Here is a 60,948-nt window from a genome sequence, read left to right as displayed (position 1 = left end):
GCATCTTTCCATTTAGGCCAATTTTCTCTACGTTGGCATTCATTCATCAACGGAGCGTGGTTCGATATCATCGGACTCAACAACCTCATACGCAACGAAATGGGCGACTACATCATCAATTATGATGGAATTTCTATCCCACGTCTCATGTACACTAGTGTAATTTTCATAGAGCTCTATATTCTTAGGAATAGGTTCTGACGTTGAGGCGTCCCCCAACGATAACCATAATCCGGAAGATTCTTATGAGATGGATTTTGAGTGTCGATGATCCAAGGATTGGGTTGTGCTAAAGTATCATTCGAACCCACGGGCCTCCCACGCATCCTAGCTGGGCCATGGCCTGTAACACCAGAGTGCCACTCTTTATGGCTTTGGCGCCATGCCTACCTCCGTGTAGGGTGGCGCTACGTCCTCTCGTAGGGATGTCCATCCTTGCAGGCATGTTTGCAGCAGATATGTGTGAGCTCGTCACTTTAGCGGGGATCGAGATGATACATAATGGGGACAGATCACAACAATTCCTGTTGTTCCTGCTGAACATTAGTGTTCTTATCTCCCCCTAACGATGGGAAGACTATCTCATCAAAGTGACAATCCGTAAATCTAGCGGTAAGGAGATCGCCTTGCAAGGGCATTAAGTGGCGGACGATTTATTGGAGTCTCAAATCCAACTTAGTTATCCATTCGTTTGTAAGGACCCATCATAGTGCGCTGTGGCGGCGCAATTGGCACATAAATGGTACACTCAAATATGCATAAGTACTAGATACTTGTACCCAGTCACTAGCTGTAACACAGAGATTGTTTGAGTGGCGGTGGGTCATAGACGAATTAGCATAGCTGCATGGAATATTGCATCACCCTAAGCGGATATAAGGAGATTGGTGCGCATTACCAATGTCCGGACTACCATCGTAGTCATTTACACAAGACCATTTGGGTGTGTACATGGGAATATGATGTCCAACATCAGTCCCATTGCAATAACCATCGAAAGTTTGCGATGTAAACTCTCTAGCATTGTCAAGTCCAATTGACTGAATATGATGATCCGAGGAGTGAGCCCGTTGTCATATGATATGTGCTAGGAGTGTAGTATAAGCAGCATTTACAGGTGGACAATGGCACACCACGTGACCAGCGTGTTTGCGTATCAACCAACATCATGAAATATTTAAACGTCCGCAAATTGGTTGAATCAGTCCACAGAATCCTCATGGATTCTATGTAAGAACAGAATGAGTATTTTTATATCCTTTTCATACGACAGTCTCAGTCCTAATTTCCTTAAGGAACTAGCTTTTTAAAACGAGCGAGATGCCCTAGAAGCAACCAATGAGGATTTTAGTTGGGCCTGAGCGTCTGAAACGCTATTTGAAGCAAAGTTGGTGATTGCAGCATCACCTGAGGCGCCATCACCATGATGGACACCATCCATGGCGTCATGGCCATGGGAGACGCCAACCATGGTATCATTAGAAGGGACTACGACGACCCTAGACCTGCGGTGGACGGCGGCAGCGGTCACAATTAGTCCAGGAATCAACTTTTGATTCTTGCTTCGTTTCGCTCAAAAGAATGGATGTCTGTGTAAAGTCTTTAGTAGACGGATCATCATATCATGACCATGATGACCTATCTTGTCGTGACAAAGCCAATATGTGTCTAAATCCAAGAGATCTTATCTCATGACTTTATTGGATTTAATAGCTTGAATAGTGACATAGAGTCCACTAGAGAGACACATAAACTTCTCTAAGATGCGCATTTGTTCGCAATCATTAGAGGTGTTGCAAAGGAACTCATTTCCGTTCTCTACATGCGTTTTTGCATGGAATCAGTTGGCTATTCATAGGGTGCGATTTGCCCTAGGAGCGTAGAGAGTTTTTGTGACAGTAATCAATATGCCATTTGTCAAGGGGAACTTGGGCTATTCCATGTCCTTGAACTAATACTGATGGCCCAGCGATCATAGTCACAAAGTAATATGCTTAGAATCAAAATGGAGTCATAATGAAAAGAACTCGAAATTTTATTCATAAGCCAAACAGAATTACATCATTGTCTCTTTAACTAGAGAGAATCTAATCCAAAAAGCTAGCTACTGCAAAACAATGGTAGTCATCTAACTTCTTTCGGTAACTCCAAAATAAATGTGACCAGGTGAGTAGAGAGATGTCGGTGGAGCAAAGCTCGCTTAAGTACCACTTATCTCAAAACCTTCCTAGACATCACACTCATTTTGAATGAGCCTATGTGAAGGAAAACTAAACCAATAGCATTTACTACAAAGTATATGACAACTGTCTATTACATCTCTTGAACAGAATTGGCGATCTATTGATCCCAGCCAGCTTTGAAGTCTTCAACCCTTGATTCTAGATCAGCTTCTTGATCTTCTTGTTCCACATAGTGAGCTTCTCTTGCTTCACAATATGCTTTGTAGGCGGTGACAATATCTTCATGAGCTCTGCAAATGTGTGCCCAATGACTGGATACTCCACATCGGGAACATACATCTCTGTGCTCAGACTCCATTGATTGAGGCGCTTTAAAAGCGTCATTTGGATGGCTCTTAATGTTGATGGCACCACCAACATGGTTAGAGGCGTTGCCTCCCTCTCTCTTTCCACGTTGACCTCTTCAGTTCCTTGTTCGCCTATTTTGGTGTTTACCTTCCTCATTAGAGCGAGAATATAGACCAAAACGTCTAGAAATGTCCCTAGATTTAGGGTTTCGCTCTTGGCGCTCTCCCTTAGGGGCGCGACTATAATTGGACTCCGGAATATGCTCTGTTCTCACGAGTCTCGAATTATAGTTCTTCACAAGGATGTTGTCATGCTTTTCAGCAACATTCATGGCTCCAATGAGCTCATGAAACCTTGTGATCCGTCCTACAGTAACATCGATTCGATAGTTCTTAGTAACCAGCAAAGCAGAGATAGGGAAGGTAGAGAGAGTCTTCTCAATCAACATCGCATCTGTGATATCTTTTCCACAGAATTCCATTAAGGATTTAATGCGAAGTGCTTCCGAGTTGTAGTCAAGAACTGACTTGAAATCACAGAAGTGGAGGCTATACCATCTCAGTTCTAGGTCAGGAAGCAGGGAGTCACGGACGTTGCCAAATCTTTCTTCGAGTGAGACCCACAACCTTCTGGGGTCTTCTTCATTCATATACTCGTACTAGAGCGAATCATCCATATGACGAGTCATTAGAGTGATGGCTTTCGTCTTATTTGCCTCCAAGGCTGCTCTATTTGCTTCCAAAGCTTGAGCTTACTCAACAGTTAGCACGTCCTGGCTGGGCTCGAGAATCGTATCCAGGATTCCATCGACCTTGAGATGTTGGGGGACATCACGAACCCACTTGTGATATCCAGAACCAGTTGTTCCTAATGGAGTGAAGTCCAGTTTGTTCAGGTTACTCATCCTGAAAGAGAACAAGAAAAAGGGTTAGTTTCGGAGCGAAAAAGGCTACCACAAAAATAATAAAATTTCTGAGCGTAGTCGCTCCCAAGAAATTAGGAATCTCTGAGCGTAGTCGCTTCCAAGAGGTATTGGATTAGATCGAAACAATGATGTGTTTGTGGTCGATCATAACTTCTCAACAAACTCTAAGTTTGGAGGACTCTACAAGCTCCAAGCTTGGAGTGAGCACGAACCCCGACAATTCGGCTTTTGGTCTCCCCTATGAAGAAGAAAGGGGGGTAGAAGAAGGGAATTTACAAGTCCCTGATAAAAAGAAGAGAAATTGAAAAAACTCAAAAACGGGAACTTTTAGTAAAAAATACCTCGAAATAGTGATCGGAAAGTCACCGGAAAAGTCGTCGGAAAGTGGCCGGAGTTTGCTGGGCACTGGCAGCCTTCTTCTTTTTCCTTTTTTTTTTTTTTTTTTTTTTTTTTTCTGGGCAGCCTCCTTTCTTCTTCGCATGGGCCGCCCTTCTTCTTTTTTTCTTCTTCTGCCCAGCACGTGGGCTGCTTCCCATTTCTTTCTTTCTGGTTTTTTTTTTTTTTTTCACTGGCGGAGTTGTTGCCGGTCCGATCAGTTTATGGCCGGTTCCTGGGGTGGTGGTTCCGGTTCCTGGAGCTTGGGGTCAGGGCTGTGATGGTGGCCAAGTTTGACTGTATATGGATGTCTTGAGGGCTGCATACTGGGCAAGGATCGTTTTTCTCATGGGAGCCGGTTCAGTACTTTTCCGGCTAGTTCCGGTGGTTCCGCAGCCAGTTCTGAGTTCCTAGGATTGAGAGCTTCAAGGTAGGGGTCGGTGGTTGCTACGGTTTAAAGGCTACGATTTTAGGGTTTCAGAGTTAGGGCTTCGTGCTGATAACGTGTTTAAGGAAAACTGAAATTGGGAGAGAATTGAGTCATACTTTCATTGATAATAGGGGCCTCTTTATATAGAGGATTACAAGCATAGAGATAGAGTTGTACATGGAAACATAATCGTACAATGATTGGATATCTACGAATATCTTCGAGAATATCTCTAACATAAACCCTATTACAACTAGAGCAAGTAACCTAGAGTTTGGGCCAGACACATATTCTAGATTTACTTGAATAGGAACAAAGTTTTGGAGGAGGTTTTAGTTAGTTTGTAATAGACAAGGCGCTATTTTAATAACCGACCTACTTAAAAAAAAAAGGTAAAAGGAAAGATTTGAACCAGGGACAAGAAAGAAAAGACAGAGGATTTTACCAAGCGGAAGCAGTTCTGCATATGTTTGTCCAAACAAATATATTACATATAGTAATATAAATATTTAAAACTCAAAGGCCATTGAAAACCGGAGGCCAAGTGCGATCGCACCACTTGAACATGTTCAGGGCCACCCTTGAGTCAAACATTGCAGAATTGGAAGTTTAATAAACTTGTACATAATTTTGAATTCAGCAAGCCCCATGATTGTGATTCATGATTGAATTTTAGAGGGCTAATAATAGTATATAAAGTAATGCTAGGTCAACCATCTTTTTGCATACCACATATACCCGACCTCATCTTTTAATTTGGATATATTAAATGATGTAGTTATACCATATTAGCTGCTACATAAAGTGAAATGTAGTTGATCCAGTAATCACTATTCAATATATCAATATAATTTATCTCGCAACTCTTTACAGAAAAACCAATCATTTAGCATGATATGATATGAATGATAACAAATAATAATTTAGAATATAATTAATATTGTGTAAGTCACAATTCACATTATAGTTTTGTTGCTTGTCTTCATTTCCAAAGTTGCAAAACTATCTAATCTCCAACATAGATATGAGCCTATTTTTTTCTGCTTTCCTTTTTATAAACAAAATATATAGCAAAGTACTTATAAGTGTCTTTTTGAAATTTATATTATCAATATGAGCAAATGGTAGGAAGGAAGAAAAGAGGTCGTCCTCTAGGGTCCAAGAACAAGAACACACCCAAGTCTAAGAAAGTGCCTACTGAGGAAGTGTTGAGCATGCTTTATTCTGGCAAGCCTCCTAGTGTGAAGGGCAAGGAGAAAATTAGATTTCTTTTTAATCTTAGCCTATTACTATGCATATCTAGATCATAGTTGAGTAAGCTTGCTTTAATAAGTGAGCAAGACATGTCGAATGAATAGACTTATCCTATGTACCACCGTGGTTGTATCACAACTCCTTGCCTGTCTATAGATGGCAGCAGAAGAGTATGTAATGACTATTTTGGCCTGACATTTTATCAATGAAAATCCCTATGTTGATGTTATTCAAAAATAAATAAATTATATTATCAATTAAGTCATCATATGTTTTTATCCATCATAAATAAATATGTTGATCAGAGGTATTGCTTCTGTGGCTGGTAAGTATCTTGAGTTGGATGATAAACTCTTTGCAAATACGGGTAAGGTTAGGGTTCATGTGGCACATGATATTTCGAAACCTTTTTTCCTCAAGAAAACCCTAAAACTGGCACCTGGAGTAGAGGTCGAAATTTCATATTTTTTTGAAAACCTGGTAGGCAAGTGTGATCATTGCAATTTGATTTATCATGAGGGAGACTATTGCCCTTTGCTTGGTAGCCATGCCACAACAGGTATAAGACGCAGCACTGGAGACCAGAGGAAAGATTTGGTTGGTCCTTCTCTAGGGTTTGCGGCTAACACTTTTGTAGATGGAACGTTTCGTTTTCAAGGTGTGCAGACACCTATTTTGCCATCTATCTACAGGTCCTTATTCCAACCCAAGGAAGCTTCTAAAGCACGCAAACCTATCATACTGCGTGACAGAGTCCTAAGTGCCACAGAATTGGAGAAGGAGGTGCACCAACCTTTAGCGTTGGCAGTAATTGCAGCTCCGGACATGGAGGTCTTATCTTCTGAACTTATCGCTCCAAGTGAAGGCATGGAATTTGATAAGAAGGTAGGGTCTGCAAGAAATAGCCCGAAGGCCTCTAAGGATGCAAAACCAGCTGTACCGGTTGAAGCAGAGAACAAGGAGAGTAGGGGTGACAAGCGTCACCTCCCCCCCTCTCCTTCAAAGTCTCCCCAAAAACTAAAGATTCTGCTACCAGAATTATTCAAACCGTTGCTGCCAGATATCCAGGCAAAGAAACGAAAACTGCCTATGTTTACAAGTAAGTTCTCTGCCAGATCTTTGGGTATGGTTGAAGCTCCTGGAAATATTTTAGTGCCTAAGGATGTGATGCAAACAAACTCTGGCACAAAGAAGAAAAGAGGAAGGCCTCTGGGAGCAAAGAATAAAAATCCTCCAAAGTCAAAGAAGGTTGCGGATGCGCAAGAGACTTGTTTTGCTTATCTCTCCAAACCTCCTAGCCCAACTGTTAAGGGCAAGGAGAAAATTTAAATTTGTTTTTATTTCTAAACTTTGCCTAATTGCTATGTATTGCTTTTCATAGTTATTAGGCTCGCTTTTGAATAAGTGAGCACTGGTTGTCTAATGGGTGGTGCTAGCATACCACGTCCTAAACTTGTCTAAAGATGGCAAGGGAAGGTATGTATCCGTGCCATTCTGGCTTGAGTTGAATGAAATGATTGATTTGGTTCAAAAAAAAAAAAATATATATAAGAAATATTAATATTTAAAAAAATGCCACTGCATTTTTATTTTTTATTATTTACGAAAATGCTACTGCATCCAAACAACTATTGTTATTAATTGAAAAGCTACTGTCAACGAATCAAAAATTTACTGTCAATAAACTGAAAATATATTGTCGTTCTTCAGAAAAATTATCGTTAGTTAATTGATAATAGCTATTCAAAATAAGGTAGTGACTTTTCTGATGAGGAAAATTCTAATGTATGTTGACGTATGCCATACATCAACTTTTTAAAATATTTTAGACCGTTGGATATAAATAAAATATGAATATATCTAACGGTCCAGAATATTCATTAATGGTAACCTGCTTACCCGTTAGCTTGTATAACTTTTTTTTTTTTTTTTCATAATTGTCAATTATATCCAGATTTTTTTTTTTTTTTGAAATAATCATATCCACAATTAGAAAACCCTATGTTGAGAAGGGGAAGGAACTCGTTCCGATTTGTTCTGGTACAAATTTTTGTTTTTTCTAAGGAAAAACCCTAAAGTGAATAGGAGAAAACGAGAGGAATGAGGAAGAGCGTTGAGGAAGAAGAGCAAAAACAGAAAGAAATCCGTTTCCCTCATCTTGTCATCCTCAAGTAACCTTCTTTGCTTCAATTTCGTGTTCAATTTCTTTATAATTCAATTTCGTCTTGTTTTTAGTTTCAATTTTTGTTCTGTGTTTGTGCATGTATATATGGTGAAATTTTATGTAGTGATATTGCTAGGGAAGTTGAGGCGTTTTGTGAATCGGTTACTTTTCTTGATTGCAGTGCTTTACAGATGAAACTAAGACACATGGCCCTGGTGCCCAGTCTGCACTCCTTGCTCTTGCTCGTTCTGGAAAGAGAATTGGTCGTATGGGTAACTTTTCTAGATGATAATGATCAGTTCTTGTTGGCTAGATTGAAGAATAAGACATCTTGGTGGCTTCCTAGTTCATGTATATCAGGGGCCTCAGCTTGTTTTTTTTCCCCCCTTATTTCTTTCAAGTTGGAGGCCATGGCTTCTGCTAGTGGACATCATATATAGTCCCATCCTTGGCGGACATAAAACTTATTGACCTCATGTTTATATCATATATAGGGGCAGATAAAAGTCTAGGCAATATCTATTGTTGCGAGATAATGGCACACTGATCTATTATCTTCCTAGGTGTCTTCCTAGAAGATTACCTGATCAAGTTGGTACCAATATTTGTCTCGTCAACAATAACCATGGAATGGTTCTGACCACAAGCAACACTAAAGAGAAGAATCCTCCATCAGCATGACCAGCATGTACAATTGAAACTTATGGTATGACATAAATGTATTGAATAAAAGAGAACAGAGCAGCCAGGGCCTCCAGTGAATTAAAGCATAACAGGGTATTCAGAAGGTCTTCTCGTCAACTCAACAGAATAGTAGAACCCAACCCCAAATGAGAACGGACCCATTCTCCGATTCATATAAAAAATTAACAGAAAGTACATCAAAATTGACAAAACTTAGAAGACCCAATGCCATGAATCCTGATAGTTATAGAACCAAGAGATAAACTACAATATTAACAGGTCTAAATTCAAACTTTCAATAGCAAAATATCAGTTCATCCACCTCCAAAATTACATCAAATTCACAAACTCAGCAAGACCCCGATGGTAAAATAATAGTAAAGAACCCAAATCGAGTCTCATCACACTACAAAAAAAGAATTGTTTTGGCTTCGGAAGTTTGCGTTAGCAAACCTTTGCCGTCGCCAATGATCGCTCTATTGCGTCGGCAAAATTTTGCCGTCGCAAAAATATATTGAGTTTGCAACGGTGACGATGTGCGGTCGCACTGGCGGTCGCCAAACTATCTTCTTTTACATCGGCAAAATATAGCCGTCGTAAGGAATTGAAATTTCGCGACTGCATCAGCTCTGCCGTCGCGTTGTGACGGAGGCTGCTGTTCCAAGTCACATTTCTTTTTATCGAGAGGAAAAATAGTCTTTGAACTTCCCCTCTCTTCGATAAAAAAAGCCCTTACTCCCTCTTTCTTCTCTCGTGTGCATTTCGATCTGACCCATTCCCGCTCCATTCTGTTTAGATTTTCCCCTTCATCTCTTTGTTTGTCATCTCTCTCGATCTGACCAATTCGCCGCTGAATCTGCAAGCGCCTTTCTTGGGTAAGGTCAGAATTTCTTCACCATATTTCTATCAAATCCGGCCACTTCACCAGTAGATCTACCAACCAAAATGTTTCTATTAACTTCCTATGTAAACCCAGCAAAAGATCGAGGGAAGAAGAAAGGAAAAGGTGAGATCTGATTACATCTGATCAACTGGATTTTATTATTTTTACTTCTGATTTGTTTGGGTCACTGTGAATATCGACGCGGCGACGACGAATCACGTGGGCGGGAAGTCCGGAATCGCTGACCGGACCAGGATATCTGTGGTTTATATAAACCAAGGTATTCATGATATTATAACATGGTATTTGTGGTTTATATCTGCTTCTGCTTCTCTTCTTCTGCAGGCTTTAGGTACTTCAAAGGCTGGTGGACCAATTCCCTCCTTTAAAAGCATTTCATTTTGTCCTTGACGACATTGATGAGGTATGGCATTGTAATCTCATCTTTTGTTACTTTGGATCATTGTTTGTTGCCACTTAGAACCTATTCGTTCAGTAATAGTAAGAAAAGTTAGGGGATTCATTTATTTGTATAAAACTAAAACTAAATCACGAGAAAGAGAGAGGGGGCTATCTTCTTAGACGGCCCTAAACGCATTTTCCTCGAATTTTCTTCCTCTGTTTTTCTCTCACTCGTTGATCTTCATATACAGAGGGTTCTTTGTTTGTTTGTTTGTTTGATTTGATTGTCAATACCCAAGTCAAGGCTTTGTTCTTTCTGTTCGTTTCTGGGTATGTTGTTCCATCTTTTTACTTGATGAATGAGTTCTGGTTGTTGTGTTTTGAGTTGAAAGTTGTGATTTTTGATCAGAAGTTTATGTTTAGTTGGTCAAAGATTGAGTTTTTAAGTTGTTTTGGAATATGATAATCTGTTATGTTTGCATCCCAACTGGTTTAGTTGGTCAAAGATTGAGTTTTTAAGTTCTTTGGGAATATGGTAGTCTATTTTGTTTGCATCCCAAATCATTTATGGGGTGAAGTTAGTTGATTTCTGTTTCAAAGATTGATTTTTTGTCAGTTATTTCGATGTGGTTTTGTTGGTGTTGGGTTTGTTAGAAGATAGCAATCAGTTTTTTCAGTGTATGTAGTCTCATCTATTAATTTATGGATGTTTCTGTGGTGGAATTTTGTAGGTTTTCTTGATCCTGGTAGGTCTGGTTTCAATTGTTTCATGAAATATGTGCATTTTGTTGTAAATATTTGTGGATAATCATGTAAATAGATGTTGAGTAATAGGTGTCTATCCCTATAGATTGGTGATTGATAGGTTGTAATTGTAGGAGTGATTAGATTGTAATCAAGCATTACCCTTTTGTGTACACCATGTAGTCCTATATAAGGCTCCTCATGGTGAGATGAATAATACACACATTCTATTCTCTACGTCTATACTCTCTCTCTCTCTCAAATTCGTTTACTATAGTTTTACAACACGTTATCAGCACGATACTCTAACCCAAGCCCTAGCCAGGAAAAAAACCCGCCCCCTGCTGCAGCCTGTTTGAACGCCCCGAAACCTCTTGATCGGGACCTCAGATCAAAATCTTTCCTTCATCAAAGTTCTTCGTCTCTGCCTCTTCTATCTGACCTCCAAATTTCAGCCCTATTGGAATCGTTTTGAGACCTGTACACCATTCGAAGTGGGAGCTGTTCAGAAGAGAATCTGCTCCGTGTTCACGACTAGCTCTAAGATTTGGATCGAATAGCTTTGAGATTCGGGATTTCCTACTAGAAGAGGTGAATATCTCTTGGATTGGCTGAGAAGACGACCTTCTCAATTCTGCACACATAAGCTAAAGATTCATCCGTCCTTCATCAAGTAATGTTTTCCAAAACCTAATTTTATATTCATGCTTATTGAGCCTATTGATTGAATATGAAAAATCACCATAATGCATGAACCCAAGCAAGTCCTACATGATTTATTTACTTGGTATACGTATTTGTATATATTTGTTCATGTGTTTGGGATTGTTTGATTGGGAAAGAAAAGAGAAAAATTTATGGACTGCAACTATATATCTGTGGTACTTGGTCCAGTAGTACCAAATCAATATCAGTAACATCAATTCAACAAGAAACAGAAAAAAAAAAAAAACAGATTGTGCAGTTGCTGGGATTCGAACCCAGCTAAAATAGGTACCAACTCAACATGTTGTCCGCTGTACCACTATGGCAAGTTAGTATGTGTTAACACTATTTAGTATTAATTCTGCCAGAAGCATATTTGAGACCAATTAATTGGTGATTGATCAACCCGTGATTTGATTTTGATTGATTTTATCCAAAGCAATTACCATAGTAATTTATGCTCATTACCACAATCACTTCATTATCACATTGAGACAATTCTGAATTATTGCGTGAATTATGATAGAAGAATTATGGGCTTAATTTTTGGTTTTACAAATTTGAATTATGTCATTACAATTCCTTATGCTAGAAGCATTATGGGCTAAATTATTACCCGATTAAGACAGATTGAAAATTTTAGGGTTTGGGAATTCTTATTTGGGGGTTTTGGGGCTTCTTCGATTAGATTTCTGTAAATTCAAAGACAACAGAAACTAAGGATGGAGAGAATTACAGTGGAGAAGTGATAGCAGAGTGATGTTCAGGCCGCCATGGATCTAACACGCTAGAATTTCAACTATGGACCAAGAAGGAAGAAGGAAGAAGAAAGAAAGAGAAAGGAAAAGAAAGGCAGATAGAGAAGACCCGTCCTCAGTTCAAAAAAAAAAAACACTTGACTAACCATGTTCTCTTTTGATTTTACGATAATAGAGGTCAATAGTAGTAATTAAGGTTGTAATTTTGATAATGCTTCGATATTCCAACCCCAAGTCATAAAATTAATGATAGAACGAATTATTGTAAAAAGCGGTAGTCAAGTTGTAATTAGTGTTAATATTTAACTATAACAAGTTTGAGAACCGTTTTACCAATAAAACAACGAATTGAGGTAAAAAGTGATAATTTAGTTGTAATAAGTTTTAATACTTCACTATTACAAGTTTTCAGAACCACTTTACTAATAAAACAACGAATGTGTTGCTATAATGGTAAAACTTCATATATCTATGTAAATTTGCGGTGAGTCCTTTATGGTGTAATAAGGTTGTCTATTTTGTAACTACTGTCATTTAGGAGTTATTTACTTATTTGACAATGTTTTTTCTAGATTTTACGGCAATTGAGGTCCAAAGTAATAACCAAGGTTGTATTTGTGGTAATTCTTCAATATTACAAGTTTGAGAACCATTTGACCGATGAGACAACGAATTGTTGTAGAAGTAGTAATCAAACTCTTATTTGTGGTAATTTTTTATATTACAAGTCTCATAACCATTTTACTAATGTGACAACAAATTGCTGTCAAAGTGATAAAACTTTATGTATATATATATATATATATATATATATATATATTGTAAATGAGGCGCGAGTCCTTAATTGTGTATTAAAGTTCTCTATTTTGTAATTTAATACTTTTATTGTGTAAATCTCATCATCCATGAGATAATTACTCGTTTGACAATGCATTTTACTATAAATTATAACAATTGAGGTATAACGTGGTAATTATGGTTGTTTTTATAATAATTACTTGAAATATGATTCCATTTACAAAAAAAAGGATCACTTTACCACTGCTACAACAAATGTTTTGTTTATATGGTAAATAATCATATTAGACCTAAAACTTCAAGTCCTTATTCTGGTAATCCAGTTGTTCCTTTTGTAACTAGAGTCCTTTCTTTTGTAAATTATATCATCGATGAGACATTTTACAACAAACGACCACATTGGACGTAGTTAGTGATAATTATAGTTGTAATTAAAGTAATTACTACATTTACTATCTTCATTACAAGTTTTTGAACAATTTACGTATAAAATAATAAATGAGTACTTAGTATTGTAATTTTTTTTTAAGTACAGATGTCAAATTATAAGTGGATAACCTGTTGACCTGTACAACAGGTTTCACCAAATAATTTAATTTAATATATATTTATTGAAAAGTTGATGTATGACAAACATCAACACACCTTAGACTTCCCCTTCTGATGAATGACAATACTTTTTTGAAAATTGACAATAGCTTTAGGGTTCGTCATAAGTATCTTTTTTGTTAATTGAAAGTAGTTTTTTTGTTCGTCGACAGTAGATTTTCAATTAATTACAGTAGTTGTTTTGACTCGGTGGTATTTTTGTAAATAATGACAATTAAAAGCGCGGTGACATTTTTTTAAATATTGATATTTCTTATATTTTGGTAGGTTTATGAGGAAAAAAAAATGTCATTTTGTGAGGAAAAAAAAATGTCATTTTTTTAAATACTGAAAATGTCATTTTGTGAGAGAGCAGAAGACAACCAATCAATTTTTTGGCAAACTTTCAAGGAAAAAAATCAAGCGGCGCTCTCTCCTAGGGTTTAGCCGAGCACAGAGAGGAGTTCGTCTAGTTGTCGGCGGTTCTTCTAGCCCAGGCTCGGTGGTGATCGTGGCTGGTGAAAGTTGTTGTTGCTGTTGCTTTTGCAATGATTCTAGTTTGGTCTTGGTGTTCTGGCTTGAGCAAATCTCGGTGGAATTCTTGGTGGTCGGTGACGAGAGGCTTTTCTAATCCAATTGGTGCAGGTGATCGGCGTTGCAGGCGGCAACGTTGGTTCTGCTGCGCGTGATTTCTGGCAGGCGGCGCGAGGGCTACAAGGGAGATGTCGCCTGGATCGTCGGGCCTTTGGAGGTTACTTTCTGCCGGATCTGATGTTGTTGTGGAACGGCCGACCACTAGAAGGGGGAACAGCGGCGGAATTTGAACTAGGGTTGACCACCAGTTGGACTGGGCTGCTTTCTGGGTCGCCACTGCCTGGGCCTAGGACAGGGATTGGGCCAAAGGTAGGAATTGAGACTGGGCTGTGTTCTGGGCCGAAGTTGACTGGGCCTAGGGCAGGGATTGGGCCAAAGGCAGGAACTGAGCTTATTTGGCTCAAATCTGGAAATGGGGGACTGCAGATTCTCAAGAAAAGCTCGAGGAGCAACCTGATGCCGAGGTTGTTGGCTACTGAGGAGGCTGTAGAGGTTGTTGGTTCCAACCCTACGGGGAAGGGACTCGCGCTTTCTTAAGTCCCATAAGCTTCTAGACATTCTGGACTCAAGCCTTTTGAAGTAGGGATAATTTCTATAGGCTTTTCTAAAACGTTTCTAGTTTATATTTGTACCACAATTGCGTGACTGGCAGATTAGAATAGATGAATATTTCTTCCTTAGAGAGCAAGACTACTCTTGCTTAGTTTAGGCTTGCTGTTTAGCGAGCGTCCCTTTAGATCTTAATGAGTTTAGAGTGGCTTAAATAGGTTATCCGGTTTGTCCCGGGTTTTCTTATGTAAGTTCTGTTAGACTCTGGCCTGTTTCTTATGGCTTTGCTATCTAATAACATCAAATCCTTTCAAAAAAAAAATGAAGAAAAAAAAATAGGTTCCCAGAAAATAATAAGATTATTAAAAGTGACTTATTTGTCATTGTTTAATTCGAAAGCAAAGCTTCGAGAAATCTTCAATAAAAAAATACAAGCAAAATTATTGTAGATAAACGACAAGAAAAATATTTTTCTGTCAGCATCTTGATTTTTGAGTTTACAAGCAAGCATGAGCCCAACCCAATGGGAACGTTCTCTTTATAATTAAGAACAAAAGGGATATATTGACCATACTTAAAAAGGGAAATCTCCTGAAGATCTCGCTTGTCTTAATTATATTAAGCTTCAATACTTAAAAAAGAAAGATGTTAGGTGGTTTCCTCTAAATAAACTAGATGTTAGGTGGTTTCGTGGTTTCCTCTAAGGTTTCCTCTAAAAAAAAAAAATAATAAATAAAGATGTTGGGTGTTTTTTGTTTTTATGAATCAATAGCCGGGACCGTATTGGTTTGGGAGACTCCAATTCTTGCTTGAGCAAACTGGTGTATCAAGAGGACCAAATAGAATCTCATTGCATTTCTTCTCCTATATATGCACCTTTGTACTTCTTCCCGGCAGATGTTTGTTTTTCAAAATCCTAAAATAATTCAGATCGACCTGTCATACTCATACCCCCATATCCATTCTCACATATCAATTTTTATACATTTGTTTCCAATTTCATATATAGTTCTACTTTTTTCTTCTTCTAATGGATGAGTGTTTAATGCCTACTTTTTATATAGCTAAAATAAAGGTATCACATATCTTGTGATAGCTACGTACTACACCCATAATCACGATATTAATATTAAAGATTAAATTCCAACCTAGCTAATATTCTCTTTCGAAAGAGCTCCATCTGCTTGAGTGAACAAGGTTCCCTTATAAAAGCCCTTACCACCGACACCAGAATTACACAAACGACCAAATCAAAATCCACCCCACCAAAAGAAAACCCATTGACACAACCATGATGTCTGAGAGGTGCCAATCCAAAAGTGTGTGTGTAATTGGGGCTGGACCCTCAGGGCTTGTTGCTGCAAGAGAGCTAAAGAAAGAAGGTCACAGTGTGGTGGTGTTGGAACAAAACCACGATGTAGGAGGTCAATGGCTGTATGATCCAAATGTGGAGGGAGAGGACCCCTTGGGAAGGAACACCACGAGTCCTCCTACTAATCATAATTCCCATCATGTAAAAGTGCACAGTAGTGTTTATACTTCTTTAAGGCTCGGATCTCCAAGAGAGATCATGGGATTCACTGATGTAATAACCTGTTTTTTTTATTCAAAACAATTTGGTGGCAAACACCTTTGTTAAAAGGTAAGGTGTACCTTGATTCAAGGCCGGTTGTTCTAATCATCATACATGTCTGCATAATTGAAAGAAGCAGACAATTCTCTCTCTCTCTCTCTCTCTCTCGCTCGACCGAAACCGAAGAACAGAGCAAAGGCTCTTCGGTCTCTCTCTACCTCCACCGGCCACCAAACGGCGTCGAACCACTTCCTTTTGCTTCGTCTCAGCCTTGCGCAGCTGCCAGAGGCAGCCTTGCACCGTGACACGGCCACCAGCGGCGGCGGGAAACTCCGCCCGGTTTGAGCTCGTTTTGGAACCAAGCTTGATATCTCAAGCTACCGGTCACCAATCCTCACCAAAATCCATCCACAAGCTTGCCTCAACTTCCTGAAGCTCCCAGAAGCAGCCTCACACGGCGGCGTGGCCCGTAGCAGTGGCTGCAAGTCAAACCCAACCAAGAACGAAACCGGAGCTATCGATCCGGATATCTCGAGCTACAGACCATCATTTCTTGTGATTCTTGAGCTGGTGAACTCAGATTGAAGTTTTGAACAACTTTCATGAAGGGATCGAAGCGAGAAATTGAAGTTTTTACGTCGGAATTCAAGCTCGCCGGATTCTGGAAATTTTCCGGCCACCGACGCTTTCGATCAAGATATCTCGAGCTGTAGAGCTTCGTTTTGAGTGATTCTTGAACCAGTGAGTTCGTCTTTAAGTTCTGAACAAGTCTCCTGAAGGAATCGAAGCGAAAGGAGGACATTTTTACGTTGATCGGAGCTTCGCCAGTTTCTGCAAATTCTCGCCGGTTTCTGGAAAAATTCCGGCCACCTCGACTGTTTTAGGTAATTTCAACCACTTCCGGTCATTTTCAGCTTACATGGTAGTTATGAAAATTGTTAAGCATGATGAGAGGAAGAAGAGCAGCCCGGCCCCGACACCATTGGCGGTGGTCGGCGGCGGCTCTGCCACTAACTCCGGCGGCCCTTTCCGGCCACCTCTGGGGATCAAAAATATGGTTTCTGTACATTTTCAGATTCTATATTTCAATACGATCATTTTGGTATATTACACGTAATTTTTGGATATCGTATGATTAAGTTATGAATTTTTAAGTTTCGATCGATTTCGATCGTTCGATTTGTGATCTGTGAAGATCAGACCGTCTGATGGAATTGTAGATTTGATATGTTGATCGTATGACTGTCCCGATGACTTTGTGTGGTCACGGACGAAGATCCGACCGTTGGATCTTCGTATAATTGAGAAATGGTGATTCGGGAGGCGATTTGTGAGAATCCATCCGTCGGATTTTTATATAAGTTAGAATCCGACCGTCAGATTCCCGTATATGTGTGCTTTTGAGTTGTTGGCTAAGTTAAGATCATTATTGGATTAGGTGATCGATGGATTTATTTGGCGGACGATTCGTGAGATTGTTAATTGAGCTGTTAAGAAGACGCAGCTGGATCAGAGGTGAGTAAACCTCACGTGGTTCATATTACGAACCGAATAAATTTAATTACTTTATTTTGTCGTAATTGTGTGAAAATATTTATGAAATAAATATTTGTTTTAAATCATATGGGCTTGATCAACTACGGTCCATAGGTAAGTAAAATGTATTTAAACTATAAAAATGAATTTCACGATTTTATTGTGTGGACTATAGTTGGTATTAGTGATTATCCCTGAGCGGATAATTACGTATATATATATTTATGTGGAATATATATATGGATGGTGTGGCATTGTGGTATGTGGATTATTGAATTGAATATTTACATATGTCGGAAACATATATGTATTGGTAGAATTGTTGTGATGCAAACAATATTTGTGAGTGAGTTCATATATTGTTTTTGGGTATGACTTTTCGGGAAACAATATGTCGTGGGAAATGGTATTTCTATTGTTTTGAAAAGTGTTTGAGGATTTGGGGAGTTGCAGGTTGTGATTTCTCCTTTTGGGTTGGGAAACATTTCAGGTCCGGTATGACCATTTTAAATGTTTTAATCTGACGACCGGTGGTCTGAGGATTTGAGAGTCACAGGTTGTGATTTCTCCGTTTGATTTGTTTTAACATTTTGGGTCCAGTGCGACTCGCTTAAATGTTTTGATCTAAGGGTCAGGTTGGCCTAAAGATCCGGGGTTTGCAGGTTGCATCCTCAGGCAATATATCGTAATTACGCCTTTGGCCCGGTTAGTGATTTCGATCAGTTAGAGCTCTAGTCTGTCTGCCAACGTGTCCAGGTTGGACCGGAATTTCATAATGATTTGTTAGGTTAACATTTCCTATGATTTTGTCACGATGTGACTTGTAAGAGTCCTTTTGGTAAAAGGTGTTGAGTTTTGGATGGATTTATTAGTGTGAGTTGATGATGTTTTTAATTAATTTCCTTGTTAATTCTTTTGTTTAAATTTCTATTCTTTTTCTCTTTTCTTCTTTTTCGGTTATATTGTTTATTATCTCTATTTATTTCCTTGATCATTTCTATGGTTCGATTTCCCGTTTATTTCTCGTTTTCATTTTATTGTTTGATTTTAATGTAATCTCCTGAACTAAATTATATGCAGGGATTACTATGACTTCTGATTTTATGCGTGTTGGTTATTTCCTGAATTAATTTTCTATGCATGATTAATGTTCTTATTAGTTTAATTGGGAAGTGCAGTGATGGATGAGACTTGTAGAAAGTTGAGAAATATTATTCCGTATTGTGGGGATAAAGACATCTTGTTAAGAGTAGAGATGAGTGATTCATTTGATTTCTTTGTGTGTGATTTCAAATGATTTGGAGTTAATGATTTTGGTGATCGATTATCGAGATTGTGGTTTTCTTTGTGGATGTTGAAATTGTTGGTTGTTACTTGAGTTAAAAGTACTGTGTTATAATAAATCAACCATTCTTTCTTTTACTCATACTGGCTGTCAAAAGCTTACCGGGTTTTGTGTTGTTGCAATCCCGGTACACTATTCAAACGGTGTAGCGGATAATCCTACAGGACTGGAGAATTCAGGAAGGTGATCGAACCGTGTAGAGTAGCTGCTTTGTAATACTCTGATTTTCAGTTGTGAGGTTTGTTATGCTCATTAGAGCTTTACAATTTACTTTGTACGAGTGAGTTGTAATAATTAACTCGAGGTCTTCGAGTTTTGAATTTGAGCGTGAGTGGCGAGGTTGTTTCTGAGAAAAAAAAATTCAGAACGTTTATTTGTTTAAGTTGTTTAATTCATGTTTCGGATTTGAATTTGTTATTCAAAATTCGGGGCGTGACAACTGACTTTCCATTTTCAGTTAAGAAGGGTAGAGACACGAGAAGGTTTCCTGGACATAGGGAACTTCTTTTGTACCTTCAAGACTTTTGTGACTGGTTTGAGTTGAGGGATTTGATTAGGTTCAACACTAGGGTGGCTTATGTGGGAATGCTGGATCATGCAGTGGGATTCCAAGATTTGAAATGGCTTGTTAAGAGTGTGGAGAAGAAGACCCAGATTGTGATGGAAGAGGTGTTTGATTCTGTTGTTGTTGCCACTGGCCATTACTCTCAGCCTAGGTTGCCTTCCATTAAAGGTACGTTAATTACTCGATGAATTTCTCTATTAACGCTAACATTTCAAATCATGTATATGTATATATATGCATGTATATTGTTTTATTTTATTTTCATTTACTCCGTGAATCCTTATGTTTAGGAATGGATTCATGGAAGAGGAAGCAAATACACAGTCACATTTACAGGGTTCCCGATCCGTTCTGTGATGAGGTAACCGGTCTGTATTGATACACACACACAGTTAATTATTCCAATATTTGTTCTTCATAATAGGCACACGCATTTGACGTTCAATGTTTCTCGTTCTTTGACAAAGTTTTTCCTTACAATTCTTTAATTTCCTCTATACTTGATGCAGGTTGTGGTGGTGGTTGGAACTTCACAAAGTGGGCATGACATATCAATGGAGCTAGTGGAAGTGGCAAAGGCAGTGTACCTCAGCGCAAGATCCTTAAACAATATCTTTGAGGGCCTAGCCAAGGTCATTTCCAAGCATGATAACTTACATCTTCGTCCACAGGTACCACACTGGTCGTATAATTCATGGTTATACTGAAAGGAATTAGAACTCTAATTAGTCCGAAACTCCGAATCAGTTTCTTATATTTCCTTACAATGTTGGGGTAATTCTTTACAATCCCATTAGTTTTTTTTTTTTTTTTGGAAAGGTACAATCCCATTAATTTTAACCATGTTAAATTGTTTGCATTGTTCATTTAAATATTACCCTAATTAATAAAACTATGTTTTAATCCAAGTCTACTTGAGATCTGTGCTGTTTTTTTTTTTAATCAAAAGAGGTCAACCCGATTTTATAATTCAGCAAGCAGTACTAAACGACACACCCCTATGGGGTCGACAATAAAGAATCGTCATTTAGGACATACAAAATCCTATTCTACAACAAATAGAACCCAGCATACCCAGAGTACACCCACCTTTAGAAAGTCCACACACCATTATTCTAATAAAAACCTAGATACTCAGAAGCAATTTGTATCTGGTCTTTGAGATCTCTCCCCACTCAAAGAAAGAAAAAAGTAGTCATAACTTCTTTCAAAAAAGAAAGAAGAGTGACTAAAATTAAAATACAAAATAAAATAGAAAAAGCCCAAAACAGCCTAGACCAGCCTAAGCCCAATGCCAGAATTGGAGCCCAAACTTTCAACCCTCCTGAAACCCTAGCGGTTGATGATGACACCCCGCTACCGCCGCCAACGTCTACTGCGCAACACGGACGCGTCAATGTAGTCTTCCCTGCCATGCCGGACGTTTTCCATCCAGCCTGATTTCGAGCAGAGAAGCTTCCTCGCCAAACCACGAAGTCGAACGAGCTCTACCAACATAGATGAGCCGCCTCTGTGTCAGCAGCAGTTCCTCGACCCAAGGCCAATCCCGATCCCGCACAACCACCAGCCGCACCTAAAGCAGCACAACAGATCGTCGAATTGGATTATAGCCATCAATCCAGATCCGATTAGCCAGACTTTGATTTCCATCAATGACAGTAAAACGTCTTCTTAACCAAGGAAAGAGCTAGACGAATAGAGATGTCATTGTTGCTATCTAGACCTGTAAATGGACTGGATTTGGAGCAGATCGACCTAACTCCAAATCCGTTTACTAATAAAAAAATTCAACCAGAACCCGCTCTGTTAACCCAACGGATCATTGATAGCTCGATCTAAATCTGTATCCGCCGGATTAACGGATACCCGATCAGCTAATCCGATCCGTTTATAATTTTAAATATTTTTAAATTTTAAATAGTAATATTGAATTTATATCATGATACCTCATAAATATTAATAGAATATTCAAACAACATGAAGACCATCACCAAAAGTAGAATTGCATTATCAAAATATTCCCTACACCCTTGTGTATGAGATTAATTGTGCTTCTACAACCTTCTTAGCTTTTTGGTAAACTAAACAAAGCCTTTATCAATAATGCTTCTTAGGTGATGGACTGATAATGGACTCTGTTTACAAAGACCCTCCCTTAGGTTTTTGCAAAAAAATTGTATTAAGAAATTCTTAATATTTTATATTTTTCAAAAAATAATAATGTATTAATGAAAAATAATCTTTTATTATTATGAAAACGGACCGGATCATTAACGGATCAGATCGACCTAAATCCGTATTTGATCCGTTAAATAAACGGGTTAACGGATTCGGATCATTAACGGATCAACGGATCAAAATTTTCAATCCAAACCCGTCCAATAGCCACAGATCCAGCGGGTCCGGATCAAAATCCAGTCCATTTACAGGTCTACCCGAAGAGGGAAGCCAGCGATGAGGTTTGTCGCCACAGCTTGCCCAAGGAAGAGGACGGTGATAATTCTCTCTTGGAGAAGAGAGAGTCCGAGACAGAGCCATCCAAATTTACAAGATGATGGATTTTAGATCTGTGCTGTTAGCAAGGGTTTAAATTTCTTTAAAATTACGGCAACTTTCAGTGAAATTTTTGTAATTTTGACCTTAATTGAATGATATGCACTCTTTAATGAAAAAAAAAAAAAAAGAGTGACATTCAAAATAACATTGCAAACATTTTTTAAGTACCAATATTTACCGATATTTCAATTCAAAATCAATATCTTCTAAATTGTCATAAATCTAGAACATCGATATTTTTATATAAATTTCAAACCTTAGATGTTGGGGACTTTTAACAGCTACAATTCATATATGCAGATAGAGTCCCTCCAAGAAGATGGAAAGGTATTGTTTGTGGATGGTTCTTGGGTCATTGTAGACACTATCATCTATTGCACAGGGTAAAGTTTCTATCAAATTTTCATCCCCAATAGTATGCACTGTTTCTGTTTCGCAGACAATATATAATATATATTCAATGATTGATTGAGGACCAAGATATCAATGGCTCAATGCCAAACTGATTAAAGTTACCAACTTGACCAATTGACGGGGAGATTTTCTATGAGTCGTTACATTCCTAATTGTTCCAAGTGGGCTATGACTTGTGTATGTACTTTTGTGCAGGTATTCATACACATTCCCTTTTCTTGACACAAAAGGAATAGTAGCTATTGATGAGGACAGGGTGGGTCCTTTGTTCGAGCACACCTTCCCTCCCTCACTTGCTCCCTCTTTATCTTTTATTGGCATTCCTAATAAGGTACTAAAATTCACTCTTATTTGTCGTCTCTTTTTCCTTTGGCTCCAACATATAGCGTAAACTATACCAGTAGTATCTGGGGTCATTGAATTGTAAATTGTTTACGGTCCTGCACCAATTAATAAGCTAATTCGACAATTCCGAACTCCAGAATTTGAATATTTTGGAACACCGACATATAGATATAGCTTTCATGTTCATCATCTGTTCCATCCAGATCATAGGGTTCCCTTTCTTTGAGTCACAAGCAAGATGGATAGCTCAACTGCTCTCGGGGAAAAGAAAATTGCCATCAAGGGATGCAATGATGCAGTCCATTAAGGACTTCTACCACTCGAGGGATGTTGCTAGCATCCCAAAGTACCAAACTCATGATATTGCAGAATTCGAGGTAAAAATGTCTGTTACCCCAGGCAACAAAATTATTTATACCATATTTGTTGACACTTTTATCGTGCATTTATAACCAAATACTGGTGATCTTCTCACTGCAATTGACAGAGCTTGCATTCTATGCTATCTATATAGTGAGTCTAATTTGTTTGCTCGATCGTCATGGCAGTATTGTGACAAATATGGAGATTATTCTGGGTTCCCACATTTGGAGGAATGGAGGAAAAAGCTTTTCCTTTTTTCCATAACAAATTATTACACCAACTTAGAAACATATAGAGATTCGTTGGATGATCATGACTTCCTTAAAGAGGCTCTTCAAAGTCCACATTTCACTCGACAAGAACAAGACACTCAAGATTTTCCTATGTAAAAGTCTATAAATTATTATTGTTAATTTGAATATATTGCATGCATGTATTTGTTATTTTGTTGAAACAGAGAATTTATCTCTTTTTCACGATTATAACAGTAATGAAGGAAGAAAAAACCCTCTCAACAATCTGTTTTTGTCCTAAGAACTTCAATTTGCTTATTAGGTCATGGGGTAAGACCATTTTTTTTTTTTGGAGCAAGTAGACTCCCTTATGTATTAGGGGCCGTGACCACTTACCCAATTTCAGCATGAACATTGCCCACTTACTCCACTAAGAGTTTTTTAACCCCCTTTAGTCCTTTACCCAATTCAATATTAAATGACAATTTAATCCTTCAATTTATTAAAAAATTACAGCTTCACTCTCTCTCCTCTATCTCTCTGCAGACCGATCTCTCTCTCTCTCCCCTCCCCCTCCACGTCTCTCTCTCTCTCTCTCTCTCTCTCTCTCTCTCTCTCTCTCTCTCTCTCTCTCTCTCTCTCTCTCTCTCTCTCTCTCTCTCTCATCTCTTTCCGGCGATCGAGGAACATCCCCATCGAGCAACTCACACTCACCATTCCGGTCACCGACGATGCTGAGGCTGAGTGACTGTGCGAGAGTGAAATCGAAGACGACGAGGAGCTTTTCCCTTGGGTCTTTCCTTTCCCAGGCTTCCTTCGTCGGAGGGCAATGTCAGAACTGGAGAATCCGGTAGCAAATATGACTCGCCGACGCCGCCGATGACTAGGTCCTCGTCAACGAACTTGCAAAGCGCGTCGCCGATTTGCTTGAGCGACTGGAAATAAGTTAGATGGGCTGCGTCCAAGGCGTAGCGGGTATCCGACGCCGTTTTGATGTCGTCTACTTTGGAGCCACCACAGTCCATATCATCAAACACGATTTTCTCGTTGATGTGGCTTTTTTTTTCATTATGGTTTTTTTTTTTTTTTTTTTGGTATCCTGAGATTGCAATGTAACTGTGGGGTTTGTTTGATGGTCTACTGGGGGGCAGTAGACACATTATTGGCCCCCAGTAGACTATGATACGAGGGACAGGGATCACTATAGTGTGGTGTTTTGATAAGTTACCAGTAGTCAAATTATCTGTGAATCCTACAAAATGGTGCTTTTTTGGTGGTCTATTGGGAGGCAGTAGAGACATTGGACTTTGTATTGAGGGGCAATAATATGATTATTGGGAGGCACTAATATGATTATTGGGAGCCAATAATATGATTATAAATTGATCAATTGTGCCTGTAGTGTATTCATTTTGGTTTTGGGAGTTCATACAATTCACTGGACGGCAACAACACGATTATTGGAGGCAATAATATGATATTTGGGAGGCAATAATATGTTTTTTGGGGGGCAATAATATGATTACTGGGAGGCAATAATATGGTTACTGGGTATTATTAGGGACCGGTCGCCGGATTCCTGTCCTCGGTCGCCGGATTCCGGTCACCGGAGTCCGAGGCCGACCACTAGTCACCGGAGTCGGCGGTCGGCCGCTGGTCACCGAAGTCCGGCAAGGTGGAGGATGATTTCTCCCTCTAAGTGAGAAAGAAGGAGAGGGCAAAAAAGTCCCAAAAATAAATAAAAAGAAATAAAAAAGAATTAATTGGGTAAAGGGGAAATAATCCCTTAGAGTGTTTTGGGTAAATGGGGTTTTTAAACTCTTGGTGGAGCAAGTGGGCAATTTTTAAGCTGAAATTGGGTAAATGATCATTTCCCCTATGTATTAATGTAGCTGTGTTTTAAAAATAAATCCTTCAACAAAATTATTGATAATTAAGTTTGATTGAAGAAATTAACAGAACTCTTTACTAGTCTTACTATATATCATTTTGCCAAAAACAGTTCAAAGATGAATACATCATTCTGCATATATATGAGGGACTCGATGCATGAATTTCATGGCTTCCTTTATATGAGTTCTATCCACCCAAACATATATACCCACCCACACGTATGAACTCTGTTTGGAGGGCATGTACAAAAACCAACCTAATGATTCACACACAAACCTCACCCAAAAGAGCTAGCATTAAAAACAGACTATGTCATTCGTTTCCTTATACTACCTGACCATCGCATCCTTTTTGTGGCCATCACTTCTATAGCAGCAGCATTCTTCCACCTTTCCTCTGGTAGCTGCAATGTCATGGCCCCAAAGTTGTCCATTCCATCAGGTAGAACCTAGTCCTCATGATCGCCGCATCGGAGACTGCCTAAAACTGAAGAAGCTAAACCAGCGAAACCACTTTAGGGAACTAGATGAAGATTCATTTGGCTTGTATGTGGTCCTTTCAAACAAGCTATAGTATGAAACGAAGATGATGAGATGGGAAGCTAACAGAAGGTGTCTCGGTTTGTTCATCAGATTCTGTTGGTGGAGAACACACCATAATTATGTTCGAGAGCTTCCTGTACTGACAATGGAAACTGAGGTGTCAATTGTAGGAAAATTTAGAAAGGATTGTTGTGATAATTGTCTTTAGACTATTGATCACAATAGTATGGTGTCTGTAGTTTAGACACAATGCAACAAGCTAGGGAAACTCAAATCTCTGAATAAATGACAATGGATTGGATTGGAGTTCTTTTTATAGTTTTGCATCTTGAGTGAATAGATATAAGTATATAACTATTTATTAGTTTTACCTCTTCACTATATTATCAGCACATATGTACTCTTAACTATCCTTCTTGATTTATTTTGGATATCCATTATGAGTATCATATACCTGATTACTCTGGATTTTTCAACCAGCAGAGTGCATCAAATGTCACTTTTAGGCGTCCCTAAAACACTACAATGATACTTACTAGAATGTTTAATCACATCTAGATGATTTTAATCCTATTAAATTTTTAAAGATTTAGTCCTTTGTTCTAAAACTCATGAACAACCTCACATAAGCTAGAAATTGAAGCTTCAAAGGAAGAAAATGAAACCCTAACTTGTGGTAGAAGCCGAAGCACAGAGAGAAAATAGAAGCAACTTGGAATTGAAAATTGATAGTTTTTACAAAATGATTCTCAACAACGAAAAGGAAATACAAGGTAGCTATTTATACTAATTCAGAAAGTAAGATTAACACACTAATTAAGTTGATCAACAGTGCTAATTAAGCTGGATTCTTCTGGACTATCAATAGGATTATGCCATGTGTAGACCATGGTGCTGTCAGGATTCGCTCTTCATGCAACAGATCAGTATGATGTTGCAGTCCTGATCCCCTGGTCAGCTACTGACCAGGGATGATTTGGTCACTGACCGTCCGATTGAGATCGGACGGTTGACAACTCTCATCTAAGATCTCATCACTTAGCTGTCAACGGTCCGATCTCAATCGAACGGTCATTGACCAAATCATCCCTGGTCAGTAGCTGACCAGGGGAACGGGATCGATGATGTTGAGTCATGCTCAGTGTGTGAAGTGGAGTGAGTACCAGCTGTGAAACAGTTAAACTCACGTGTGATTAAGTTGATGAAGTCACTGATACATAGGGCTTGAATTTGAATCACTTGTGGAGGCTTGACTAGTTTGACTGAGAACCTTGACTTGAGCTGACTTCGTATTGCTTTCAGTAAGCTTTGCATCATTAGTCACAGCAACATTACTAGCGATGCTATCACCAAAATCATTCTTTTTACCTTTACTCTTGGCCACATCACAAGTATTACCACCAAACAGCATTAACATCAGCTTTAGAGTTTGTCATCATCTTAACATCCCCCCTCAAACTAGTGCTTGGGCGTCCAAGGACTAGGTTGCAACAAAGATAGGTAAACTGAGCAGTGCTAAACCCTTCAGTGAAATGTCTGGAAATTGATCCATAGAAGGTACAAACTGCAATGCAAGCTCTACTCTCACAACTTTTTCCCTGGTGAAGCATCAGTCTCAACATGTTTACATCTGCACTTGTGAATAGGATTGGATGCTAGAACCAAAGCTAACACATTGTCACAATGAAGTACAGGAGCAGCAGGTAATTCAATCTCAATAGCCTGCAAGAGATGTCTAATCCAGAAGATTTCTAAAGCAGTATCAGCCATTGCTCGATACTCAGCTTCAGTTGAGGACCTAGATACAGAATGTTGCTTTTTGGAGTACAAAGAGATCGGACAGTTGCCAAGACATATCACAAATCCAGTGGTTGACCTCCTGTCATTGGGATCACCAGCCCAATCAGCATCAGAAAAAGCTCTTAATTCAAGTGGAGTAGATCTATATGAGAGACCAAAGTGTGAGGTACCAAGAAGATATCTGAGAATTCGTTTAACAACAGCATAATGTGCATCAGTAGGACTTTGCATGAATTGACAAACTGTGCTAATACTGTAGGCCAGATCAGGTCGAGTAAAAGTCAAATATTGGAGACAGCCAACAAGGCTCCTGTAATGAGTAACATATGCATATCTAGGGCCATCATCTTTGAGTAGTTTAGCATAGGGCAGACATGGTGTAGAACAACTCTTGCTGCCAATCATACCAGCTTTATTGAGAACTTCATTGGCATATTTTGACTGAGACACAAATAAACCACCAGATGATAGATATTCAATCTGTAAACCAAGAAAATAATGCAGAGGCCCCAAATCTTTCATTTCAAACTCAAGTTGAAGAGCAAGATTCACAAGATGAATGTGTTCTTCATTATTACTACTTGAGATAATATCATCAACATATAGAAGCAAATAGACTATGCCAGTAATAGATGACTTAATGAACAAGGAAGGATCAACATGACACCCTTTAAACCCCAAAGATGGAAGAAAGGAAGTCAACCACTCATTCCAGGCTCGAGGTGCTTGTTTAAGGCCATACAAAGATTTAACAAGCTTGCAAACATAACTGGGATGCACATCATCTTCAAAGCCCTGAGGTTGTGTCATATACACTTCTTCTTTAAACACTCCATGTAGAAAGACATTCTTTACATCCATTTGATGAAGTTTCCACTGAAACTGAGCTGCAAGAGCAAGGAACATCCTTACCGTAGTGTGTCTCACAACTGGATTGAAAGTTTCATCATAGTCCACTCCTTCTTCTTGGCGAAACCCTCTTGCAACTAACCTAGCTTTGTGCCTTGCAATAGTACCATCAGCATTCTTCTTGATTTTGAAAATCCATTTACAACTCACCAAACTCTTGTTAGGTTGAGGTGGTACTAAAAACCAGGTACCCTGATGTGTAAGAGCATCAAATTCTTCTTGCATAGCTTGCTTCCATTCTGATACCTACATAGCTTGTTTATAGGTGTGTGGTTCTTCATCTGCAGAAACCTTAATGACAGTGTTAGCTGCATAGAACACCTTTTTCTTATAAGTTCTATCCTTACTTCTGGTAATCATTGTGTGATTATTGACAGTTAGATTCGAAGGAGGAATAAAAGTGGACATTATGTCACAAGAATCAATACAAGGAGGACCTATATCAATCTGAATATCAGAAATAGGTATATAAGGCTCATCAACATATGTGATCTCAGGTGAGTGATGACTAGGCAATTCATTTGCAATATCAAGACCAGAATTGTCAATAATCAAAGGTTGATCCAAAGCATCAATTGGGCTAGATTGAGAACTTGTAATGGCATCAGTATTATCACATGGAGGCATACCAGCTTCTGAGTTGCTTGAGACTGGTGTTGGTGCAGGCTCCTAGACAAGGTGAGGCACTGGAAGAGGTGTGTGTGAGTCATTACTGCAAGGAAATGGCAGGCTGCATGGTTGTGACAGTGACTCAGTACAGGAACCTAAAGCTTGATCTGCTGAACTTGTAGTCTTTTGATAGTAAAACTGGGACTCATCAAATATCACATTCCTAGAGATTATGGTTTTTCTAGACACAGGATTGAAACAAATGAACCTTTTGTACCCTAATGCAAACCCCAAGAACACACAAGGTGCAGTTTTGGACTGAAGCTTATTGGAATTGTACTGTCTTAAGAGAGGGTAACATATGCAACCAAAAATTCTGATATGATCAATAGCTGGAATCTTATGAAACAGTAGCTCATAAGGTGATTTCATGGAAACAGTTGTACATGGCATTCTGTTAATTAAGTATACAGCTATTCACTACTACAAAAAACACATTTTAGGACACTGGAACAGAGTCCTCTAATACATTTAAGGACTCTCTGAAAAAGAGTCCTCTATCCAGCAGTCATTGTAAGTCATATACAAGGACACTGGAAAAGAGTCCTCTTTTCCCTACTAGGACACTTAAACTGTGTCCTTAAAAGCAAAAAATCAGTGTCCTTGTATCTATAAGAGGACACTTGAATTGTGTCCTTATATCATCAAAAACAGTGTCCTTGTAACTATAAGAGGACACTTTATTTGTGTCCTTATATTATCAAAAACAGTGTCCTTATATGTATAAGAGGACACTTGAGTAGTGTCCTTACATCCGAAAATAAATGTCCTTAAATACAATAGAGGACGCATAAACTGTGTCCTTAAAACTAAAAAATTGTAAAAAAAAAATATATTAAAAGTATGATATATACTCCAATTCAAGTCCATATCACAATACATATGACTTTGCCAACCAAAACGATCTTCAAACTAGCAATATTCAGTTCAATACAATCTCAAATCTTCCTGCTATACTCGATTAGAAATGAGGATAATTCAAGATATTGAGTATTTGGGATAGACTACACTAGCATTCTAATTGTTTACAGTATATTTGATTTCTTGACAGTGAAGGGTTCAGATAGAAAAACCATGTTGTGCTGCTTGGATTGGCTGTAGATGTTATCACTTGATGAACTTTTAGAACAGTGTTTGTAAGTGAATGCCTTCAGAATAAACATAGAGTCAAAGCTGTGCTTTTGCAAGTACCTACAGCAGAATATAAAAAAATGAACATAGTAAGGTTGAATAAAGAAACAAAATTACACAAACAGAAACATTTCTAAGCCTGAGCAAGTGATAGGATTTCTATGAACAAAAATATACTTGAACACAGAGAAAAACAATCCTGAGCTGGTTGAATATAAAAACCATAGTAAGGTTGAATAAAGAAACAACATTACACAAACAAAAACTTTTCTGAGTCTGAGCAAGATGGCCATTATATTCGAAAAGCTTTCTCAGATGCATCTTACAACATTCCTGAAATATATCTAGAAAAGATTTAATGTTTTGTTAATATAATGATCATGTTGAGCATATTTTCTACGCTTTTAGAATATATACATCAAACTGCAAACGTGATAGTTAATTAGTATGAGTATGCACCTAGTTTACGTAATTAAGTTGTTTAAATGCTGATAAGAAAGAAGCATAAACAACTACGATTCTAGAGAGAATGGTTGCAAGAATGAATCAAATAGTACCTACTCTGCTTGATAGTGACAAAAAATAAAAACAAATGTTGAATGGGAAAACAAAAATTCAGAGTCAGATAATCACCTTAGAGAGAGTGGTTGCTTATGCGGGACCATAGTCTGTATTCTAGAAGAGGCATCAAGATATTGCTGCTCTTCATACATCCACACAATCAATTATCTTTCCTCATTATCTATAGATGCCAATAGTTAACAAAACATAAAATCCATACTCACTTGTTTTCAACCTCTTTGACTTGGCATGACCACATTCAGATTTTCTCTCATTAACCTTCTCAGCAGCAGCTCTAAGAACCATTTTATTCCTTTTTTCGGATTCTTAGCTGCCATCTCTGCATTCACACATATAATTCAATTAAAATTCTACACCATCATACCCACAGACAATCATTTATTGATAACCCTGATCACAGCCACACCATCTTTACATACCTAAACTGAATAAAATGAAAAGGTTCTTCAGATCAGGCTTGTTATCATAGGGTAGAAAGTTCTAAAAGCTACCAATAAACATTACTACAAAAGCTACTAGTATCACTCTATTTTATTAAACTTTCAAAAAGTACTGACAAAGTCTTTGAAAGGACAGATTACTTCTAAACGTTTCACTTAATGATTTCTATTGTTGTATAACATACAATTGACATTTCCAAAAAATGAACTCAGCAAAAGAAAGTTGAATTAGGGCTGAAAGAAAACTTTGTTCTAACTGCAGTTAGTACATTCAAATGAATCCCCAAATCATAAAGAAATTGTTTATCACGTAGCTAAGAAGTTTCTAAGAAGAAAGAAAACTGAGATTCAATGGTCATGTTGATCACTATAAACTATTAATGTCCTAAAGGAAAATCTGGAGGATGGGAAAGAAAAACTTACTGGAACCCAAAAGTAGAAGGCGAGCCAAATGCATTCTACAAGGTCCAAAACAGTAATGTTAGTAATGTATTTAAGTTTGGTTCAACTGTAGGGCTCAACATTTATCAGTAAGAATTTTGGGTGTGATTTAGTCAAACACTCCTTAAGGATAAACTTTAAAAGACAAATACTTCAGCTGCATCTATTCGAAGTAGGCTGAACATGGTGATGCAGATGCAAATTCATTAGCTTAAAGCAATGAGTAGCACAGGATTAAAAGTGATCATGATCTCCAAAGTTCAATCACATGCGAAGAACAAGACCAGGAACCTTCTAATCACAACCACCCTTATCTTTAAAACAGCGATCATTTATGGATGGGATGTGCACAAGTTGTAGCATTCTCAAACAAAACAAGAACAGAAAAGAGATAAACAAAGGAAAAACCTATCTAATCTAAGCTTTTTGGCAAGCTATTAGCATGCATGCATACAGAAGTAGGACGCAAACTGTAAGACTGAACCTTTGATCTAAGCATGCTTTACATATTTCAAGCTTCATGTTATTACTTTGTATTCGCCTTATGGCTTTTTGCTCATTTGGCTTTATGCCATCTGTTTTTGGTTGAGGGGTTTTGGTTCATGTCCCTGCCTCTTTGTTTGTTCTTGATCATGGTATTCAAATTCCAATCCTATGTGAATGATTTTAGTCAATAATGGCGACAAACAGAGAAAAAAACATTAAAAGTTCTCAGTTTCTTACCACATAGCCTCGAGAAATTCCAAGTTGGGCAAGAGCAGAAGCAAGTCTGGTGCATCATTCAAGTGTCTGTCTCCAAGTGTAGACGATGTCTCCATACATAATAGAGGGTCTGTCTCTGTAGACTATGGCTGAGCGCTCCAGGAAGCTGATCGGAGAAAGAGGAACATAGTTGGTGGAGCACCTAATCGCACCCTCCATCAATTTCACAATCAGGCAGATCCACAAACTAAATATAACTTTTTATCTGAGAATTTGGTCTTTTAGTAATCTGGACTTGTATAATGATCAATCATGCAAAGTATACAACTCTTCGTGTTGAGATTAGCTACAATAGCCGCACAAAGAGCAACCTCTGGAAACAAAACTAGCAAAGCAATAAGATGAGTATTGGACTGATATACAAAACTTGAAGGTAGGTGCAATGGAAAGAAAACAACAAAGAATGTTCACTCTGTAATATGTCAAAAAAATCTGTAAATTTTTCAATTCATAGACTGCTTTGGACATTGGAATTGTCAAATTGTAAATACCAACTATCTCCATCACCATCAATATATACGCGGGACAAGAGGAAGCCCCACATATCCCAATTAACCATTCAACACTAGCAAAACATAAAACTAAAGAACTTATCTATTGATGCTGAAGTTTCACGTCAGCTTTCATGTTGCTAAAGACATGAAAACCATTATTAAACAAAATGGAAGGTGAAGCAGCGCGCACTTCATTTTTATAATGAATCCAAGTATTGTTTCTTTCTCAAAGGAAATGGCTCCAAAATCAGAGTAACCCACATGTTTAATTGAGGACTCAAATTTAAGAAAATAAAGATCACCTACATTTTTCATCATAAACTAAACATAAACAAAATGGGGATGAAAGTATTCAGAAATGAAGAACTAAAAAGAGATAAGCTACCTGACTTGGTTCTGGGTCTCCACGCCCTTCACTCCCAGCCTTCTCAGCACTGCAACACAGAACGGAGAGTTTCAATAAACATTTAGAGCAAAACCCAAAAGACATATATATGGTCAGAGAGTAATAAGAAAGGCATGCCTGCTAAGTGTTCGTTCTTCCCCACTACAAAAAATCAAAATCCGAAATACACCCACAAATCACAGATCTGAAACTGATCAAAAGAAACCAACTTTAAGCTCAAAGACTCGAGTTGGAATCATGGGTCCAATCCAGATCTCACAAAAGTTACAATCTTGATGAATTTCAACACTCACCTTGATCGTATCGATGGGTTGGATGACGCAGGTAGCGAGCATACCAAAGGCTCCACCATTGATGAAGGGCCTTGGCAGAGGTTCCTAATCGCATGCGCGACGCACAACTCGTCGTTCACGTCAATGGCATTGTGGAGGGGGTCGGAGGCGTCTAGGGACAGCGGCTTGGTTGGAGGTTTGGGGAGAGACAACGGGAAGAGCATATAGGAGAAAGCCACCATCACATTATGATTTGCATAGAGCATATAGATATGGCAAAAAGAAAAGGGTATAGACAGATCGGGAAGAAGAGAGAGTTACCCATCTGTGGTGAGATCTGTTTCGCTCAGAGCTCCAATGTGTTCAACGAGGAAGAGATGCACAGAGAGAGCGAGGGGTCAACTGAAAAATAGAGGCCAAAAGTGCCAATATGTGTTGGAAAAAAAAGGTGGGAAGTTCAACTTTTGACAAAAAAAATTAGGCGGGACGAGCAAACTATTGCTCCTGTTTTTTTTAACTCGTCCTCTTAACTCTTAAGCTTATTAGGACTCAGTGAAAAAAAGGTGTCCTTATATGTGGTTTTTGTAGTAGTGATTGCACATGCATGATACCAAAAACTAAATGGCAAATGAGCATTATGAAGCAAGGTCACATCAGTTTCAACAATGTGTCTATTTTCTCTCTCTGCTAACCCATTCTGTTGTGGAGTGTAAGGACATGAAAGTTGATGTAAAATGTCATTCTTAGACAAGAATTCTTTAAAATAATTATTGGTAAATTCCCCTCCCCCATCTGTTTGGAAAGTCTTAATGGAAGCTGAGTACTGATTATGAATGAAAGCACAGAAAGCTTGAAATAGTGGAAAGGCTTCCTTTTCATTTCTTAATGGAAAAATCCATGTGTACCTTGTACATTCATCAATAAGGGTAAAATAATACTTGTACCTTCAAAGGACACAGTAGGGGAAGGCCCCCATAGATCAGAATGTATGACTTCAAATGGAATACTATATTACCCAGTTGACACAGGAAAAGGTAACCTAGATGACTTTCCAACTAAACAAGACTCACAAACAAACTTACATTGGTCTGAAGACAGTACAATTTTATACTTTGACAGCATATACTAGACACTATCACATTAGATGGATGGCCAAGTCTTTTGTGCCACAAGGAGTGGGAAACTTTATTGCCAAGGAAAGCAGCATTTGGAAGATCCGCCGAGGTTGAAGCAGGAACAGTTGATTCTGGAAGAAATTATTTTGCAACTTTGACTGGAATTGGATAGAGTCCTTTGTCACACACCCCTTCATATAAAATTTGGCCTGTCACCTTGTCTTGTATCAGAAATTCAAAAGCATCAAAAATCATCCTCATATGATTATCCTTACATAGATTATACACAGATAATAGATTGGCTGCAAGCTCAAGAACATATAAAATATTCTGTAATGCAAGAATACTGTCTTTTGTAAGAATTGTACTAGAGCCCCTTTTGTCTACAGGAAGACAGTCACCATTACCAAACTTTACAGAATCACTGGAGTTGTAGGATGTCACATTCTGAAGATTTTGAATGTCTGAGGTCATATGATTTGTAGCACCCGAGTCCACAAGCCACACTTCATTGTTTGTGTTCTTTTCTGCACAAGCCATCATGGCTGAGTTTCCATTCTATTGACTTTGGTTTGCATTTCTGTATCTGCAAGTTTTTGCAATATGTCCAAGTTTCTTGCAGATTGGACATTCAACTGTGGAACTTGTTGCATAACCTTACTGATTGTTTCTTTGATGACATCTGTATGCACCATGACCAGGTTTGTCACAGATTTGACAAACAATGGAATTAGTATAGCCTTGATTGCCATTGAACTTTGGCTTGAAATTTTTATTGGTGTAGTTTCTATTTCCATTGCCAGAGTTCCTTGCATTGTTGTTTGGAAACTGAGGATAAGAATCATTATCCTAAGAACTGTAATTACTATTATAAGTAGAGTTCTATGGTTGAGCCAGGCTATTCTGACTCTGAGGAAAGTTCCAAACGTTACTGAACTGGAATGAGTCAAGTGGATTGAGACATTGTTGACTGAATGGTCCACTTGAACATTGTTGAACATTGTTCTGGTAGTGAGGCACAATAGTACCACTATTCTCAAGGAGTTGTAACAAATCCAATAGCAGCAGGTGTATTCTGCATCATATATGGTGCTTGTGATAGAGTAGTGCCACAGGACATCATGCGATTGGATTGAAATTGATGGCTCAGATTTGAGGCATTGGTAAGTAATGGAGCAGCTGTATAGGAACTTGGATAGCCAGATGCACTTTGAAGTCCAGACTGTAAACCAGTAGTAGCAGCAGGCAAGGTAGGGGGTCATGAATCCCACGTAAGTGGATGACACAGGTGAGAACATGAAGCCATTTGTTACAGGTGCAGCATTGTAATTTATATGATTTACAGATGGTCCAACTGGAGCTCCATTCAAGTTTCTCATGCTATTGGCTAGGCCATAAGGAACAGGTGGAGCACAATTTGCAGACCATGGAATACTGGTGTTAAATATAGAACTTCCAGTGTGCAATCCAGTAGGCATACCAGAGATGCCATTGTGTGCAAACATAGTTGTGAGTGGTGACAGTGGTAGTGCTTTGTGCTCAAGCTCAATTTCATTTTCATCAGAAAGTAAAAGTGATCTCATCTCTTCAAGATCAACATTAGCTTTGCCTCTAATGATCTGTCTAGTATGGCCATATTCACTAGGCAAACCAGCTAGTATGAGCACCTTAACATCTTGATCAGACATTCTAACACAAAGCACAATAAGCTGATCTCTAACTCTCTTAAATCTTAACATATATTTCTCAATTGAATCAACTCCTGTATATTTTGTAAAGTAGATTTCAACTGCATAACATGAGCTTCTGATACAGTAGCATATCTTTGCTTAAGTGTGAGCCATACCTCAATTGATGAACAGCAACCAATAACAAGAGTAAGAGCCTATGGTGATAGTATTAGTGATCAACGAGATGAGAAAACTATCCTACTCAAGCCATTTCTCACGAGCATAAGTGTTATCTGTGTAAGTACCATTAGTAGTGATGAGAAAAGGTGGCGGACACGGATGTGAGCCATCCACAAACTTGAGAAGGCCATGGCCTCTAAGGTGATGCTGCATCTGGAACAACTAGATAGGGCAATTGTTCTCATCAAGACAAATAGAAATGACATTGCAGGTGAAGCCATTGGATAACTTGTACTGCTAATCACACTGTGGTAGAAGATAAGCAAAGCAGTAAAGACTACTACAACAAATCTACAAGAACAAATAGATGTTGTACTGGTAATTGTACAAATTGAGCTGTGGATAACGATTTTGTTTCATAATTGTGAAGAACAAGTAGTAGATCTGGTAATTGTACAAATCTTTGTGAAACTAGGTTTTGAGATATGAAAATTGCAGCGGAAAATAGTGAGTGAAGCAAAGCTTAGGCCTCCATGGGCTCTGATACCATGCTAAAACTCATGAACAACCTCACGTAAGCTAGAAATTGAAGCTTCAAAGGACGAAAATGAAACCCTAACCTGTGGTAGAAGACGAAGCACAGAGAGAAATTAGAAGCAACTTGGAATTGAAAACTGATAGTTTTTACAAAATAATTCTCAACAACGAAAAGGAAAGACAGAGTAACTATTTATACTAATTTAGAAAGTAAGATTAACACTTTAATTAAGTTGATCAACAGTGCTAATTAAGCTGGATTCTTCTGGACTGTCAACAGGATTATGGCACGTGTAGACCATGGTGCGGTCAGGATTCGCTCTTCATGCAACATATCAGTATGACGTTGAGTCATGCTTAGTGTGTGAAGTGGAGTGAGTACCAGCTGTGAAACGGTTAAACTCACGTGTGATTGAGTTGATGAAGTCACTGATACGTAGGCTTGAATTTGAATCACTTGTGGAGACTTGACTAGTTTGACTGAGAACCTTGACTTGAGCTGACTTCGTATTGCTTTCAGTAAGCTTTGCATCATTAGTCACAGCAACATTACTAGCCATGCTAGCCCCAGAATCTAGGGCTCGCAAAATGGGCCGAAGCAACCGAACCAGCCGATTTTCGAACCGGCCCGGACCAATTTGGGCCGAAAATTCGGCTCGGCTGAGCCGTACCGTATGGCTCCCTTCGGCTCGGCTACGGTATGAGAAATTGCATACCGTACCGACCGTATACAATACCTCATACCGAATAATTATGCAAAACCACGCATAATTATGCAAAACCACGCAAGAGATGAGGTTCGAACCCTCAACCCCTTCCACAACGGCTCGCTTCCCCACCGTTGGAGCACAACCTGCACTCAATATAATATCAACAAACTTTATATTTATACTCTTTTTAGGTGATACCGAACAATTATACAAAACATATAAATTTGTATTAGAGATGATTCGAACCCTCAACCTCTTTCACAAGAACTCAACCCCTCACCGCTAGAGCACGAGCTGCTCATGGCTAAATGTTCTCAAAGTTTATATTTATACTCTTCTTAGGTGAGATTAAAGTTTGAAATCTCATTAAACACAAAACAGAATCTCTCTCTCTCTCACCTGGTCTTCGACCTTTCTTCTTCTTCTTCTGCAGTTTCTGCAGTTCTGCTTCATCTATTCTCTTCTCATCTTTTTTTTCATTTTTCTTCCTCCCCAATCCCCATCAAATCAACACATATTCCATCATCAGATCATCCTCATCTCCAACAGTCCAACACCATTGAATCTCCAGCTGCAAACTCAAAACCGAACTGTGCCAACCGAAATCTCGGCTTGCCGACAGTCGGTATACCGACTATGTCGGATCGGTGGCGGTTTGAAAATCTCGATACCGACGGAGGTCGGTTCGGCATCGGTTTGGGGAAAAATGGATCGGTTTACTACCGAATCCAGCCCTACCAGAATCATTCTTTTTACCTTTACTTTTGGCCACATCACGAGCATCACCATCAACAGCAGCTTTAGAGTTTGTCATCATCTTAACACTTTAGTCATAGGATCAGCCACCAACTGTTCCAAGGGTACGTAGTCAACTTTTACTTCACCAATTTCCACTATATCTTGTATATAGTGAAATTTTACATCAAAGTGCTTTTGTTTAACTATTTGTTCCACTTTTAATCAGGAAGATGGCAGATTTATTATCACAAAACACATCAACAACTTTTTTAGGTATACCTATATTTATATAATTTATAAAACATTTAGCCCATACTGCAGTACTTACCGATGTACTGTAGGAAAATTTAGAAATGATCATTGTGATTATCACAGTGGTATGGCATGGTGTTTGTCATTAGACTGTGTGATCATAATGGTATGGTGTCTGTAGTTTAGACACAAGGGAAACTCAAATCTCTAAATAAATGACAATGGATGTGTTCAAGTCAATGTGACCTCCAAACCTACATCATTTGCAGAATCCTGCAGGCGGGTATTTGGTGGTGCCATGAACTCGGACTAATTGTCATTAATCCTCATCAGACTAATCAGATTATCAGAACTGATGGATAAATGGTGGCTGAGACTCTGATTTCTTGGATTCTAACCGGAAGCCATTGGCTAAATCTACTGTCAGAGACCTGTGCATTATGTTTTGTACTAGATCTCAGATTCCTCTTTAACTGTAACTTTTCCTCCTCAAGCACAGACTTTATTACTTGATGATTTAAAGCTATTACTGAGTGGTATAGAGGTATTAAGACATAGGAGTTCTTGACCTACTTTTTGGGCGCGGGGCACGTACAACTTATACATATATGTGCTGATCGATGTTATATGAAGTCTTCAACTGATCTCACTAAATGGACTTTTGTAACAATTTTATTCAATCATGATGAACTAACTCCGATCCAAAGTTTGCGACCTTGGTGAGCTCTTACTAGTTACCTACATATGAAGAGCATACAATGATAACAGTTTTGTGACAATACCTTGCTGTAGTGGAGATCATCGCGTTCTACCATGAGACCACCGAAATTTAGTTTTGTAGCGATAACCAATGTTGGGAATCTGCTTAACCTTTGAATTATCCATGCTTCCTTCTCCTCGTATGCACTCAATTCTTTGAGATTTGTGAGATGTTCAATGCCCTGAGGAATTTGCTTCAACTGCATGCATTCCCATATATCCAGTGTCTTTAATGGCTGCATCACTCCCTTCTCTGTGATGATCAAAGACAATTGAGAAAAGTTGAGCAGTAACAACTCGGTGAGCTTTCGGAAATCTAGTCTTGTGAGTTGCATCATGGACTGAAGTTATTTGACCAACTCGCCTTCCACGTACCTTGACTGCATCCAGAACTTGTGAGCTCTTTAGCTTACAAATGCCCGGCGGAGCTTGCGTGCGGCCGTCAAGACAATCAAAAGAACACAACTTTTGATCATTAAAATGCAAAATCAAGAGACGGTTAAGCTTCTGTAACTTCAAAATCCCAACCGGAAGCAATCTAATTTTCGAATTGCTTATGTTTAGCATTTCTAAGTTGCTGAGTTTCCCAATGTCTTTGGGAAGCTCTTTAACTTTTGTGCTTCTCAAATTTAAATACATCACGTTGAAGCAGTTCACTATGTCATCTCGCAACTGTACAATCGGAACATCTTCAAGGACGTCTAGGATTCTCAACAGTTGGAAACCAGATGGCAGATAATTCAATGAAAAAGCAGCAAACATGAAAAATGTGCGAACCTTCAAAATGTCTTTCAGATTTCTTAGTGCTCGAGAATTCGTTTGCATTGACATGCGGCGAGCCTTGCTCTCTTTAGCTGGTTCTTGGTCATTGTGTATGGTACAAAATCTCTCAGCTTCCGGAATTGAAATGCAGAGTTCTCGCAGAAGAGCATGCATCCTAAATGTTTCTGCCCTCCCAGATGGTTCCCTCTCAACTACTTGAAGCATGCATATCGACAAGTGAGCTCCGCCATGTAGTTCTCAGCTATCTCTTCTGTCTTAGCACCTCTAACTTGTTCCACAAACCCCTCCGCTAACCACAGTCTAATAAGCCTTCTACACTAGATCACATAATCTTCGAGGAAAACGCAACAATATAGGAAGCAATGTTTTAGCCGATATGGTAAATCATTGAAGCTCAACAGTAAGATGCTCTTCACCACTTCAAGCGTAGGGTTGTTGCATAGCTCCCAGTTCAAGCTGCCGTAAACCTTCATCCACTTGGACGGAACACTTTTCGTTGACATGAGAGCGCCCAAAGCAACAATTCCTAGAGGGAAGCCTTCACGTTTGTCAACAAGATCTCTAGCTATATGTTCGAGCTCATGTGGACAACAGCTCTAAGACTATCAAGTACCTCTTTTCCTTCAAATATATAGCTGGCGAGCGTTTCCACCAAATGTGAATAGCTCATGTCGCTCAAGTCTACTGGAATCTGCTCTCTTTCACTGCTCAGAGAAGCTCCTTCATGATGACTCTGAGTAGTTCTTCAACCGTGTACGTTTGCTAGACAGTAATCCACGCACAGCAATTGAAATGTTGCCTTACAGTCTGGCCATTGAAGGTCTTTGGAACTAAGGTAGTCTTGCCAGAGCCACCCATTCCAACAACAGAAATCACAGTTCTTTGAGGTTGTTAAGACAACAACATTGTGACCAACTTCTCTTTAGCCTCTATAATTCCCACCACTTAATCATCTTGAAGGAAAAAAGATGACTCCCTTGAGATTCTCAGCCGATCAGGATCGTAGTGGGAATAAGAAACACCTTCTATACGTTTAACTCCGTATCGTAGGCTTCTCTCTGGAATGCCTTTAATAATTTTGATGATCTTCTGCAACTTTTTACATGGCAATCAGATGCCTCTCCCAAAGATTCCTAGGGAAGCGAAGGTATTTTCCGAAACGTTTTTGTAAATGGACTCCAACTTCTCTACTTGTTGATGTGGTAGGTGAACTCATCAATGAAGTCTTCAATGTCTATGGATACGTCCCTCACATTCGCCACCCGTGTTTTTCTCCACTTCACTGATGTTGATGTCTAAGATAATGGGCGGTAGCCCAGACCTTGGTTAACGCTGGTCCGATGGGCGGACCGCTAATGATTGTTAGAGCTTTCGCTACCTATCAAGTGAAATACAAAGCGGCGTCAGAGGGAGACCGCGTTGGGCGGTCTTCTCTTCTCCGATGCCTAAGTTAGTCAATGTATTTGTGTTGACAGAATAACAATAGGTAAGTAGTAAAATGCGTAATTAATGAGGAGAGAGGAGAGAACCTTTTATAGGTGGGAGAGAGGCTGACCTCTTCCATGTTTTCGATGTGGGACTAATATGCTTGAGTTCCCAGCGTCTGGAGATTCTGATGCTATCTTGACGCGGCGCGTCCATGGTGATCTGGGAGTGAACCGGGGCTCAGGCGGTAGCCTGCTTGGCTGTGGTTCCGTAGGTCACATCACCGGCGGTAGCTGGTACCTCTGGTGGTGGCATGAGAGTGGCTCATTATAGCTAATTATGCTTGCAAATGCTTATGTAAGTACAAGTCCCCCAAGTCCCCAGTCAAGGAGGGCAATCTTGGTTGGGGAGTTGCCTAACGGTTTGAAGCGTCACTTTCGCTAGACTTGCAAAAGCATAATTAGCGTCAGTGCGTTGTCAACCATGGACTTACTGAACAAACGCTTTATACCCTTTCGGGTGGGCCCCTGCTAGGCCCCCCAGGAAGTCCCCCACTCCCCGGCTAAGATAGACCTCCGTTTGGTCGGTGCATTGTTTGTTGAGGGGAGCTGCGCTGAGCAGAGGGTGTTGGGTAGCGAGCCCAATTCTTTGATACCCAAGTGGTGGGCGTCAACGTGCCTGATCAGGGCCGTCGAAGACTGTTTGACATGTTCCTTTACTTGTCCCGGAGGACTATGGTTTGACTGCAACGCCGCGTGGCGGTCGTTGTTCATGTGAGGCGTTGCCGTAGAAATTGTCGTTTGGCGGGAATACCTTCGGCGAGGGTAGAAGTGTCGCGGAGACACTGAAGATGCAGGGAGAAGTTCCGCTAGCAGTGTTGCGTTTAGCGGAGACTCACTCGCTTGAAAGATGAGAAGGGAGAAGTTCCGCTAGCGGCGTTACGCTTAGCGGAGACTGTCTCGCTTGCAAGATGAAAAGGAGAAGTTCCGCTAGCGGCGTTGCGCTTAGCGGAGACTATCTCACTTGCAAGATGAGAAGGGAGAAGTTCCGCTAGCAGCGTTACGCTTAGCGGAGACTGCCTCGCTTGCAAGATGAAAAGGAGAAGTTCCGCTAGCGGCGTTGCGCTTAGCGGAGACTGTCTCGCTTGCAAGATGAGAAGGGAGAAGTTCCGCTAACGGCATTGCGCTTAGCAGAGACTGTGTTGCTTGCAAGATGAGAAGGAGCAGTTCCGCTAGCGGCGTTGCACTTAGCGGAGACTGTCTCGCTTGCAAGATGAGAAGGAGAAGTTCCACTAGCGGCGTTACGCTTAGCGGAGACTGCCTCGCTTTCAAGATGACAAGGAGAAGTTCCGCTAGCGGCGTTGCGCTTAGCGGAGACTGTCTCGCTTGCAAGATGAGAAGGGAGAAGTTCCGCTAGCGGCGTTGCGCTTAGCGGAGACTATCTCGCTGACGGTTGGTGCTCCTGCCTTGTGGATGGTTACTTCGGACAGACGCTTCGTTTGACGGCGATCGACACGTGGCCGACATGTAATAGGTTAGCGTGTGGAACAGCGTCCCCGCAGCATCCCCGTCTCCTCTCCATTAATGCGAGTAATTATTGATTTTGTAACCGAGGCGACGCCTCGGTTAATCCGGAGAGTAAGTGCGTTAGTGGGGCACTTGTACGGCTATGGTACGATGTCGTTTTTCAACGGACGGCCCAGATTGGTATGCTGTTGACATAAAAGAGAGGGAAACTTAGTGACTTCATACCTTGCCCTTTGAACTGATATCGTCATCTTCAAGCTTCGCTCTGAGATCCGAGAAGAAGATTCTGCCATTCCATGAAGTGATTGATCGTTGGAGGACGAAGACCTTTTGAAGCAAAGATACGCACCCTTAAGCGCACCAGAGTCTCTATCTTTGAGGTTGGTAGCTTGAATCTCGTCCCTATTTTATTGGATTTTTGCTTGTTTCTGTCAGTTTCAATTTTCGGTATTTGGAGTGAATTCTGCCCTTGTCCTGTGTTGTGAGTGGCTAGAATTGGGTTTAGGGATGGGTTGTAGGTGTTTGACAGAGGGTTGAAGGTTCTTGCTTTACTAGATGGTTGAATCTGGGTTTTAGTGTGGAGGTGTTGTGTTCTTGTTTTGGCATTTTCTCGGTTTGCTGGGCATGGGTGTTCTTGATGTTCTTGGCTATAATCTGACATAGGTACAGTTTAGATCGGTGTCGAACTAACTTACCTGGGTTTTAGGGTTTGTGATGGCTAGCGTCGTAGAGATCTCGAGCAGTGAGGATTCCAGGTCTGACGTGTCGCTCAGCGTGGCGGATAGGATGTTTATTGACTAGTTACGTCCGTCTGCCCATGCAGGAACCTCACTGTCCGAACCGCTAGATATCGAGCCGCAACAGACAATACCTTGGGAGGTAGCGATGGGTCGTGCCGGGCGGCCAGAGAGTTCTAGGGCAAGGGAGGACGCTGTCGCCCACAATAGGCGTGCGGAGAGGCTAGCGAGCAATAGCGCTGCTAGTGGTTCTGCTAGGGGGGGGGGAGAGGCGAGCGGCGAAGAGATAGAGTCCGCCTGGGTTTTGCATGCCGGTACCGCAGTTGATGAGGCGGGAGGGCCGATGATTGTGGCCGCTGTCAACCGTCTGAAGCGGGTGTTCCGCCTGCCCGGAGTGGTGAAGTTGCGGCCACCAACCGCTGATGAGAAGGCATCAATTCTGCCGGCGGGGTACGCTGCCGTGCATGAGGCCATCTTTCGACAGGGAGTGACCTTTCCGCTACTCCCCAACCTTCAAATCCTAGTGTGCGAGTTTGACCTCGCCTTTGGGCAGATTTGCCCCAACATGTGGCGGCTGCTGATGGCTCTCAACTCGCTATGGCGCTTGTCCGGTTGCGAGGGTCCAACCGTGGCAGAGGTGCTAAATTTCTACGAGTTGGTGTACGTGAAGCGCCAAGGGTGCAGCGATCAAGTGAACTTGAGCCGTCGTCAGGGAGCGCCCAAGTTAATTGAAAATTTGAAGGATTCCATGTCTCCTTGGCTGGGGACTTTCTATGTTGCTACAGCTGGATGGGAATATCATGCGGGGTCCAATGAAGGGGCGTCGACATTCAAGATTAAGTCAGAGTTTCAACCCATCCGAGGTCGTTGCTAACCTCCGCTGCTCAGTCTGATTATTTCACCGTTCTGATCATTGCGTTGTTGTTTTTTTTTTCGTAGCGGGCCTGTGCTATAACCTAACGCGCGAGGAAGAGTGTCGCGTGGCGAGGATCAGAGGTTGTTGGCAGAATCGCAATCTGCTTGACCTTCATCTTCTTACTAGTTGGGAGTTGTTGGTCAGTCAGCAGCTGACGCACGCGCTTGGTAAGTAACCTTCGCTGATGTGTGCCCTAGCTTAACTTGTCTTAACGTAACTCGACGTTTTTGTACAGATTCTCCGTCGGGTAACAAAGCGAGCCGGGACGCGTTTGCCAAAGCAATAGATCGCGCAGAAATGGAAAACTTCTTGGAGGGCATGTATGCCGCAGCTCTAGCGGCTCAAAAAACTGTAGTTGATCCCCAGACCTTGGCGGTGAGCCAATCGAAGACTCCAGTGGTGCTGCAGATGCCGCATCACTCGCACCTCGGGCCCGAAGGTTCACCCGTGGTTCAGGGCTGCCAGCGGGAGCAGGGCCCGGTTGCCCCTGTGCAGCCTAAAGAAAGAGTGCCCGCCAACCGGCGTGGGCCCCAGCAGGAGAGGGTAGTACCTCCGAGGGAAGCAGTGACTATTGCGGGGTTGGAGCCGCAGACGACATCGAGGCATGTCACCGCCGGCTCCACTCGGGCGGTACTTCAGAAGAAGCGGCGATAAAATGACGCCGATGAAGAAGAGGGAGACGATGCGGAGACCATCGGGGCCCGCCAGCAGAAGAAGGCAAAGCAGGCCCCGCCAAAGGTGACCGTGCCCGCCGGCAGGGAGGTGTAAACGAGCGATCTAGACTCGTTTGCCGCGTATGCCGTGTTCCTGACCGACCCCAAGCGGGAGTTTCTTAACCATCTTTGTGAGCGGCTGTGGTTCGGGGGGCTGGAGGGGATTGTGCGTTTGACCGCTATTGACCAGTCGCCGTTTAGCTCGGCCTTCGGGAATCTATCTATTGGGTTTCATGAGATGTTTCTGGCGGCATCGAACCATCCCCGGGTCGAGCGGCAGCTGAGGGAAGAAGTCCAAGGTCTCCAGAGGGAGCTGGGGGAGGCCAAGGACAAATTGGCGGATGTTGAGCGGCGCCTGACCAAAGCGGAATGCAACACCATGGATGCCCGCGACAAGCTGTCTGTCGCCGTTGAGAGGGATCTCGAGCGGAACGACCACGTCTCCAAGCTGGAGCAAGATATATCCCTGCTGAAGGATCAAATGGCGACTAAGGTTAAGAAAGTTGAGATCCTTCAGCGGGATTCTGCCGCCAGATCTGCTGAGGTGAAGAGGCTGGAGGGCGAAGTTGGTCGGCTGGAAGCTGAGAGAAGCCGAACTGCGGCCGCCTCTGTGGAGGCGATCAAGAAGTCGCCAGAGTACAAGTAAGCGATGATGGAGGCGGCGAAGGCTGGCCCCGCTGCCAATTTAGATATGCTGAGGCAGAAGGGCGCTATTGACTGGGTGAAAGCGTCCCGACCTGCGGGGCCGTCTGGTCTGTGGGAACCTGCGAGTAGTGGGGTTCCTGCTCTTGCTGAGGATGTCCGTTTAAGTAGTGGAGAGAGTGGTGAGCGCCCGGCGGGTGAATCCCAGCGGGTTCCGCCGCCCACTGAATCCGAGACTTCCCGTGCTGACTTCATGGCCGCACCACCCGGGCAGATGGCACCATGGTCACGCCGAGCCCTACCGCTCCCGGATCTGATTAGACGAGTCAGCTGGCTGGGCAACCATTACCACTGGAGGGTGAGGATGTCGTCGCTACTTCCTAGAATTAGTAGACTGCTCCACAGTTTTTGTAATGCCGCTGAGGCTTTTTTTTTTTTTTTTTGTATCTTGACAATACTTTTTTGGGCGGGGAGTCCCGACCCTAAATATATGTAGTATTTGCCTTTGAATTTTGCTAAGCGTGGGATTGTTTGCAATGATTGTGTTGTTTGCATGTTGTTTATACCGCCAGAGTTTCGACTTACGCTTTGTCTTAATCAATGAAACATTTAAGGAATTAAAATTGGGCCAAGTGCACTATGTAGCGGATGTGATCCGCTGAATATTGCTGGCGTTGCCAGTTGCCTTGTGCTAGACTTGGTGACAATGGTTTGAATAATTCCTCGCTTCATTGATAGCTGATAGATCAGCATTTACAAAAGCGGGGTTGTACCCGTTAGGTAGCTTCCCCTAGCTAAATATTGAACAAAAATTTAGCCAAGTCATGATGCTCTTGGGTAGCGGTATGACTATTTGTAATAGTACCGAAGGTGTGCGGTATTCCAAGGGTGGTTTGTTGTGACGCCATCCTTGTCCATTAAGTAGAAGGTGCCGGGGCTAATGATTTCCACAATTTTGTATGGTCCTTCCCAAGTTGGGCGGAGTGCTGTTGGCGGTGGAATGACTTCCTTCATTACCCAGTCCCCCAGTTGGAGGTTTCGGGCCTTGACCCGAGCGTTGTAGAAACGCGATACCCGTTGCTTGTTTTGCAAGTTGTGCAAATGGGCCTTGTGGCCTTTCTCCTCAAGGAGGTCCCTGTCGAGGTTGACACCTTCGCCGTTGGTCTCAGAGCGGTAGCCCTCGACCCTAGCGGTAGGTTGGCTGACCTCAATAGGTAGGACGGCCTCAGTGTCGAACATCATATAGAATGGTGTCTCACCGGTGGCGGAAGTTGGGGTAGTCCTAATGGCCCACAGAACTTCTGAGAGTTTCTCCGCCCATAAACCCTTGGCGTCGTCGAGTTTCTTTTTTAGCAGCTTCTTAATGATCTTGTTTGCTGCTTCCACCTGGCCGTTTGTTTGGGGGTGAGTGACAGATGCAAAACTCATTTTGGTGCCCAAGTTGGCGGTGAAGGATATGAGCTCCTTGTTGTTGAACTGCGTGCCGTTGTCTGTGATGATTGTGTGGGGGACGCCGTAGCGGCAATAGATGTTCTTCCAGAGGAAGTGGGTTACCTTGGCGGTAGTTATTGCCGTCAGTGGTTCCACCTCTATCCAGTTGTTGTTATAGTCGATGGCGAGAATGATGTATTTGAACTGGCCCTTTGCAGTTGGGAATTTTCCAAGCAAGTCGAGTCCCCACATGGAGTGGATCCATGGGCCAATGATTATGGAAAGGGGCTCCGCTGGTGCCTGGGTAGATCAGCGTATTGTTGACACTTGTGGCAAGACCGTGACACCCTTCTGGCATCGTCACCAAGCGTAGGCCATAAGTAGCCCTGTCGCATTGTGCGATTGGCCACAGATCTGGCGCCCGAGTGGTTCCCACATTCTCCGCCGTGGATCATGGCAAGAACGACATTTCCCTCCTCTAGGGTGAGACAGCGGAGGTTGGGGTGGGTGAACCCCTGGCGATACAGCTTGCCATTTTGGATGTTGTAGCGGGTTGCCCTCCGCTTAAGTTGTCGTGCCTCGATCTTGTCTGCGGGCAGCGTCCCATTTAGCTTGTAATCGATAATTTCATCCATCCAACTGGGATTGACCTCAATACTGAAAATTTCCGCTAGGGTTTTTGTGATGCTTGGTTTGTCAAGGCGCTCCACCCTTGTGTCCGCTAGACTTTGGTGTGGTTGAGCGGCTGCTAGTCTTGCCAGTGAATCAACCTTGACATTCTTTTCCCTGGGTATCTGTGTGATGGTGTGAAATTTGAATTTTTTGAGGAGTGTCTTGACGTACCCCAAGTATGCTGCCAGCTATTGGTCCTTGGCCTGGAAGTTGTCGTTGACCTGGTTAACGACTAGTTGGGAGTCGCTGAATATGTTGACATTGTCAGCCCCCGAGTCGATGGCGAGGAGCAAGCAGGCAATGAGTGCTTCATATTCGCCATGTTGTTTGAGGCTTTGAAATTGAACTTCAACACATATTCCGCCATGTTGTTTGAGGCTTTGAAATTGAACTTCAACACATATTCCACGTTTAGTCCCCCGGGTCCTGTCAAGATGACTCCGGCGCCGCTGGCCTTGGTACAAGCGGATCCGTCGACGTGGAGGTTCCAATCTGACTGCTGCTGGGAGGCCGGTTCCTCAGCGGTTACAATTTCTGCGTTGGCCTTTTCTGCCTCTAAGTTGGGTTCATCTTGCCGCTCGGTGAGCTCAGTATGAAATCGGCCACCGCCTGACCTTTCATGGCGGTCCTGGGCTTGTAATCAATATCAAACTCACTCAGCTCGATTGCCCACTTGCTGAGGCGCCCAGAGTGCTCAGGGTTCTGCATTACCTGCCTCAGCGGTTGGTTTGTTAAGACATGAATTGTGTTAGCCTGGAAGTACTGGCGGAGGCGCCTAGCGGCGACGATGAGTACGAGAGCGAGTAGCTCCAGGGGGGTATATCTTGTTTCTGCTCCATTCATGCCTCTGGCGGCGTAGAAAACTAGGAGCTCTTCCAGCCCCTCTCGTCTCACAATAGCGCAGCTTACCGCCGATTGTGATACGGCCAGGTAGATGTATAGTATCTCTCTTGGCACATGAATGGAAATAAGTGCGACTGCTGCCAAGTACTCCTTTAGGCTCTGGAATGCCGCCTCACAGTCTTGGGTCCATTCAATTTCCTTCTTGTGAGTCCTCTTTAGGACCTTGAAAAATGGGAGGCATCTGTCAGTGAGCCTGGAGATGAACCGAGAAAGGGCGGTGAGTTTTCCTTGAAGACTCTGAACGTGCACCTTCAATTCCGGGGCCTTCATGTTGAGGATGGTTTGCACTTTGTCAAGGTTAGCCTCTATGCCCCGCTCACTGACGATGTAGCCCAGAAATTTGCTGGCGGTGAAGCCAAAGAAACATTTTTTTGGGTTGAGGCGCATGCCATAGGCTAGAAGAATGGCGAATATGATGCGTAGGTTTGCCACGTGTCCGCTGGCCTTGATGCTCTTGACCAACATGTCGTCCACGTATACCTCTATTATCTTGCCAAGGTGTTCGGCAAACATGGCATTCATCAGCCGCTGGTATGTTACCCCCGCGTTCTTCAAACCGAAAGGCATGACATTGTAGCAGTATAAGCCCTTGTCAGTTGTGAAGGTAGTGAACACTTGGTCCCCGGGGTACATCTTGATTTGATTATAGCCGGAGAAGGCGTCCATCATGCTGAGCAGTTCGTGCCCAGTGGTTGCGTCGACCAGCTGATCAATGCGGGGTAGCGGGAAGCTATCCTTAGGGCATGCTTTGTTAAGGCCCTTGAAGTCAACACACATACGCCACTTGCCGTTAGGTTTCTTAACCATGACCAGGTTGGAAATCCACTGGGGATAGTTAACCTGGCGGATGAACCCAATGTTCTGAAGCTTGACAACTTCCTCGCCTATTGCATGGTACCTCTCCTCATCAAAGGCCCTTCGCCGTTGCTTGACAGGGTAGGAAGATGGTTTGATACTTAGCTTGTGTGTGATGATCTCAGGAGAGATGCCTGGCATATCAGCATAGGACCATGCAAAGACAGCGGCGTTGTCTCGTAGAACTGAGTGAGTTCTGCCGCTATTTCTGGGGCTAGCTGAGCGCCAATGCGGACTGTCCGCTCAGGATGTTCGTCGGAGATGTTGATAACCCTTAAGGATGTTTCAGGGTTGACAGGCTCCTTTTTTACGTACTTGTCTTCGTCATCCCTATGGTCCTCAAAGATATTTGGTGTTGGTGCATGGTTTCGTACCGTTAGGATCTCATGGCGGCGCGTTGACCGTGCCACGGTCGTTGAGTAGCATTCTCGTGCCAGCTGTTGACTGCCTTTGACACAGCCTGTCCCGTTAGGGGTGGGGAACTTCATGAGAAGCATGTATCCCGCTATGATGCACTTTAGCTTGTTGAGCGCCGACCGACCGATGATGGCATTATACGAACGAAAGCAGTCGACAACGATGAACTCCGTATGTATCTCCGCTGTACACGGGCTAGCGCCGATCACTAGCCGCATGTAGTCAGAGCCTAGCGGTTGTGTGACATCACCAGAAAAACTAAGCAGCGGCTCATGATCTTGGAGTACTTTTCTATTCCGTTGGAGTTGGTTGTAGCAGCCATTGAAGATGACATTGACGACGGATCCGCTGTCAACAAGGACCCTTCCCACTAACCATTTATCGAGCATGGCGTCGATCAAGAATGGGTCGTCGTGGGGCAGGTGCACTCCGCGCTCCTCCTCCTCTGAGAAGGTAATGGGCTCCCAACCAGACTTTGGGACCTTGGCGGACCTCTCGTAGCGGATGTTGCAGATTTCTTTTGGATGGTTAGCGCGCGTATAGCACTTTCTTGCCCTATGAGACATATTGATGATTGGAGCACCGCCGTCGATGGAGTTGATGCGGCGCATGGGCTCGATGTTGGCGACCACAGGTGATGGCTGACGCACCTTGAATTGTTCCAACTTACCATCGCAGTATAAGGTTTCAATTGCTGTTTTGAGGGCGTTGCAATTGTTAGTGTTATGACCGCTGTCCTCGTGGTTTTTACACTACTTGCCAGTGTTTCTCAGTTTTCCCGCTCTTGGGTATTTTCTTAGGGTGGCGGTGGGACCTGGTCTTTGCATTGGTCGTATATCTCTTCATACGAGGCCGTGAGGACTGTAAACAAGCCGTATCGCTGAGAGGACTCCGACTGTTTGTTACGGTTGTCCCTGTGAGTGGAGCGGTTGCCCTTTTGTCGCTTGCTCTGGTAGTTGCCCTGTTGCCACTCTCTCTTCTTATCAGTTGGCGGTGTAGCAGAGGTTTTGTTAGTGGTCTCCTGATTGCTGGAGGGTTGAGTGGACTTTACTGGCGTTGGTGGCGGTCGTGGTGTTTCCCCATAAGTGATAAACTCCGCTTGTGCGTGGATGACCGCCTCACTCATGACGTGGTCATACGTGGCACTGGGATGATTATAGTTGAGATGATAGAGAAATAGCCCCTTTAAGAGTCCCTGCTTGAAAGCTGCCAGCGCCATTGTTTTATCCAGATCACGGCACTGAGACGCCGCTGCTCGCCATTTGGTGACAAATGCCTTCAATGTGTCCTCTGTTCCCTGCTTGACGTTGAACAGTTGGGCGGTGTTGTGGTGTCCGGCGGCCAACAGAATGAACCGAGAGAGGAAAGCGTTTGATAGCACATGGAATGAGTCAATGGACCCCGGTGGGCATTCAAAGAACCATCTCATGGCCTCACTATCCAATGTTTCGCTGAACAAATGACAAAGAGTGGCGTCGTCGAATCCCTTGTTGTTAGTGACTTTTTTGAAGGTGTCCATGCGGACGAAGGGGTCGGTCCTACCGCTGTAGTGTGACATCTTTGGTGTCTTTGCATATGCGGGTCTGACGGCTTGCAAGATCCTGGCTGTGAATGGTCCTGGTCTGGACGCAAAGAGCGGATTTTGCATTGGCGCTGGGGTGCCTGTTTCCGCCCGGATTAGCCTTTGCTCCAGTTGGTGCATTCTTTCTAGGATTAGGGCTGTTGCGTCGCCGACGGACCTTGCCTGAAGGTTCCGCTGGACCAATCCTCGCTGGGGGACAGGTGGATTACCTTCAGTCCTAGCCCTAATCGCCGAGTGGTTGGTGTGTGGTTGTGACTCTGCTTCCTGTTCCATCATTAGGCGGGGTGAGGGGTGGGCCCATTCCCAATAGTTGTGGTGGGTTCAGCGGTACCTGCATTTGTATGACTGGTACGGGTGCCATTCCGCCGGTATTGGGTTGACTACGTCTGGTGCTCCGCGATTGCTCGCTCTGTGTTGGGTTAGCATTTGTTTCCAGCTCATTTTTCAGTTCGTCAAACCTTGACATCAGTGTGGCCACTTGCTTTTGGGCCTCGGCCTTTTCTCGGCGTTCTTGTTCGCGTTCCCTGTTTGCCTTGTGAAGGTCCGCCAATGCCAGCTCATACATAGCGGTGAGATCTTGGATTGGTGGGCAGCTGCTGCTTGGCTGGGCCTCCGCCGCAGTTTGAGTTAGCGGGGTCTGGAATGAGCTTTGGGGTTCCATGCCAAGGTTGACCGGAGTGTTGAATAGTTCTCGGTTAATGTTAATTGCTGGGTTAACGCTAGCCGTGGGGTTGGTGGGATGGGGGTTGACGGATTGATTTGCTGGCTCTTCAGCCTTTCCCCCATTACCGCTAGCCATGGTAGTTGTGGTGGGATGGCCTTTTGTTCAAGGATTCCCACAGAAGGCGTCAATGTTGATGTCTAAGATAATGGGCGGTAGCCCAGACCTTGGTTAACGTTGATCCGATGGGCGGACCGCTACTTATGATTGTCAGAGCTTCCGCTACCTGTCAAGTGAAATACAAAGCAACGTTAGATGGAGACCGCGTTGGGCGGTCTTCTCTTCTCCGATGCCTAAGTTAGTCAATATATTTGTGTTGACAGAATAACAGTAGGTAAGTAGTAAAATGCGTAATTAATGAGGAGAGAGGAGAGAACCTTTTATAGGTGGGAGAGAGGCTGATCTCTTCCATGTTTTCGATGTGGGACTGATATGCTTCAGTTCCCAGCGTCTGGAGCTTCTGATGCTATCTTGACGCGGCGCGTGGCGGTGTGTCTGTGGTGATCTGGGAGTGAGCCGGGACTCAGGCGGTAGCCTGCTTGGCTGTGCTTTTGTAGGTCACATCACCGGCGGTAGCTGGTACCTCTGGTGGTGGCATGAGCGTGGCTCATTATAGCTAATTATGTTTGCAAATGCTTATGTAAGTACAACTGAGAACACCGTTTCTTTCTGCATCCTCCAAGAAGGCTTTCATGAATATAAGCTCGCGCTTGATTTCTTCAAGTTCATCATGAACTCCTCCTAATAGTGACAACTAGGAACGACAACCCGCGCGATGCCGCGGGGAAGCATTTTTGCATTATGTTTGCTAAATTTCATATGTTTTTCAGTGTTTGATTCGCAAAGATAACTACGATGTGATTAAATGAAAACGGAAAGTTGTTGCGAATGGTATAACTGCATTTAGATTGTATAACAATTATCAAGTTATTTCTTCCAAGTGAATTAACAACTAATAGTAATTAATTAATGAAGTTCTTATTTTCAAACTGATCTTTCACATGTTCGGTTAACATTTCGTACAACCCCACGGGTCATTTGTGTATTGACCTGAAAGGTCGTCACCTTCATGCTTTGTAGAGTGGCAATTGCGTCCTACCAGATATGAAGTACGCAAAAGTTGAAGAACACTTCAGCTTATACATCAAGTTTCCCTTCTCAGCTTCTTCAATTGTCCAAGAACTCTTCACCGCTGCTAGCAGCTACATTGTTGTGGGCACTGAGGGTGATTGTGATTCTACAGTAGAATTTTGTGCCTTCCTCGAATGTCTCCAACTGCATGATTTTCTCCAACTCCATTCAGAAAATCAAGCAGTTGGATTATATGTTTCTGCATATTCAAAGTAGAGCTCCAAAACAAAACAAAAAAATGTAAAGCCTCCACAGCCCCGAGAGAAGTGGAAACTGTGTGACATACTGACATGTGAAACAAAGCAAAGACAGAGAGCCATCAAATCAAACCCAAAAAACAATAAATGCATACAACCACCCTTCTATTGTAACAAAGGATTCCCCTTTTTTGTGGAAAAGGCCAATACAGACAGGACCTAGAGCATTTAAATTTTGAAAAGAAACAAATTAAAGAAATATGTAGGTTATATGACGTATGAGTTGAAAGTAATTTTCTTAGTTCACCTGGGCTGATGCACGAAAGTTTTTCATGCTTGAGCAAGAGCTGAAAGGTCTCAACATCTACTTCAGTACTGGAATACTTTTCTGAACTCATATGCATTTCTACACACAATTACAAAATCCAAGTATATGATTAGAAACTTTACAGAAACTAAAACAATACAACGTAATAAATAATCTATAATAATCACCCGACAATTAATAAATCATCTTTTCATGTTGAAATAATCGTCTTTGACATAATGTATGAACTAATGCATAATAGTATACAAACGTACCATATTCACTTCTTCATTCCTCTGTGGGGGAAGATTTTTGAAGATCATTGGTGACAAATAGAAGGTACATGACTATCATCATGCTGAGGCTTTCAAGGATCTGTAGTCTTTGTTGCTGTTGAGTGGACCTTGCGTTGAAGGCGTTATGCAAGGATATTCCCCAAGAGGAATGAAGGAGGACGCCCTCTAATTTCTTGCTTTTGGAGCTTTGATCTTAGCCCTTTAGGCCTCAATATCAGTTGCTCATAGAGATGTGAGGACACCAGCAGAAACCCACCCACCAATACTGACAATATGATCTTTGCTACTACCACTAACAGCTCTTCTTCAATTTTTCTGACCTTCCATCTGCTGCTGCTTGTAAATCTTCCTTTCTCATCCTATGGTATATGACTGTTATTCTCACGGAGGTCTATGGCTCTGTTTAACTGTAAACCTAAAAAGGAACGTGGTTAGCATCTTCCTTATTGCAACCAAACTAATGCAGCGGCATTCTTTCAATTTCTAAGCAACCATATATAAATCGAGCATATAAAATTCAATGCAGATAACCTGCATACTCAGCACTTTACATATAATAACAGTAAAAAAAGAATAAACTATCCAAATCCCTGCCCCTTGTAATTCAGTTCAGCAGAAGCAAGAGGCAACGAAGTGAAAATTGAGATTGACAATAAATGGGAGTGAATAGCAATTTGATAGACAGCATCAACTAAAAGGTAGAGATAATCAAGTACGCATCATACAGCAAAACCAATGTAAATGAGATGAGCATGTATAATATAATGTAAAGAATAAGGTAAAGACTTTGTTCCGAAAACAGATTTGAAAGGAATTGATGAATAAATATGCCAACACTGAAACTGAAAATCGATTCTGTTTCAGGCCATCATCTTTACAATCAGATAAACATGAAAAAAAAAAAAAAAAATCAGTTTCCATTGAAAGTTATCATACGTGCCACAAAAATCAGCAAAGAAATCGCTACCATAACTTCATGTAACTAAATACAGGGAGATCACTACCACCTATTGCAGATGATCAAAGGGTATATATAGAAGTTCATGAATGTAAATGAAAGCAAATTCATATTCATCTTGTATTCACAATTAGTGTTTGATAGGACCTAATTCAAAATTGAGAAACTAACACTTACCAAGGTCCTCTGCCTTCTTCAACTTTTTCCAAAGCTAATCGAATGGTTGTTCAAAAGCTAATGAACTCACTGAGCCGCGGAGGCCCACTCATGATGCACTACTCCATTGTCTTCTCTGTTATGTCCAAATTTCACATAACCTACAGGAGCAGCAAAAAGTGTTCCATAATGAGAACCATATTAAGATAAATGATATTGTCTAAACAGTCCCACATGTTATGAGCTTATGATCCTCACATCGTACTTAAAAACATTCATAGATATCCATGTATAAACCACGAAAAGGAAAACCATTGGTGACAGGAAATACAAATCACCTCGAACGAATTCCTCTAACCTGCTTCAAATTTCTCAATGAGACTTAAATTGAGTGGTGAAAAGTTAAACAAAATAAACAAATCAAAGCTAAAAATAACGCATTGCAGTTTTTTTTTTTTTTTTGTGCAGTGATACTTGGCTACAATAGTGTATGTAAAATAACAAAAGTTAGTGATATCAAGATTGTTCAAAAATCTATGAAAGAGAGAAAAGTCAGTATCGATGTTAATGCACAAATAAAATTTTTTACTTAAAACTTCACTCACCTTTCACACATAGAAGACCAAATTATTGTTCACTTCTCTATTATTACCGACTGATTTCGGTTTTTGAGATAGAACTGAAGCTGCACAAAGTAGTTTTCAGAATGAGGTTCATCTATTGCAGAATATGGATAAATACAATTGTTAGCATTTGTTAATAACCAAAAGGATATGAAGTAGTAAACTGTATATGCTTTTTGCAAATCTTGATATGAAATATATTAACTCATTTGGTTATAGTTTGATATTCATATGAATAAATGCTATGATTAATATTGGTAGACATTCTTTTTCTTAGCAAATTGAAACACACGGATCAAAGAATATATATATAAACAGTAAAACCAGCATACAATTAATCGAATAGCTTCAAGTGTTTTCAATTAATCAACCAGATTTGGAAGTGGAAGACAAACCAAATTTCTAAACTGTAAAGATCTATATCAATTGACGATGAACCATAAGCACCAAAAAAAAAAAATAAGAACAACAATCAGAAACCAAAGTATTATCAAAAGTAGCAGAAACAGTAAAGGAGAAAAAATTTCAAAACTGAAATATTGAAAGCTGTCAAACGGACTAAAGGGGCAAATTAATGATAGAATAAAAGCAACTGAATAATCTCCCACTCCAATAAAAAAGGATCAAACAATTTGAATCAGATGGTTTCCTGCCCTTAGAGATACAACATCATTTTGGGTATAGATGAACAATGTGGTAAAACAAATGATCGTTCGTAATTGTTTGATCAAAATATCAGTGCTTATTATATTGGGCTAATTCTATTCTATCGGTATAAAATCTATCTTACCAAGTTATGAGTGATGGGGATGTTGTTGATGTCGGCGAAGGAGAGAGACTGATGTTGATAAAGGCTTCTGGAAATGGAAAAGTAATGGAGAAGAGACTCTCTTCCTCTGTTGCTTTTTTTTGTAGTGATTTTTGGGTTTTGAGGTGGATTTTATGTTGGGTGTGAGGGATTAGAAGAGAGAAGAAGATCAGATCGATACACAGCAGCTAGAACAAAAAGATCTCAAAGGAGGGCAGAACCGTCTTTTCCGGCCCAAGGAACTGTAGCTCTTATGAACAGTGTGCAACTCACGTTTAGCATATCTCTAATGACTAGAAAATTATTTTTTCATGGGTATTGGTTCTGAGCGTGCTGATAACGTGGTAAAAGTAAAATGAGAATTGGAATTGGTCTACTCATTTCATTTCATCGCCCCTTTATATAGAGATGAAATTACAATGGAAATATCGATTAACATCAATTACAATAATGATAGTAAATACTGATTGTGATGTGATTGCAATTCTTTGATTCCCTCTTCGTCTGTTTCTTTGACGAAGGCACATAATGTGTTTTTCCTTTAACAATATATATATATATATATATATATATATATAAGGGAAAACAATTCTGTTTTCTATTCGTAAATTTCTACAAATCATAGAAAAAAATTATTTTTTGTTGCATTTCAGATATATATGATAGAATTGTAATAAAAAAAATGGAAGGATATTGTAGGATTGTAATTTCATATGTAATAGAGAGCAAAACGGTCATTTCACACCCTTATGAACAGTATGAACAGTGGATTTCCCTTTAGTATATGTTAAATATTCTGATAGCAGATAATTTATCTGTACTTTCATACTTAATTAGATTACACACAAATAAAACATTTTCTTATTTTGTGAATCCCTCCCACTTGGTTTCTGACTCAAATTTATTAAGATTTACCGATTAATTTATGAGTAAAACAAAGAAAACTTGGAGCAGGAAAGGAAATCCTTCATGACTAGCTATTTGAAAGACAAATGAAAATGAGGAAATCGTGTTTATCCGTTCAAACAAAAGTCCGCCTGAAAAGTATATACAGTAATAAGTTATGGGGAATAGAATGGGAAGAGGAAATTTGAACTTGAAGTCTTTTTACTGATATTGTGCCAGAGAGACATAGGTTTCACTAGATCAAATGCTAATTGACTTCTTTAATTTATGGCAGAATTATTAAAATTACATTTCCTCGAAAAGTTACACCATATGTAAGCAAAGAGAAAATAGAAGCAAAACTAGACATGAAGCAACAAAGCATAAATGTAAAGTGCGTAAGTATGCATGTGCATACGATAGGCTTATTAATAGCAATCTACATAAATAGAATACCATAGGGGAATAGACCATTGTACCAATACATGCATATATAGAGCACAGAGAGAGGACATAGCAACACGTACAACCTATACATATATGTGCTGATGTTATATGAAGTCTTCAACTGATCTCACTAAATGGACTTTTGTAACAATTTTATTCGATCATGATGAACTAACCCAATCCAAAATTCGCGACCTTGGTGAGCTCTTACTAGTTACCTACACATGAAGAGCATACAACTAGTAAGAAAGGAAATAAACACATACAATAGTCATGTTGTCACATGCATGATAACAGTTTTGTGACAATACCTTGCTGTAGTGGAGATCATCGCGTTCTACCATGAGACCACCCAAACCTAGTTTTGTAGCAATAACCAATGTTGGGAATCTGCTTAACCTTTGAGTTATCCATGCTTCCTTCTCCTCGTATGCACTCAATCAGCTCATTGGGAACACCTAACAGAGTCAATTGTTTGAGATTTGTGAGATGTTCAATGCCCCGAGGAATTTGCTTCAACTGCATGCATTCCCATATATCCAGTGTCTTTAATGCCGGCATCACTCCCTTCTCTATGATGATCACAGACAACTGAGAAAAGTTGAGCAGTATCAACTCGGTGAGCTTTCGGAATCCACTGCGAAAGACTAACTCGTCTCCTGTATATGCATTAATCAACCACAGCCTTGTCAAATTTGGCAGCTCTTGGATGCAAGGAAGAAAATCATGTGTTACTCTAGACCAGAGCAAAGCCAAGTACGAAAGGCTATGAAGAGAATGGAACCAAAGTGGAATCCTCTCTAACTTTCCAGTTAGGAAAAGTGTGTGGAGCATTGGAGGACCCTCCGCTAATGCGTCCATGCGCAACACCTCATCCTCATCGGTTGTCATGACATTCAACTGCTCAATGAGTTTCATGTTTTCGAGCGCCTTGCATAGATCTTTTTCATCAGCTTCCCTCACATTTGCTAAGCCTAGTCTTGTGAGTTGCGTCATGGACTGAAGTTGTTCGATCAACTCGCCTTCCACCTTGACTGTATCCAGAACTTGTAAGCTCTTCGGCTTACAAATGCCCGGCGGAGCTTGTGTGCAGCCGTCAAGACAATCAAAAGAACACAACTTTTGATCATTAAAATGCAACATCAAGAGATGGTGTAGCTTCTGTAACTTCAAAATCCCAACCGGAAGTAATCTAATTTTCGAATTGCTTATGTTTAGCATTTCTAAGTTGCTGAGTTTCCCGATGTCTTTGGGAAGCTCTTTAACTTTTGTGCTTCTCAAATTTAAATACATCAAATTGAAGCAGTTCACTATATCATCTGGCAACTGCACAATCGGAACATCTTCAAGGTCTAGGATTCTCAACAGTTGGAAACCAGATGGCAGATAATTCAATGAAAAAGCAGCAAACATGAAAAATGTGCGAACCTTCGAAATGTCTTTCGGATTTCTTAGTGCTCGAGAATTCGCTTGCATTGACACGCGGCGAGCCTTGCTCTCTTTAGCTGGTTCTTGGTCATTGTATATGGTACAAAATGTCTCAGCTTCTGAAATTGAAATGCAGAGTTCTCGCAGAAGATCATGCATCCTAAATGTTTCTGCCCTGCCAGATGGTTCCCTCTCAACTACTTGAAGCATGCATCGACACGTGAGCTCCGCCATGTAGCTCTCAGCTATCTCTTCTGTCTTAGCACCTCTAACTTGTTCCACAAACCCCTCCGCTATCCACAGTCTAATAAGCCGTCTACACTGGATCACATAATCTTCGGGGAAAACACAACAATATAGGAAGCAATGCTTTAGCCGATATGGTAAATCATTGAAGCTCAACAGTAAGATGCTCTTCACCACTTCAAGCCTAGGGTTGTTGCATAGCTCCCAGTTCAAGCTGCCGTAAACCTTCATCCACTCGGACAGAACACTTTTGGTTGACATGAGAGCGCCCAAAGCAACAATTCCTAGAGGTAAGCCTTCGCATTTGTCAACAAGATCTCTAGCTATATGTTCGAGCTCAGTTGGACAACAGCTATTAGGACAACTGAAGAAAGCTTTCATGGAAAAAAGATGCCACGCCTCACTCTTGTTTAGAGGCTGAACATGGTGGACATAACTTCCAAGCCCAAATGGAAAAGAAGCAATGTCTTCTTTACGAGTTGTAAGCATGACCCGGCTTCCATGTGGTCCATCTGGAAGTGCCGCAC

General features: G+C 41.1%; 2 protein-coding genes and 4 long non-coding RNA genes across 9 annotated transcripts in view; 3 read left to right on the top strand and 3 right to left on the bottom strand.

Annotated features, from left to right (window-relative positions):
* The first annotated feature begins 7,560 nt into the window (after positions 1–7,560).
* LOC133739669 (uncharacterized) lies at positions 7,561–11,265 on the top strand. Its single transcript, XR_009860747.1, has 2 exons — positions 7,561–7,686; positions 7,861–11,265. It is a non-coding gene; the product is annotated as an uncharacterized LOC133739669 (long non-coding RNA).
* Positions 11,266–15,675: 4,410 nt separating this feature from the next.
* LOC133737589 (flavin-containing monooxygenase FMO GS-OX-like 9) lies at positions 15,676–23,470 on the top strand. Its single transcript, XM_062165117.1, has 8 exons — positions 15,676–15,963; positions 19,277–19,571; positions 19,694–19,764; positions 19,913–20,074; positions 22,260–22,342; positions 22,569–22,704; positions 22,922–23,095; positions 23,267–23,470. Exons 1-8 carry the CDS (start codon positions 15,676–15,678, stop codon positions 23,468–23,470), a joined length of 1,413 nt encoding a protein of 470 aa, XP_062021101.1.
* Positions 16,129–19,233, top strand: LOC133740825 (uncharacterized). Its single transcript, XR_009861448.1, has 3 exons — positions 16,129–16,841; positions 17,396–17,472; positions 18,988–19,233. It is a non-coding gene; the product is annotated as an uncharacterized LOC133740825 (long non-coding RNA).
* Positions 23,471–29,944: 6,474 nt separating the features above from the next.
* Positions 29,945–34,358, bottom strand: LOC133740058 (uncharacterized). 3 transcript variants are annotated; one of them, XR_009861000.1, is made up of 7 exons: positions 33,677–34,358; positions 33,363–33,411; positions 32,445–32,808; positions 31,704–31,738; positions 31,044–31,159; positions 30,892–30,961; positions 29,945–30,318 (listed from the first exon to the last, which is right to left on the bottom strand). It is a non-coding gene; the product is annotated as an uncharacterized LOC133740058 (long non-coding RNA). The 3 variants fall into 3 exon arrangements; XR_009860998.1 differs by having other exon boundaries at positions 30,892–30,956; positions 33,677–34,353; XR_009860999.1 differs by having other exon boundaries at positions 30,892–30,956; positions 32,445–32,796; positions 33,677–34,352.
* A 19,522-nt stretch (positions 34,359–53,880) lies between these two features.
* LOC133740968 (uncharacterized) lies at positions 53,881–57,588 on the bottom strand. Of its 2 annotated transcripts, none has more exons than XR_009861537.1 (5): positions 57,398–57,588; positions 56,590–56,669; positions 56,006–56,145; positions 54,850–55,277; positions 53,881–54,673 (listed from the first exon to the last, which is right to left on the bottom strand). It is a non-coding gene; the product is annotated as an uncharacterized LOC133740968 (long non-coding RNA). The 2 variants fall into 2 exon arrangements; XR_009861536.1 differs by having other exon boundaries at positions 54,850–55,285; positions 57,398–57,587.
* Positions 57,589–58,711: 1,123 nt separating this feature from the next.
* LOC133739036 (disease resistance protein RPM1-like) overlaps positions 58,712–60,948 on the bottom strand; it is a 3,213-nt gene continuing 976 nt past the window's right edge. Inside the window, exons 1-2 of the mRNA XM_062166749.1 lie at positions 59,059–60,948; positions 58,712–58,965 (exon numbers count right to left, since the gene is read on the bottom strand). The exon at positions 59,059–60,948 is cut by the window's right edge and continues 976 nt beyond it. Of these exons, the coding sequence (XP_062022733.1) occupies positions 59,075–60,948 (1,874 nt within the window). The 3' untranslated portion in view covers positions 58,712–58,965; positions 59,059–59,074. The remainder of the gene's footprint in view (positions 58,966–59,058) is intronic.

The sequence above is a fragment of the Rosa rugosa genome, chromosome 3 (genome assembly GCF_958449725.1).
Source record: "Rosa rugosa chromosome 3, drRosRugo1.1, whole genome shotgun sequence".
NCBI lineage: Eukaryota > Viridiplantae > Streptophyta > Magnoliopsida > Rosales > Rosaceae > Rosa > Rosa rugosa.
Note: the sequence above shows the minus strand (reverse complement) of the source record. Positions and strands in the feature narration are given on the sequence as shown.

Excerpts from the sequence above, each read along its gene's own strand:
- LOC133737589 (XM_062165117.1), top strand. The coding sequence starts at position 15,676 with ATGATGTCTGAGAGGTGCCAATCCAAAAGTGTGTGTGTAATTGGGGCT. Across the intron at positions 19,572-19,693 it reads TAGGTTGCCTTCCATTAAAG|GAATGGATTCATGGAAGAGG; the intron begins GTACGTTAATTA and ends CCTTATGTTTAG. Across the intron at positions 20,075-22,259 it reads ACTTACATCTTCGTCCACAG|ATAGAGTCCCTCCAAGAAGA; the intron begins GTACCACACTGG and ends TCATATATGCAG.